We start from the raw sequence: 72,089 nt of genomic DNA, 5'->3' as shown, positions 1-72,089 counted from the left end.
AACCTAGGGTTACACTGGTAGGTTTATCTTTTCCAGATCAGCATGGCATGCTATGGAGATGATTTATTATTGTTGTAAATGCATTAAGCCAACATGTTTAATCTGTTATTGCATCGGATATTATATTGTTTGTAAAATGTTTTTATTGTAATATCTTGTAGAGCCGACCTACTAAAATTGGTCTTAGGTTATGGTATAAATGTAAGATCTTATTTGTAAGATCAAATGTGGAATGCGAAAAAGAATTGTGAGAAGGTATATGCGAGATTAAGAAAAGCTATACACGAAGACATCATTTGAAGGTGAAGTTAGGTTTTTGTGGAAGCATATCAGCATTACACCGATACCGAATCCAGCATATGAAGATGCTATTTTGTGCAGTACATTCTTATTGGATTTAACCATCCAACTGTAGTTAGTGTGACTCCCATTCTGTGATTGAGCAGTGAGAACTAGGTTGTTGGCCTTTCTGCATGTGCAGACCCCATTTATGTACACTTACTATCTGTAGTAGTATCATCTGATTGTGGGTAAGGTTTCCCACCATGGTTTTCCCCCTTACAAGGTTTCCACGTACAAATATTGGTGTTATGTGTTGTGGATGACTTTATGTTTATGTTTCATGCATTAATCTTTACCGGTATAGCAATTAACTATTAACACTATCTACCGACATACTAAATTGGTTTACCCTTATTAAGCATTAAGTTGGTTAATTTGTTTTGGTTTAAATTTATTTGACAACTGATTCACCCCCCCCCCCTCTCAGTTGTCTCCAGGACCTAACACATCCCCTAGCTCTAATTCCACCAATTCCAAGGTGACCTTTGCTTCTATATATCTTAGTTACTCCAATTGCAAAGGGGGCACTCTTTGCCCAACATGATGATCAGGGAAAATAATGTGTCATTTATTACATCAATTGAACCTTGGTCGAATATGATCTTAACTACTCTCCTATGGAAAAGGCATGCCTAGCTATTTTATTTTGTTCGCAATAGCTCTAACACTACATGCTAAGTCACATTATTAAGCTCATTTGTAAGATTGATCCCTTGAAGTACCTGATATCAAAGACAACCCTTATTGGTCTCATGGCTAAGTGGGTCATGTTTCTCAATGAATTTGATATCCACTGTGTGGACAAAAACTCCATCAAAGGATAGGTCATTATAGACCAATTGGAAAAAACACCCCTAGTCAATGCTTGTCCATTGGTCATAGAATTCTTGGATGAATATGTCTGCACAATAACAACACAACCCCCCTAGAAGCTTTATTTTGATATTCCTCATACATAGAAAGGATTAGGGGTATTTTTTCTATTCGTTACACCTCAAAGAGATCTCATTCCCAATTCATTCAAGTTATCTTTTACATACCAATAATATTGTTGAATACAAAGAGCTCATCACTAGCCTAAAGATAGCTATTCAATGGAATATCACATACATTCTCATTTATGGATTTTCACAACTGGTCATCAAGTAGGTAAATGACGAATACCAAACTAAAGATGATAAACTCCTTCCATATAAAAGAATGGTCGATGATCTCAAGAAGAACTTTTAGATCATCATATTTGATCAGATCCCAAGGGCACAAAATAAAGCAGTTGATGCAATGGCCACCATTGGTAAACTCTACTCACCATAGAATCAAATAGCACTAAAATATGAGTTCTTGGTTGAACAACTTCTATAGAAAGCATTTAAGACATCACACACAAAGATGGTGTTAAACATTATTGGATCCCAATCACCTTGGTCCCATATCATTTACACATATCTTAAAGATGGTACCCTTCCATCTACCATGTCTCGAAATGAACACCAAAACCTCATTCGTCATTATTCTTGATTTACACTTATAGGAGGTAATCTATATCACTGAGGCTACCATGAAATCCTTTCTAGATGTTTAGATTTGAACGAAGCTAATCTTATGATGAAAAAAGTGCACACCAAAACTTGTGGCACTCATATGAGTGGATACATTCTTGCCAAATAGCTCTTAAGGGTGGGATACTACTGGCCCACCATGGAACATGATTGTTGTTAATTTGTTAAGAAGTGTGTGCCCTATCAGTGGCATGGAGATCTAATCCATGTTCTAGCATAGGGTTTGCAACCTATTACAACACTATGGCCTTTTTCTACATGGGGCCTTGATCTCATTGGTAAGATTCATCCTCCTTCCTCAGATGGACATAAGTTTATCACTGGAACTACTAAATACTTCACCAAGAGGGTCAAATCTATACCCCTCACCCTTACCACTGATGTCTAAGTGTCCATATTCATCCTATATCACATCCTTTGCCACTATGGTGTACCCTCCACCATCATTATTGATAATGGGACCCCTTTTAAAAACCAACACATGTGTGATCTATATTTTACATTTCATATCCAGCACTATTGGTCCACTCCATATTATCCCCAAGGTAACAACCAGGCTAAGGCAACCAACAAAACATTACTACATATCCTCAAGAAGGTTGTCAAGGAGATTGGTCATGATTGGAACCTCCACCTCAAACCTAACCTTTGTTATTATCGCACCAGCACATGAACTCCCACTGGAGCCACTCTATACTCACTTATTTATGGTGTAGAAGTAGTTTTACCAACTGAGGTTGAGCTACCATAATTGCACGTATCCTTGAAGGAGTTTGTTTCTGATGAAGATTATGGGGTGGCAAGGCTATCTCAACTAGATCTTATTGACAAACAACATCAAAAATCATACGATCACCTGAAAATCTATCAAACTAGACTCAAGAGATAATATTAGAAGAAAATTCACCCTCGTGAGTTTGAAGTAGGTGATCTAGTACTCTGAGAAAATACATGGAATCAACAAGACATAAAAAAAAGGAAAGTTTGAAGCTAACTGGTCAGGCCCATATGTAGTAATAGTGAAATATGGCTCAAGAGCCTATTAGTTGTCTACTCTAGAAGGGAAGACCTTCAATGATTTCCTAAATACACCATATCCAAAGAGATTATATGCCTATTAGTGTACCTCATGTTCTTAAATCAGAAAAAATTAAAAATAGAAAAATAGAAAAAAATAAAAAATAATAAAAATAGTAAAGAGATATAAATTCATCCTATGGTGAAAACCACTTCTGGTGGCACACTGGGCATGTACACATGGTAAAAACCTAGAAACATGCATTGTGTGTAAAGGGAAATTCCATTATCCCTTGGTCCTTCGCATTTTCCTTCCACGACATGGTATCTTTCACTACTCACCCTCATTTGCATCTCCTTCTCATCCACCTTTTTCCAATGTAATATCTTATGTTACCTGCATCCCCTCATCCATAATTTTCTCCCATCTACTCTGCCTTGCGCTTCTCTTGTCCATAGCTTCTTGTGCATAGTTTTTGCATCTATTTTTCTATTCATAATGTCAGTCATGTCTTGTATATTCCCTTTGCCTCCTTCTTGGTTGTCATGTTAGTTGTACATAGGTGTGTTGGTCGTTGTAAAGGGGAAAATTGGATAAGGCAATTTACAACATAGAAGGGAGAAATCACCAAATCAATTTCACTTGGAGCCTTTACATTCAAAATAGGGAAGGGAATCCACTAGATTCAGTCACAAATTAGATAAGGACTCAAAACTGAATGGATTGAATTTATTTTAGAATTTTTTTCCATCTTTTGTAAGTTGAAATGTTGATTTAGGGTAAAGTGCTGAAAAATGAAGGTAAAACTAAGGAACTGTGAGCTACATATGCGGGATTTAGCTAGGCACCTGGAATTGAGAAATATAAGTTGAGTCGGATCTGATCTTCGAAAAAGATCCTAAAACATTGGGACTGGGACGCGGCACCATGGTCCTCCAAAAATTTTGTGTGTCAAAAAGAGTTTCTTTGTCTCTGCGAATGAAGCTTATTCTAAGAAGTACAACTCTGTACTTATTCCCTGCACACAAAAAGAAAGGGAAACAGGTTGGGAATAGGGGCTTGCCTTAAGTCAAACTCCAGTTTTGGAATTAACCATGAATTAAAATGATTGTAATGAAAGGTTCTCCTTTTTAGGGATATGTTGGAATACGACTAAAAATTGAATGATTATACCTCCTTGTGAAGTTTTCCCTGCCTCCACAAAGAATTAGGGTTTCACGAAATAGGATGTAGATCTCCACTTCAATGCTTGAATCTTGGCCTTATTCCTACTCCAAGTCTTGAAGGAAGACTACAAATTCTCAATTTCTCTTGAATGCTTGAATGCTTGATCTCATGTGTGCTTTTTATAATTGATGAATGTCAAATGAGAGAGGAAATCCTCTTTATATACTTGGCTAGAGGTAAAATTGATTAATAATTTCTGACATGAGCCGACATGGAGAGGGAATTCTCGCTCATATTTGAGATGTGAAAATGGGTTTAAGGGGTCCCAAAAATGAGGAGGACCATGGCATGGAGCCATGGTCCTATTGAGGACCAGGGTGCCATGCCTTGGTCTTGCCCTATTTTGGAACAAGGATCAAGTGCCTTATGAATAATAAATGTCAAAAAATGATGCAATATGGAAGGGGCATGATCATAGTCAAGTCCTAAGAAGGCCAAGGGGCACAAACACTAAGATAAGGACCCAAATACGGTCAAAATTTCAAAGGGGTACAATTTTAGGATACTACATTTAGCCCCCACTTTAGTGGGAGTATGAAGTCAATCATACTCTCCGTAAAGTACAAAGGGTTTATATTAAAAAAAATTCACCAAGTCATCAAGGAGGAAAGATACACTAAGCCCTCAATGGACTTTAGGATCTTACAACTTCAATGATAACACAAAAGGGAAGATCGTGAGAGAGAAAGAGAGAGAACCATGACTACAAACTAGTAAGGTTCTCTTACCATGAGTCATTAAAAGAAAAATATGAAAACTTACAAAAAAAAAGACAAAGCTTTCTAAGTAACTTCAAGTATCAAGATATGCAAGAGAGAGAATCATTGAGTAGAATGTATGCCCTCATGTTAAAGTGATTAAGCACGCCTTGTTTGGAGCAATTGATTTGAGGGAAGAAAAACTCAAAAAGACAAGCACATTATCACAATAATATAGCCCCCAAGAGAGGAAAAATCAAAGGATAATGATCACAAAACACAAAACATGAGGTGGGTTCACTTAACTTTGGAGTCAGCATGTTTTGTATAATAACCAATATATATCATGTGTATATATATATGCATAGAATTGTCCTCATCCCCCAAAGATAGGAAACCACCATGGAAGAAGGGAACATGTGTCTTTTGAGTCAATAGAGGAGAGACCCAAAATAGGTCTCTATGATTTGCATCATCCTCAAGTAGACAACACCAGGGACAACAAATAGAATAATTGAGAAATAGAAGAAGATCACAAATAAGCAAGAGAAGAGAGAGAGAGAGAGAGAGAGAATCTACGATGCTAATGAAGCTAATCAAGTACATCATCCACCCCCGATATTTCTCATTACTATTTTGGGAAGGTGGACAACACGTAAGAGGAGCAACATCGAGCATAGTAGATGGAGCTATCACAAGTTCCAAACAAGGACCATGCTCTAATGATGAGTCACTTTGTCTGTTAATAGGAGCTAGGATTAATGATTTTGAAAAATTCTCAGATAAATCATTGGCAACATCAACATATTCATATTCATTATCAGAAATATTAGGATTAAAATTTTCATCATTAACAACATTCTCACCTATTTCTTCATCGAGATTAACAAAAATAGGAGCTCTAATAGGAATATAACTTGAACCATTATTTGTCTTAAGAATTGTGCATCTTGAAGAATTAGGTTCAACATCTTGGTTAAGAGAAGGTTGAGAAAATGGTATTATATCAAGAGTGGGTGTCTTGGGAGAATAAATGGTTTAGGAAGAAATTTCACGATCTCTTGCATGACGTCTCCATCAATGTTCTCTTGTAGAATGATTTCTTTTGGTTTTAGCTTAAGGTTGTGAAGGCTTAGGTTCATCAAGTGTAGACTTCTTTTCTTATTTGAAGTAGAGATGCCTAGGAGAAGGTCTTTTAGGTTGAACAATAGGAGAGGTTGGTCGCTTCCCTTTGTAAGATATAGGTGGTGAAACCACACCATATAAAGGAGGAATGGAAGGCTTCGGAAGGAGACGGGGTCCATCATGAGGAGGAGGAATAGGTCTACCCTTAGGAGGAATGATATGTTTAGCCTTAGGAGGAAGAGCATTTCTATCCTTCGAAGGAAGGATGGACTCATCCTTAGGAGAATAAATTGATTCCTTTTTGCGAATAAGATTATTTTTTTCCTTGGGAGGAATAATAATATTGTCCTCAAGAAGATGTATATGATCATCAAGAGGAAGTCTAAGTGTTTAATTTATAGGTTTACTCAAGGATAAAATTGTCTCATTTTTATTTATTTTTGATATGATTTAAAAAGAGAATCACTTCTAGGTTGTAGAGGTAGGAATTGTTCTTGTTGGAATCCAAGAACACTGAGAGGTGGGGGGGTGAATCAATGTTCTATAGAAAAAGTTATTTTTGAACATGTAGACATCTAAAAATGGTCACCGCTTGCGGAGTCATACTTTAACATTGGCGCATTTCCTTATTCTAGGGTTCTTGTGTCGCATTAACATCTCTTCTATGTTGCGCACTTGGTCTTTATCATTTGCGAGCATTGAGTCCTTCTGCATTCTTCATTTTTCTCGCTTTCAAATTTGGTCTTGTCGATAACAATCTTCAGTTATGATTTTGGTCGATCTTATCCTATCGCATCAATGTGTGTGCTCATTTATCATCATTTTGGTTGATCTTAGGGTTTTTGTCCTCTTGTCAATCTTGTCATCTTGCGATCGATTCATCATCGATCCTCATTCTTGTCAATCTTGTCATCTTGCGATCGATTCGTCATCGATCCTCATTCTTGTCAATCTGGTCATCTTGCGATCGATTCGTCATCAATCCTTGTCCTCTTGTCAATCTTGTCATTTTGAAATCGATTTGTCATCGATCGTTGTCCTTTTCAATCATCTCAGTCATTGTTCCTCGTCAATTGGCTCCTGTCAATTTGATCTCTTTATCAATCTTGGTCAATTTATCAATCAAATCATTTATCAGCATTGGTCCTTTGTCAATCAAAATCATGATCAAATCGACCCTACATCAATTATCTTTTGTCAAGACCTAATTGTTGTCCTTGCATTTCTAATTCATCTTCTAGGGTTTTATGATTTATTCATTTAATCTTGTTTGTCATTTTCCCTCTAGGTTAAATAATTTATTTATTTATCCTAAGTCTTCTTGTCACAATTAAATATTTATTTAATTGGCTAATTAATTCCCCCTCTTTTTGTGAATTAATTAATGAATGAAAAATTATTAATTAATTTACCTAATTTTCTAATTTCTAATTTCCTAATTTCCAATTCATCATTTCTAACCTAATTTTCTATTTTCTCCTATTTTTCTAATATTTCCCCTAATTTCATGGGAATGACATTTCAATCTTGTCATCATTTGTCATAATTTGTCAATCAATCAATTTTGCATAGCAATCTTGTCAATTTGGTCATAATTTGTCAATCAATCAATTTTGCATGGCAATCTTGTCATAATTTGTCATATTTGTCATTCTTGATTTGAAATTTCCTTTCAAATCTCTTCATGCTAATCTTGTCATCTCTCCAATTTGTCTATAAATTGGATGAGTTTCTTCAATCAAAGGATCAATTAATCACATTATCGAATCAATTAATCGCATTTTCGAATCAATCAAACAATCACGCTTCTAGTATCCTTACGCTGTCATTTCATCTTGTCAATCTTGCTTTCATACTATGCTTTTGTACTTGTAGGTGAGATCCACAAACAAAGTAATTTGAAGGAGAAAGAAGGACAATGGAGAATTATGGAGGATATATTCGCATTTGTAATGGTTTGCATTTGGTTTGATTATCTTGTCTTCATATCTCTATTGATTGTAATTAGGATTTCTTATCATTGCAATCTAGTTTTTGTGATTGAGCTAGTTTAATATCTATTTGCTTTGATGAATTCCAAATTTCTTGATCTAAATTTTTTGGTGAACCCGACGTGAACTAACCATTTAACTATGTTTTGAGTGCCTTTTGAGCTGATTTGCAGGTGAAAAACTCAAGAAACAGGGCGACCCAGAGCTTTCTGGACATTTCTGCGCCTGTGTAGGAGGGATCTGCGCCTGTGTTAAGGAGACCTGTGCCTATGTCAAGGCATTTTGCACCTGTGTCAAGGCATTCTGCGCCTATGTCAAGACATTCTATGCCTGTGTTGGGACATTCTGCGCCTGTGTAAGGCCAGAAATAGAGGTGAAAATTAGTGTTTTTACTTGCAAATTACTTTGTTTTCATTCTGTTCTTATATTCTGCTTTTATTTGGTACTGATTCTCTGTGCAGCACCTTGGCGTTACGTGTGACGAAGACAAAAAAAAAGAAACTACTAACAAATCTTATGTAGGGCGCGGTCCAAGACTTTTATTAAAACATCTTGCATGTGATTTTTAGAGTAGTTGCACATTTAGTTTCTTAAAGGTTAATGAACACCATGCATGCTTTGTTTGCTTTTAGTTTGATTGCATGTTTTAACCATTAGAATTGGGCCTGCCTCTCAATTTTCCTGGCACTTCGCACAGGCATTGATGAGAGGGAACGACCCTAAGTGGTGACGGGCTGAAGCCAAGCTCTTCCAAACCACTCTAAATAACTATGGATGCAACGAAAGTTGTAGACAACGGGTGCTGGAATGGTATTGCGACGATTTATTCACTGGATCAATACCCACCCAAATGGATGCCCTTACTAGAATCTCTTGTTTTTAGATGCCAAAATCCTTCTATCTGTTGGCTCAGGCGTTGTGATACGCGCCTACTGAAGACACCTCTCATGTACTCCTCAGTTAGAGATAGCAATTTCTTGGGAAGTGATGCCCCTTGAACTCGAAGCTTGGTATGCCCGAGAAGTGAGTGCACTATAAGGGGGATCTAGTGCTACCAAGCGTCTAGCTATCCGGCTAAGTGTTGTATTTTATGGTTAGAGGATTCAACAGATATTGCCCTTGCCAACCATAGGATTTGTTGTAAATGTGCTTGATTGTCTTGAGTCAAGGTCAAAAAAACATTTTGTCTTCCGTGATTGTCAAAGGCTAAATTAAAAACAAACTTTCAAAAAGTGCTCATAATCAACTTGGATTTTCAAAATCAACAACATTCAACTCAAAACACAATCCGAACAAAGGTCCAAATTCGTCCAAGTATTCATCCAACATTTGAACATGGCTTGTCAAAACATTGAATGTCTTTGTTTCAAAATTCATGTCACTTTAGGCTAGGTTTTGCATAGTCCCACTTAGGTCCTAAGGCATATTGTCATCTCCTTTCATTTTAGTCCTTTTCATTGCAAGCGTCCTCATTTTGCACTTAGGTTTTAAAATCATTTCCCTAAGTTTGCATTTCATTGTCATATCCAAGACAGATTTTCATTTAGGTTGCATAGGTTGCATAGATCATTTTCATGTCATATCCTAAGTCATTGTCATAATCATTGCCTTCCTGCATTTAGTCTCAAAAATTTGATTTGTCGAACTTGGAAAATCAAAACTTTGGATAATACCCTAAGTTGTTGTTAGGGAGTCTTGACCTGGTCTTAAAATTTGTCCTTTTATTAATATCATTTTTGTCAAACCTAGCTTAGTATCCAAGCATATAGGTGAGACATTGTCATTTTGTCCTATTGTCATTTGGTCCTTTGTCCTTTAAGGTCTTGGCTTCATTTCAACTTCCCAAGGTTGAGTCTTTAGGTTTGCATTTCAAAAAGTTTGTCCAAATCTTCAAAAACAACAAAAACATAGGTTGCATTCTTGCCATAGATTGCATTTTCATCTATTTAGGTTGCATTTAGTTGCATATCATACATCATCCTTCTAAAATCAAAAAAATTCCAAAAAAATATTGCATTTGCATAGTGACATGCCTGTTGAAACAAGGTCAAAGTCTAAGAAGATGGGTGAACCAATATATCAACCCATGGACAACGTATCAAACTCACAGTTTCAATCTAGTCAATCATTACACATTGAAGGTTTGTCAAACACATCATTACCACCATATGGAATGGTTCAACTTGGACCACCTCCATTATATGAACCAGTGTTTGTACCCATGAAACCAAGATATGGGAGTGTTCCACCAACACCAAGAGAAAATGCACCTTTCAACTAGAATCAACCGAACCTGCAACATGAAATTCCAACATTACATGAGGAACAAACTCTTTCACAAGGATTTGGTTCAGATCAAGGCATTCAACAAGAAATAAATCCAAATGTTTTACCAAATTCTTCATCAGATTCTGATGCTTCCAATGATGTTGATATGTTCCTTAAAGATCCTAAGTTGACAAAAAAGATGGATAAATTCTTGAACAAAGTCTTTAAGATGTTCCCACAAAAATATCTTGACATGATGAGTAATGTGACCTCCTCAAGTGAGCAAATCAATGTGAAAAAACAACAAGGCGGTGAGCTGTTAAGTCTCTCCACATCCAAACGAAGAAAATGTGCAACAAGAAACTCAACACACCTTGATGAGTAAACATTCTTCAAAAATGTTGACAGTGACTATTCCACAAAAGTCACCATTTGAAACAATAAATAGTCCGTTATTTAATACAACACCTTTAACACAAGATCAAATGAGTGCCACACAAATATTGACAGTTGTCCCTCAACAAGAAATGATTCCTCGAATAATTACAAGTGGATCAAAATCTAAGATACAAGAAAGCTTTACGGCTGGAATGCCTAATCTCACCAATGTCCAAAACAATTCCACAATGCAACAAAGTTCCTATGTCCCATTAAGTTCAATATATTTGCCAAATACTCAAGTACCTGTTATGCAAAATATTGTGACAGATCCTTCGATAATGGCAACACAAAGAGCTACAAATAGTGGTTTGCACCAACAACAAATGTTGCAACAATTGAGTAATGAACAAAAGGCACAATCGAATGTGCAAACAAGCAATGCACAACAACAACAATATCGCATTCAACAACATGTTGTGGTGTCTTCTGCACCATTACAAGTTAATTCAAACTTGCAACCACCATAGTGGATTGGACAAACAACACAGCAAGTAAATGTGAGTGCCATACCCCATCTCAAGGAGAAACAACAAAAACCTCCCAAACAAAGTTTTTTGCAAATGATGGGATTTACATCAAGACAACAACAATTGGCACAAAGTCAGCAAATTTCGATTCGTCAGCATCAACAACAACATGTGCCTCAATATGTGCCAAGACAAACAAGTTATCATACTTCACGACCATAATTGATGTCTTTGCAATATCAACCACACCCTCAATTGCAATATCAACCAAGGCTACCAATCATGATTCCACCACAAGAAGCACAACAACAAGGTCAAGGTCAAGGCACAACACAACCACAACAACAAGAGCTGTATCAAGAAATTTATATGCCAGAGTCACCAAAGACAGCAATTTTTTAGCATCAACAGCCAATGGAGAGCAGGATGTATCGACAAAGAGTACACCCAAGAGTGAATGATGAACTTCCAAAATCTTCGATACCTGACACAATTGCGCAACAGCTTGAGAAGTTGAAATGACAAGTCGACGCATTGGAAACCAAAGGAACAAAGAAATTGTACATAGATCAAGATTTATGTCCTAATCCATTTGACAAGAGCTTGTACATGCCTCCCTTCCCTAAGCATTTTGAGGTACCTAATTTTGAGAAATATAAAGGGAATGGCAATCCAAAAGACCACATTCGAGCATTTTTCGTAGCATGTACTGAAGTGAGTTATGAGGAAACATATTTAATGCGCTTGTTCCCACGAAGTCTCACAGGACAAGCCATGGATTGGTATTCGTATTTGCTAGGGAATATAAAGACTTGGTCGGAATTGGCTCAAAAGTTTATATCTCATTTCGCATTCAACATTGACAGTGAAGTGACCATGTCAGATTTATGCAACACCAAGCAAAAGCAAGGTGAACCATTCGTGACTTTCTTGCAACAATGGCGAAGCTTGTATAGTCGTTCTTCACTAGATATACCTGAAGAACAACAAGTGAACTTATTTATTCAAAATTTGGTCCCAAAAATGATGTATGAACTCAAATTGAAAAGTCCCAGTACCATTGAGAAACTCATTAAGAAAGGGATGAACATTGAAACTGCTCTTGTAGCTAAGGGAATCATTAAGCTCAACAAAGACAGTGACAACACAAACAATTCAGGGGACATAAATAGATTTTGGTACAAAAACAAGAATGTCACTAATGATGGAGTTGTTGACACAAGAGTAGTGAATGAAAATCAACCCATGTTCACAATAAAGAAATTAAGTGCTCCTAATATGTCGGCTATGGAACAAAATCAAACACCAGCAGGCAATGTTACTCAACAACCGCAATACCAACAATATACTCAACAATATAATCAACAACAAGGTCAGCAACAAAACCAGTAACGAAAACCTTTCCGATCAAGGGATGGGCCTCCTCGACATTTTACGCCATTGGGAGAGCCTATTGAGTCAGTAATGAAACAATTAATACAAGCAAAGTTTATCAAGTTACCAGATATCAAGGCAGAACCATTGGTAAAGCCACATTGGTGGAATGATAATGCATATTGTGAATACCATCGGTCAAAAGGACATAAAACCGCATCGTGTTTTCAATTGAAATATATGATTCAAGACTTGTTAGATCAAGGAGTAATTGAGGTAGACCCACCCAACGCGACTTCTAACACTAATCATACAATTTTCAAAACTCCTTTGCTTGATCACGACAAGGGTAAAGCATCTTCTTCAAACTCTACCCAAACAACGAATCTTAATTATGCAAATAATGGTTATAACAATGTCATCAATTGTTTTCGAGCATCAAATGAGTATGTTTCCACCATAAGAATAAAGGGACAAGATCCTTCTTGCACAGTCACCACTTGTCAATCCAAAATAGTCCTGAAAGGAGCTCCTGCAATTCCTCCCAAATCAACTCCTACGAGTCAATATAATCTCCTAGATCATCTGGGAAAGACACTTGCACAAATATCAATTCTTGAGTTGTTGAAAATGTCCCCTATGCATCGCGCAGTCCTAGATAAAGCTTTAATTGAGTCCACTATCCCGACAGACATTGATGTTGACCAGTTTCAAGCCCGAATTGGACATCTAGTTGTTTCCCAACACGTTGCCTTTTCTGATAACGATATTTCTCCTGATAAGCTCCCTCATAATGATCCTTTACATCTTGAAGTCTTTGTCCATAATTGCAAGATCTGACAAGTCTTGATAGATGGTGGAGCAGGTCTTAACATCTATACCTTGAGAGTGGTCATTGGTCTTGGTTATACAGAAAATGACATTGATTCTTTCAGAAGAATAACAATCAAAGCATATGATGATGTTGAGCGTCCATCTAAAGGAGTAATTTCATTGCCTATCAAAGTTGGTCCAGTGACAGAAAACACTTTCCTGCAAGTCCTAGACCTTGATCTCCCTTACAATATGATTCTTGATCGTCTGTGGATTCATGCAATGAAAGCAGTTCCATCTACTTATCATCAGTGTTTAAAATATCCTTACAATGGGACTGAGATAACAATTCCAGGAGATCGTAATCCATTTCAATTTTGTGCTAATCTAAAGGATTCCCCAAAGCAACAAGTCCCAGTCAATAGGGAGGCCCACTCACATAATTATGTGGATCCTAATGAATTGTTAGAGGCTGTCAAAGGAAAATTGAAGATACAAGACCAAGGATGCGGAGACTATTCAATGGCTCAAACATTCCTCATTGGGAATTTACCAATATCTCCAAAATCAAATGGCAAACCACATTTGTTGCAAAAGGAACCTAAGATAGTCATTCAATATCAGCCCCCCACTACATTTACTAGATGGGGTGAACTTGATAAAGAAACTTTGGACGGTGATGTCATAGATTGGCTTTATAAGAATCCCATTGAGACACCACCTGTCAAGTTGCCAGTGGAGCGGTACGGCAAAGGGTTTACTATGCTGCAAAAAAAGGGATATGATGGTTGTAGTGGCTTGGGCCCTGACAAGAAAGGAAGACTAGAACCTATTATACCCAAAATGCGACCTCCAACTTTAGGGTTAGGTTTTGTACCATTGCGAATTGGACCCTCATCTACCAAAGTGACCACATGTAGAAAGGGGCGTGACTCTGATGATGAAACAACACCTGAGGATATCCAACCCGAAACTGATTCCAATGAATGGGAATGGAGTTCCTTTTCTTCTAGCTCCTATGCCCTCGAAGATATTTTCCTTGACCCTGATGATTTTCCCATGGAAGACAAACATGAAATAACTCCCCCTCCCAAAACGTGTCCTAACGCTTGGATAGAGTCATTTTGGGACCCAAGCTCTGAATCAGATACGAGTAGTTCAAACAGTGATACCACAGACGTTTACATATTTACCAGCTCAGCCCTCTCTCTCCCTAAAATCGATGATGACATGCCCCTTGTCTATCCTCAGCTTATCCAACATGACCAACAAGAACCACTCACATTAGATTATTTTCAAAATGACGAAGCAATTGTCGAATTTCTTGGACTACGAGAAGGCATACCACAAGGTGATCATAAGGCAGGATTTACTATTGATCTAGATTCCACAGCATATTTTGGGGAATCAACTCCATCTTCTAGTCATAAAAATGAAAAAGAAAAAGAAAAAGTAAAAAATCAAAAGAATGAGTCTTTGAGTGAAAACCGTAAGGCGCTCTCTGACCATGGAAAAGTAAAAATAAAAGACATACCTACGGGTGAAAACCTCTCTGAGGTGCCCAAAGGTGGAAGATTGGACGTACCCTCACCAAGTCAGGATAAATCAACATTGCTTGTGGAAATGACCGAAGAGATAAATTTGGGTACACCTGACAACCCTAAGGTCATTCATTTCACTGCTTCTCTATCAAAACAGGAAAAGATAGATTTTGTCAATTTCTTTCTTGAGAAGAAGATTAGTTTTGCATGGTCCTATGCAAATATGCCCGGCCTTGATCCAGAATTAGTCCTTCATCACTTGCCATTAAAATCAGATGCCAAGCCCGTCAAACAGAAACTCAGAAAGATGCATCCCCAGGTGGCTCTCTTGGTCAAGATAGAACTAAAAAAATTATTAGATGTGGGCTTTATCAGACCCATTGATTATGCAGACTGGATTTCAAATTTGGTACCAGTTAGCAAAGTAATTGGGGGCATCGGAATCTGTATGGATTTTAGGGATCTTAATAAAGCATGCCCTAAGGATGATTTTCCACTGCCAAATATAGACTGATGAATACTAAGAGTGGGGGGTGAATTAGTATGCCAAAAATCTTTGCACTAAAACACTTACACAGTCTAGAGATAAACCGGTAAATCAATCTGACAATCAAACCGATTATCACACATACAAACCAAAATGCGAATAAACCATTCACCCACAAAAGAAATGCAACCATAACACAAGATATTTGATGTGGAAACCCAACTGGGAAAAACCATGGTGAGATGGAACTCACAAGTCACTATCTGCAGAATAGAAACTAGACCGGTTAAGGTCTTACAATGTTCTTCACCAGAATAGATCCTATTAAGAATCTCAATCTCTGTTAGGAGATAAGTCTGATTAAAGACTACCTTGTTAGAGGATTTTACAAAGGCTTTGAGGCCTACCCGGTTAAGGGCTACAAACTTGTCAAAGATGTGAGTAATCAACAAGTGTTTGATCTATCTACTAGCACAAACTGCTTGGTTAGATCCAGTATTGCTCACAGCTAATGTATTCCAGCATTACTTCAGTCTTCTTTATCTCACTCTCAGTTACAACTTGATCTTCTCTAATAAGATCGCTCTGCTCTTCCACCTTAAACCCTAACTCAACATAAACCCTATTCGCAGCTCTTTCAACAACTTAAAAACCCTAGACATGATGTCCTTTTAAAGGAATCTGATTTCATGTCGGTATAATAGGATTACATTAAAAATTCCTAGGTTCAGTTAATCTAGACATACTCAGTAACACGACACAAGAATCACCGTCAATGTGTTAGCACCGTCAAACAATCGGTGGATTGGTAACTCATCACAAAATGCCAGTTGGTAACTCATCACAGAGTGTTACCGGTTCATACAAAATGCCAGTTGTCGGTTTGACAAAAATGTCGGTTGCTGGTTTGACAAAAATGAAGACTGGTAAGAATGTGTTGTGCCACTTTTCTTCCTCGTGCCACTTGTGATCTACAAACCTCTTGGGGTCGACATGCCGCTTCAGACCGGGAAACACATTCTGCAAAATCACCACTAGTTAAAAGACTAGAGTACAACATACCGGTTGAGCATGAGCTCATACATATAAAGGGGATCTCAATACAAGTGTGTGTCCATCAATGACAATCACAACATAAACATCAAAAATGCCAACAATCTCCCCCTTTGGCATTGATGGCAACACTTAGAAAAATAAAATTTTGACATCTAAGTGTTTTACAACAAAAACTTGCCATTAACAAAATTGTTCCCGCTAAGCATATACACTATCCTTTAATCAACAGAGTGTATAGCAATTTTTCATTCAGAGCATAATCATCAGAGCATATAGCATATATCACAGCATATATCAAAATTTCAAAAACAGATACTTCTCCCTCTGATATACTTCTCCCCCTGATATATCAAAATTTTAAAATTTAAGACCATCAAAATTTTAAAACCATGTACTTCTCCCCCTTTGCCAACAATGACAAAGTACCACTACAAAATCCTATTTCCATATATATATAAAAGAGTTTAGGACAATAATGAATAATACTTGTCAAAAACCGCTTTGTAGTCCTGCAAAAATTGTTTCATGGAGACAAACCAGGACTCAAGTAGGGAGGTCGCCACTTCCTTCTCTATCTGCATTTGTGATACTTGTTCCTCCATGGCATCTATTGTGCTCAGTTCTTGGGTAACTGTCAGTGCTTCCAGGTTCAGATAGCATTTCTGAATAATTTGTAGTCGTGGAAGTAATACCAGTTGAAGTTCCTGCAAATCCCTAGATCTTGTGCTGATCTCTTGCTCTATCTTGGCTGACTGGATCTGGAACCGGTGAACGGTTTGCCCATATGCCGCAAAGGAGTCATAAGGAGTCTTGAATGTGCTTAAGTAGGACTATAAGTCCATTTGAAGCTATTGCTTCTTAGCTAGCACATCATCACAAAACAGATGAGGTTGACAGATTTTGCTGAGTATAAAGTTTCCCTCATCCAAAGCACTCCTTATGTCCTTTTGATCTTTTGACAATTCAGTCCTAAGCTCATTCAGTTTCTTCACCAGAGCAACATTAAGAGCCTTTTGGTGCTCTTTCTTTACATTGGCCTCAACTGCTTCTTCTAGGCTCTGCACCTGATCATCCACTACAGTACATAGAAGTTTAAGTTGTGCTAGTGATGAATTAGTGTCAGGAAGATTAGTACCAGGGATTAAACCGGTGAGTGTGTCTACAGTTGCCTAAATGATGTCTTGTTCCCTTTTCCTGCGGATGATCTCAAGGCGCTCTTGAGCAACCTTGATGCTCTGCATAAGTTTCGACTCGCTTGCAGATTGGAGATCGATAGGACTAGAAAGATCAACCAGTGAGGATTGACTTTCGGTTGCCTTCGGAGTCTCCAACTGAGAGCCTTTTACCGCTTCGTGTTCCTTGGCTGCTTCAACTTTCTTCTTTTTTGCTTCTCTTCTCTTCTCTTCTTCCTTGTCTTCTTCTTCCTTTTTCTTCTCCTCTACTCACCTCTTCTACTCTTCCTTTTCTTCTTCTTCCCTCTTCTTCTTCTCTTCCTCTTCCTTTTTCTTCTTTTCTTCCTCTTCCTTCTTCTTCTTCTCCTCTTCTTTCTTCTTCTTTTCTTCTTCTTTGTCCTCTTTGTCTTTCTTTTTCCTTTCTTCTTCTTGCTTCTTTTTCTCTTCATCTTTTCTTTTCTCCTCTTCCTCTTTCTTTTTCTCTTCATCTTTTGTCTATTTCTCATCTTCATCCTTCTTCTTTTTCTCTTCTTCTTTGTCTTTTGCCGCTTGCTGTGTGTCCACAGCTTGTTCACCACCCTGTTTGCCCTGTTGCCCCTATTCAGTTCCCTCATATGGTATATCCTGAGTGACATCTTCTGTATCTAGGGCATCGACATCTATGGTGTCGATTAGTTCCTCCACTAGGTTTCCTTCCTCATCAAAAACTTCATCTGGTTTGGAAATAACCAGTTCCTTTTCTGCTTGGAGGTTGGCCATTTGAGCTTTGTGTGAACTGATAACATGGGCCATGTGTTGATGTGTATCCTTTTCTACATCATCAACTCTCCCTTCCAACAACTAGAGTCTTCTTCTCCTTGTGAAGAAGAGACCTTTATTTTGATCTAATACATCAAATAATTCTGAGTTTGAGAGTTCAGGGAAGTAATGTGCAAGAAATTTCTCCCTAATCTCTTGTTCCTTTTCAATGGAAATGCGCCATTTGTTATCCAATGCTTTATACAATGAATCTGGTGTTTGAGATTTAATCTCTAATGGTGACCAGTCATTTCTACATAAATAAAGAATAATCTCTTGCAATACTTCATCTTTTTCCTCACTATTGAAATCATCATAATAATCAATTAAATCATGAAGTAACTTTCTCCTAATATTCTTTACTATTCTTTGACAATGTGTCAAAGGTTTGTAAGAGGAGATATCTATATTTACCGGTGCGGATGTTGTCGGTTCATTCTTCTTCACCTTCTTGGTCTGTCTAGCCTTCTTTGGTTGTTCATCAGACTCAGTTTCTTCGAAGTCCGGTTCATTTTCCTTAGTCTTCCTCTTTCTTTCGAAGAATTTTGTCGGTGTTACCTCCGGTTTCTTCTTTGTCGGTGACCACTTGGTCACTCTTGGAGTCTCAGTGGTAGCTGGTGTTGATGCCGCAGGCACTGCCTTAGCTTTCTTGGCTGTCGGTTCTTTTCCCTTCTTCACTGATGGTTCTTCAACCGGTGTGATCCTCTCCAAGTAGGTTCCAGTTTGCTTCACCTTTGGATCAAGAGGTGAGGCAATAAGGGTTGAAGTATACCCTTCCAGCATGTCATACATGACTTCATAGCCCATAGGCTCCACTTCCTCCATTCTAGGCTCAACAGCCTCCATTAGACATTTGTCCACCTGAATAGTGAAACAGATGTCGTCTTCATACTTCTTCACTATGTCACCCAAGATTCACATCCTCTGACTCATTTTTCTTTTGAACTCATCAAAGTATTTGTTCAGGATCTCAAGGTAGTCGGTTCCAATGGCTTCAACACTTTCCTTTATCTGCTTGGTTACCAGTTGGTCAGGGGACCACTGGACATCTTCTACACCTGGAAAGTAGCCTTGGAAATAGAAAAACAATCCTACCAGTAGTTGTCCAAATTTAAATCTCAGTGAATTGTCCTTTTTGATTGCCTTGAGATTTGACAGGAGTTGCCTTTGCATACCGGTGCATAGGTCAAATGATTTATCCTCTATAATCATCCGGTAAGCAGCATTTACCGCTGCAGCAGATACAGAATTAATCCTGCTTGCTGAGAATGTCATGTAGCCTACCACCATGCAGGCGTATTTTACCAGTTCATCCTTGATAGGATTAACTGTCATACCTCATGAATCACTTGTCGAACTGGTGAGCTTGGTCATTTCCGTTTTGCTTACCGTTCTCAGGGTTGGTACTTCCCCTGTGTTGTAGAAACCAGTGACTGCATGAATTGCCTCAGGCGTGATATCATGTGTTCTCTCCAGGTACATCTTGTCACCATGGACTTTGCTCAGGATGATTCTGATGTGATCCTCTATGAAATCTTCCAGAAAATACACTGCATTATGGAGTTTCTTCTTCTCTAAGATACTGAACTCTGGTTTGATCCTTTTGTCTTTATCGCAAAATAGACCTAATTGAGTATGAATGGCTAAGGACCCTAGGTCTTCTATCTTGCAATCAATATAGTTTGAAATTCCTTCTTCGACTTTGACTCCAACTGGGACTTGTGACAAAGCATTATACTTGGACTTCCTCTGAGTGAAATTTTCTGACTCAATGGATGTGCTTGAACTAGTATGAGATGGGGAACCCATTGAAGAGTATTTCAAGAATACAAAAAATACCTTTCACACGCGAATTTAGGGCTTCCTGATTCTGCTTTGCTTCGCTCTCCGTCGGATGCCAAATCACCACTTTGAGTTCTCCACTGCTGATTGCAAACTATATTTGAATCTCTTTCAAATCTTTCCAATTCCTTGAAATCTAAGCTCAAATCACCTTCTCTTCGCTCTGTACTTGAAAACTTTTCTTCGCTCGAAAAACAGATAGTGAGAAATGATTTGAAAATTGCATTTATACATGTCTCTCACCTACCATCATTAATGCTCCTATGTTAGGGCGTAAACCCTAATTTTCCTCTTTACCATTTCCGGTCTTCTGCCAAGCGATAGGTGTAGCATACTGGTTAAGGTCTTTTACCGGTGTTAACCGGGGGTTCGAAAGCATTTTGCCATTTGCTCCCCCTAAGCCTTTGAGGCTTAGTTTGTCGGTTCCGATATTTCCACACTGGGTGCAAAAACCGGTTCCTCCTCCAATAATACTGGTTTCTTCTTCCATACTTTCTTCATGTCTTCTTGAACTTTTTCAACATCTATTTCTCCTTCCTGAGTGACCGGTATATCATCAGATATACTTTTTCTGCTTTTGCAGAATCTTGCAATGTGACCCGGTTTGTTGCAGTGATAGCAAACAAGTCCAGGTGCTCTCCAAGGTCCATTGTACATGTTTCCATTCTTCCTTCTGCATGTTGCAGCAGTGTGACCATGACCATGACAGATCATAAAACTTTCTCTCCATCCGGTTGCCACTTGATGACCACCACTTCTTGACTAATGATTGAAGACATTAAACCGGTTGTGGTTCCAGTTCATAAAAGATTCAGGACCAGTTCTTTTGGTCCTCTGAGGATATCTTCCAGTGTTATCCATTACAGACCTGCATTCAAATGCTTTATGCCCAAACTTGTTGCCTGCATAACAATGACCATTGAACTTATTGGATCTAGGTATATTGTTGATAAAATAAGGAAAATTATTGTAGGCTTTGCTCCTACACACATTGGCAGTGTGTCCTTCTTTAAGACAGTTAAAGCAAACAGGTTTGAATTTTTGCTTACATTTTCCTTTGAGTACCGGTTGCTTCTTTGATGCTTCAGCATTTGTCCTTGAGGATTCTCCTTCCTCATGTCCAAAAAAACCAAGACCATTGGTACTCTTTGCTAGTCTAGATGACTCAAGCTTTTGCTCTAGCCTGATTGTACTTTTGCCAAACTTAGCTAGTATTTCCTTTGATTCAAAGAGTTCTTTGGAAATAGCAGTGTTTGTCTCCATAAAACTTGCATTCTCTGAGATGGCAATGTTCAGTTCTCCTTGCATGTCTTCTTTCTCCATTCTGCTCTCATGAAGGCGAGCAGTTAGTGCACTAATCTCTTGTTTCAACTTGGAGATCTCATGATCTCTGTCTTTTACCAGATCTTCAGCCTTTCTCTGGTTCTCAAGCTCTTGGCTAAACCGAATAGTCAGTCCTTCCAACTCCTTTCTCAGATTGGAGTTTGAATCATTCAGCTTATTCACTTTAGCAATCATAGCTTCGATGTTAGCTTCATCTTCAGAACTACTTTCAGATAGTTCCATCAGCCTCTCTGCATGTTCTCTTCTTTTTGCTTGAGATGCCTTATATTTGACCATAAGATCCTCATAGGCTTGCTCAGACTTAGTGAGTCGTTAAGTAAGTTCCCTCAATGTGTATTCTCCCATATCTCTTTCCAAGTGGTTAAACTTATAGAAAGGTTGGCTCTGATACCAATTGATGAATACTAAAAGGGGGGGGTGAATTAGTATGCCAAAAATCTTTGCACTAAAACACTTACACAATCTAGAGATAAACTGGTAAAGCAGTCTGATAATCAAACCGGTTATCACACATACAAACCAAAATGCGAATAAACCATTCACCCACAAAAGCAATGCAACCATAACACAAGATATTTGACGTGGAAACCCAACTGGGAAAAACCACGGTGAGATGGAACTCACAAGTCACTATCTGCAGAATAGAAACCAGACCGGTTAAGGTCAGACCGGTTAAGGTCAGACCGGTTAAGGTCTTACAATGTTCTTCACTAGAACAGATCCTGTTAAGAATCTCAATCTTTGTTAGGAGATAAGTCTGATTAAAGACTACCTTGTTAGAGGATTTTAGATTCACATGTGTGAACCACCTTGTTAGAGGATTTTACAAAGGCTTTGAGGCATACCTGGTTAAGGGCTACAAACTTGTCAAAGATGTGAGTAATCAACAAGTGTTTGATCTATCTACTAGCACAAACTGCTTGGTTAGATCTAGTATTGCTCACAGCTAATGCATTCCAGCATTACTTCAGTCTTCTCTATCTCACTCTCAGTTACAACTCGATCTTCTCTAATAAGATCGCTCTGCTCTTCCACCTTAAACCCTAGCTCAACATAAACCCTATTTGCAGCTCTTTTAACAACTTAAAAACCCTAGACATGATGTCCTTTTAAAGGAATCTGATTTCATGTCAGTCCAATAGGATTACATTACAATTTCCTAGGTTTAGTGAATCTAGACATACTCAGTAACATGACACAAGAATCACCGTCAATGTGTCGGCACCGTCAAACAATCGGTGGATTGGTAACTCGTCACAAAATGTCGGTTGGTAACTCATCACAGAGTGTTACCGGTTCATACAAAATGCAAGTTGCCGGTTTGACAAAAATGCCGGTTGCCGGTTTGACAAAAAAGAAGACTGGTAAGAATGTGTTTTGCCACTTTGCTTCCTCATACCGCTTGTGATCTGTGAACCGCTTGCGGTCGACATGCCGCTTCAAACTGGGAAACACATTCTGCAAAATCACCACTAGTCAAAAGACTAGAGTACAACATACCAGTTGGAACAAATACCGGTTGAGCGTGAGCTCATACATATAAAGGGGATCTCAATACAAGTGTGTGTCCATCAATGACAATCACAACATAAACATCAAAAATGCCAACATAGACATCATAGTTGACATGACTGCTGGATATGAGATGCTATCATTGATGGATGGTTTTTCTGGATATAATCAAATTCGTATTGCTCCTGCAGATCAACATAAGACTGTATTCACATGTGCTTGGGGTACCTACTGCTGGAACGTGATGCCCTTTGGTCTTAAAAATGCTGGCACAACATATCAAAGAACTATGACGACAATTTTCCATGATTTTATGCATACTTTGATGGAAGACTATGCTGATGACCTATTATGCAAATTTGTCACAAGAGATAGTCATCTAGCCATTCTTGGCCCAATCTTTGATCGAATGGAAACCTACAAGCTCAGAATCAACCCAAAGAAATGTGTCTTTGGTGTTACAGCCAGCAAATTATTAGGGTACATTGTTTCTCACAGAGGCATCGAAGTAGACCCTAAAAAGGTTAAAGCAATAATGGATATGCCTCCTCCTTCCAATCTCCGTCAACTAAGAAGTCTACAAGGGAAGCTACAGTCAATCCGCCAGTTTATAGCTCAATTGGTAGACAAATGTCATCCCTTCTAGCATTTACTGCATAAAGGTGTCACTTTTAAATGGACTGAGCAATGTCAATCAGCATTTCAAACTCTCAAGGATTATCTATTGTCGCCACCTATTCTAATGCCTCCTATAGAAGGGAAGCCATTCATATTGTATATTTCTACAACTGAAATGGCACTGGGAGTTCTCTTAGCCCAACAGGATGAGAAAGGCAAAGAACGGGCTATTTATTATATCATGAGCTGAATTATTCAACTATTGAATGGGCATGTTTAGCAGTGGTCTTTGCAACACAGAAGCTTCGACACTATATGTTAAATCATCAAACATTGCTAGTTGCAAAAAGTGATCCCTTGAAATACTTGCTTAGTAGGGCAGCTTTAACAGGTCACTTAGCAAAGTGGGTTATGATCCTCAGTGAGTTTGATATTGAGTACATTGAGCGAAAGGCAATAAAAGGACAAATCATAGCGGATCAACTTGCAGAGGCACCTATTCATGATGACAGATTTTCCAAATGAATCAGTCTTTTCTCTCACATCTTCTAATGAATGGAAGTTATATTTTGATGGATCCCATACCAAATTCAGGTCCGGAGTAGGTATATTGTTTGTCACCCCTCAAGGTGATGCTATTCCCAAATCCTACAGAATAACTTTCCATTGCACCAATAACATTGCAGAATATGAAGCTCTAGTCACAGGACTCCGAGTAGCGATCCACTAGAACATCACACATTTGCAAGTCTATGGAGATTCCTAGTTAGTCATCCATCAAGTGAATGATGACTACGAAACAAAAGATGAAAAGCTTATTCCCTATAAGCATATGGTAGATTTCTTCAAAACAAAATTTATGGCTATCCATTTCAGTCAAGTTCCAAGAATTCAAAACAAATCGGCAGATGCTATGGCAACTATTGCTTCCATGTTAAATATGCCCCACAATATGGATAGATGTGAATTTTTGGTCGAACAGTTGCTTATCCCTTCTTTTGAAATTCTGACAACAGATGTGATGTGTGTTCTTGTTGGTCCTAATTCCCCGTGGTACAATGACATCTATCAATATTTGAAATCCCAAACCTTACCACCTAACCTTTTCTCTACCCAATGCCGAGCCTTCATCTGCCAGACTGCCAAATATGTCATCATCGCAGACACCCTTTACCGTCGTTCCTTTGACCACACCCTCCTCAGGTGTTTGGATTCTGACGAGGCACAAACAACTTTACATGAAGTTCATGATGGTATATGTGGGGGCCATTTCAATGGTCTGAGTCTAGCTAAAAAGTTGATTCGTGCTGGGTATTATTGGCCCACTATGGAAAAGGATGCTCATGATTTTGTCAAGAAATGCTACAAATGTCAAATACATGGAAATTACATTCATGCGCCAGCCCAAGAGCTTCATTCTGTCATATCTCCGTGGCCCTTTTCTCAATGGGGATTGGATCTTATTGGCAAGATTCACCCGACATCTGCAAATGGACACAAATTCATCATCATGGCCACAAAATACTTTACAAAATGGATCGAGGCTATCCCTATGACCTATATCACTGGTGTTCAAATTTCAAAATTCCTACTAAATTATATCATATACAGATATGGGGTTCCTCTTGCAATAGTCACAGATAATGGTCGTCCATTCAAGAACAAAGATGTCAAGGAACTCTATGAAAAGTTTCACATCCAACACCGTTTCTCCAGTCCTTATTATCCACAAAGTAATCGTCAAGCTGAAGCATCAAATAAAACCATCATTAAGATCCTGAAAAAGGTTGTTAATGATGCTAGTCAAGATTGGCATGTACAGTTGAATCCAGCACTATGGGCTTATCGCACTTCTATCCGCACACCCATTGGCACAACACCTTATTCCTTGGTGTATGGTGCGGAAGCCATTTTACCCTTGGAAGTGGAAATTCCCTCTTTGCGTGTTTCCCTACAAAATTTGATTGATGATGAGATGCACAGAGTCTCTCGGTTGCATCAGCTTGAGATGTTAGATGAGAAATGTCAAACAGCCCTGACACATTTGCAGGCATATCAAAACCGTCTCCATCGCTCTTATAATAAGAAGGTCAAAGGGCGACACTTCGAAGTGGGAGATCTAGTTTTAAAGGCGAACCCAAAGAATGCACAATCTACTGACATCATCAAAGGAAAGTTTGAACCTAATTGGGTTGGGCCTTTCATAGTTACTGCAGCCTATGGCTCGGGGGCATATCAGCTTGCAACCCTAGAAGGTGAACCTTTATCAGATCCTGTAAATAGCATGCACCTTCGCAAGTACTAGGCATAGTTCTTTTGTCAGCAGTTCTTTAATATGATCCTAAAAAAATACAAAAAAATCAAAAAAAATTAAAAAAATTTTTGAAAAAGTGAAAAAGAAAAAAACAAACAAAAGTAAAGAAAAATAGTTTGCCCTCTAGTGAAAACCTGGCAAACATGGGCCATGTGTAAAAGATTATTGCTCCGTCATCTATCATGACCCCTAGCTATACTTTCCCTCCACCGCTTTATCACGCTTATCCTTGTCCTGACCCAATGTTTTGTTCCAGGCCTGTGATTGGTCAACATCATTGTCTTGCATACTCAGGTTTCTAGTCCTTGTGCATATGTTTCGGTCCAGGTCACTGTATATGTCTTTCAAATGTTCATTGGGTGCACGCGCCCCCCTTGTCATTATCAATTACTGGAGCTTTCAAATTGAAAAAAAGTCTTGAAATAATCCAAAAAAATAAAAAAAAAGTCTTGAAATAATCCAAAAAAATCAAAAAAAGTCTTGAAATAATCCAAAAAAATTAAAAAAAAGTCCTGAAATAATCCAAAAAAATTGAAAAAAAGTCCTGAAATAATCCAAATTTTTTTTTAAAAGTCCTTAAATAATCCAAAAAAATCAAATAAAGTCCTGAAATAATCCAAAAAAATCGAATAAAGTCCTGAAATAATCCAAAAAAATCGAATAAAGTCCTGAAAAAAAATCCCTAAAAATCAAATAATGTCCTGAAAAAAATCCCTAAAAATCAAATAATGTCCTGAAATAATCCCTAAAAAGTCAAATAAAGTCCTGAAAAAAATAAAAATAAAAAAAATATCCCCTTTGTGCATAGACAGATTGCTGAGCATACATCCAACGGCACTCAATCACACATTGTGCTTTAATGAAATCATGCATTAACAGATGAGTTTTTTGATCAAACTAGACATTCAAACTGATCAAAATTGTCATATCAATATCATTTGTCCTTGTCACTATTATCATGGGTCTTATACAGCGTGTGGTATACTCGAAACCAGACTATGTCCTATCTTAGATGGGGTGCCGCATTCCCTCAAACCAAACAGCATGATCGTTCCTATTTTCCACCTTTGACAATGACAATCAAACTGTTTGTTTTACTTGGTCGAATGTGTGCGTCCTATCTTTTTATTGGTTTATCTTTGGCTTCGATCATGTTCCTATGTTGCTCGATGATGTCACTGAGTGATTTAGAGTAACCGGGATGGTTCATGGTCCCTTTTGTTTTCTGTTGTGTTTGCTATTTGTGGAATGTTTGTCACAAACTAGGGCAACTATATCATTGGGTGTCTGTGATAAGTACGTTCGCTTTGTGAATGCAACACATACCTCGACCCTTGATGTATGCACCCTAGGATGCTTCACTCATTCCTTATGTGCGATGTGTCTGTCTTTTGCAAAAGGAGTTGCATTTCAGCTCTGGCCTTCCATGCCATGATGCTCTGCATCTGCTTTGCTACATTAAATAAAGGTTCTCACCTACTTCTGTGCATTGGTGAAAGCAAGTTTTTCTTCATCTCTAACTGTCCTCTGTCTAATTTCTTCTTACTAACATTTCTTCCGTCAGTTTGGGCAATCAGTTCGGTCTAGTGCTTCGATCTCCAAAAACATAAGCGGCATTCTACATTAATTGGTTAGTACATTTGCATTATATCAAGCATTTTATCCATTTCATATTATAAATGCATCAAAAACACATAAAAATATATCCATACATGTTCCACAATGGTACATAAATAGTGCATAAGCCATCCATACATGGAAAGTAAATATACGCCATAACACATTGCATCCTATCATATAGCTGCATATCATATCATATATCAAAACAATATCGGAGTACAAAATTGGACTGTCTGTCCTAAGTATGGCCCGCAGGCTGAATACATAATGTCACACTACATATGTCTCTGTCATAAGGAGCATGTGCCTCTGTCAATAGGTGCTCCCTCTGTCCTCCTCATCCTTGCCATGTCTCAAGGATGATGTCCCTTATATCCCTGGTCCTAGCTGTGGTGGTCTCCTAGGTCCACTCACCCCCATGCTGCTCACTGACCTCCGAGAGCATGGCCTACTCTCTGTCCTCGACCGTGACCGATATGTCGCTGCTCTCTGCTCTGGTGGAACTGCACTCTCATATAGTGTCCTCAACTGGCGTATCTCATCTCCGGTCTTTACCAACATCTGTGCCATCTCACGTGCACTGGCATCCCTAATCGACCCAATATACTCGGTCACTCTCTGCTCTACTTGTTGTGCCTGCGCTATTGTTGTATCTTGAGCCGCTGTAAGTCTAGCTATCTCTGCTCTGAACTGATCCTGCTCTGTCCTCAAGATAGCATTTTGTCTCTCTAATGTGGCAATGTGATCATGCTAACTCGCTATGGTGGCCCTACATATCTCCATCTCCTCTATGCTAGTTGTCTCCGGCTCTATGGGTATATCCTACAATGACTCCTGATCGGCTGGATCTGGCCCATCCTCCTCATCCTCATCATCCCCTCCGTCCTCATCATCCTTCTCATCCTCATCATCCCCTTCGTCCTCATCATCCCCTCCATCCTCATCATCCTCTCCGTCCTCCTCGTCCTCATCATCCCCTCCATCCTCATCATCCTCTCCGTCCTCCTCATCACCTTCATCCTCCTCATCCTCCTCATCTTCATCATCTCCCTCCTCCTCTCCAGCGACTGGGAAGTCCTCTTGTCTCCTAGGTAGCAGAATATCAGGATCTATCAATGGCACAGGCCATCGTCGTGAAAACCATCGCTCATACCCCTCTGTCATCCCGACATCCACAACATCTGATCTCCAATCCCACTGTCTCTGTTGTAGCTGTGTGAAGTCAGCATATGCTATGTGTGGCTGAATCATCCACAACACCTGATCTCCAATCCCACTGTCTCTGATGTAGTTGTGTCAAAAAAAGTTTCTTTGTCTCTACGAATGAAGCTTATTTTGAGAAGTACAACTCTGTACTTATTCCCTTCACACAAAAAGAAAGGGAAACGGGTTGGGAATAGGGGCTTGCCTTAAGTCAAACTCTAGTTTTGGAATTAACCATGAATTGAAATGATTGTAATGAAAGGTTCTCCTTTTTAGGGATATGTTGGAATATGACTAAAAATTGAATGATTATACCTCCTTGTGAAGTTTTGCTTGCCTCCACAAGGAATTAGGGTTTCATGAAATAGGATGTAGATCTCCACTTCAATGCTTGAATCTTGGCCTTATTCCTACTCCAAGTCTTGAAGGAAGACTAGAAATTCTCAATTTCTCTTGAATGCTTGAATGCTTGATCTCATGTGTGCTTTTTATAATTGATGAATGTCAAATGAGAGAGGAAATCCTCTTTATATACTTGGCTAGAGGTAAAATTGATTAATAAATTCTGACATGAGCCGACATGGAGAGGGAATTCTTGCTCATATTTGAGATGTGAAAATGGGTTTAAGGGGTCCCAAAAATGAGGACCATGGCATGGAGCCATGGTCCTATTGAGGACCAGGGTGTCATGCCTTGGTCTTGCCCTATTTTGGAACAAGGATCAAGTGCCTTATGAATAATAAATGTCAAAAAATGATGCAATATGGAAGGGGCATGATCATAGTCAGGTCCTAAGAAGGCCAAGGGGCACAAACACTAAGATAAGGACCCAAATACAGTCAAAATTGCAAAGGGGTACAATTTTAGGATACTACATTTAGCCCCCACTTTAGTGGGAGTATGAAGTTAATCATACTCTCCGTAAAGTACAAAGGGTTTATATTAAAAAAAATTCACCAAGTCATCAAGGAGGCAAGATACACTAAGCCCTCAATGGACTTTAGGATCTTACAACTTCAATGATAACACAAAAGGGAAGATCGTGAGAGAGAAAGAGAGAGAACCATGACTACAAACTAGTAAGGTTCTCTTACCATGAGTCATTAAAAGAAAAATATGAAAACTTACAAAAAAAAAGACAAAGCTTTCTAAGTAACTTCAAGTATCAAGATATGCAAGAGAGAGAATCATTGAGTAGAATGTATGCCCTCACGTTAAAGTGATTAAGCACGCCTTATTTGGAGCAATTGATTTGAGGGAAGAAAAACCCAAAAAGACAAGCACATTATCACAATAATATAGCCCCCAAGAGAGGACAAATCAAAGGATAATGATCACAAAACAAAAAACATGAGGTGGGTTCACTTAACTTTGGAGTCAGTATGTTTTGTATAATAACCAATATATATCATGTGTATATATATATGCATAGAATTGTCCTCATCCCCCAAAGATAGGAAACCACCATGGAAGAAGGGAACATGTGTCTTTTGAGTCAATAGAGGAGAGACCCAAAATAGGTCTCTATGATTTGCATCATCTTCAAGTAGACAACACCAGGGACAACAAATAGAATAATTGAGAAATAGAAGAAGATCACAAATAAGCAAGAGAAGAGAGAGAGAGAGAGAATCTACGATGCTAATGAAGCTAATCAAGCACATCATCCACCCCCTGATCTTTCTCATTACTATTTTGGGAAGGTGGACAACACGTAAGAGGAGAGACATCGAGCATAGTAGATGGAGCTATCACAAGTTCCAAACAAGGACCATGCTCTAATGATGAGTCACTTTGTCTATTACTAGGAGCTAGGATTAATGATTTTGAAAAATTCTCAGATAAATCATTGTCAACATCAACATATTCATATTCATTATCAAAAATATTAGGATTAAAATTTTCATCATTAACAACATTCTCACCTATTTCTTCATCGAGATTAACAAAAATAGGATCTCTAATAGGAATATAACTTGAACCATTATTTGTCTTAAGAATTGTGCATCTTGAAGAATTAGGTTCAACATCTTGGTTAGGAGAAGGTTGAGCAAATGGTATTATATCAAGAGTGGGTGTCTTGGGAGAATAAATGGTTTAGGAAGAAAGTTCACGAGCTCTTGCATGACATCTCCATCAGTATTCTCTTGTAGAATGATTTCTTTTGGTTTTAGCTTAAGGTTGTGAAGGCTTAGGTTCATCAAGTATAGACTTCTTTTCTTATTTGAAGTAGAGATGCATAGGAGAAGGTCTTTTAGGTTGAACAATAGGAGAGGTTGGTCCCTTCCCTTTGTAAGATATAGGTGGCGAAACCACACCATATAAAGGAGGAATGGAAGGCTTATGAAGGAGACGGGGTCCATCATGAGGAGGAGGAATAGGTCTACCCTTAGGAGGAATGATATGTTTATCCTTAGGAGGAAGAGCATTTCTATCCTTCGAAGGAAGGATGGACTCATCCTTAGGAGAATAAATTGATTCCTTTTTGGGAAGAAGATTATTTTTTTCCTTGGGAGGAATAATAATATTGTCCTCAAGAAGATGTATATGATCATCAAGAGGAAGTCTAAGTGTTTAATTTATAGGTTTACTCAAGGATAAAATTGTCTCATTTTTATTTATTTTTGATATGATTTAAAAAGAGAATCACTTCTAGGTTGTAGAGGTAGGAATTGTTCTTGTTGGAATCCAAGAACACTGAGAGGTGGGGGGGTGAATCAGTGTTCTACAGAAAAAGTTATTTTTGAACTTGTAGACATTTAAAAATGGCCATCGCTTGTGGAGTCATACTTTAACATTGGCGCATTTCCTTATTCTATGGTTCTTGCGTCGCATTAACATCTCTTCTATGTTGCGCAATTGGTCTTTATCATTTGCGAGCATTGAGTCCTTCTGCAGTCTTCATTTTTCTCGCTTTCAAATTTGGTCTTGTCGATAACAATCTTCAGTTATAATTTTGGTCGATCTTATCCTATCGCATCAATGTGCGTGCTCATTTATCATCATTTTGGTTGATCTTAGAGTTTTTGTCCTCTTGTCAATCTTGTCATCTTGCGATCGATTCATCATCGATCCTCATTCTTGTCAATCTTGTCATCTTGCGATCGATTCGTCATCGATCCTCATTCTTGTCAATCTGGTGATCTTGCGATCGATTCGTCATCGATCCTTGTCCTCTTGTCAATCTTGTCATTTTGCGATCAATTTGTCATCGATCGTTGTCCTTTTCAACCGTCTCAGTCATTGTTCCTCATCAATTGGCGCCTGTCAATTTGATCTCTTTATCAATCTTGGTCAATTTATCAATCAAATCATTTATCAGCATTGGTCCTTTGTCAATCAAAATCATGATCAAATCGACCCTACATCAATTATCTTTTGTCAAGACCTAATTGTTGTCCTTGCATTTCTAATTCATCTTCTAGGGTTTTATGATTTATTCATTTAATCTTGTTTGTCATTTTCCCTCTAGGTTAAATAATTTATTTATTTATCCTAAGTCTTCTTGTCACAATTAAATATTTATTTAATTGGCTAATTAATTCCCCCTCTTTTTGTGAATTAATTAATGAATGAAAAATTATTAATTAATTTACCTAATTTTCTAATTTCTAATTTCCTAATGTCCAATTCATCATTTCTAACCTAATTTTCTATTTTCTCCTATTTTTCTAATATTTCCCCTAATTTCATGGGAATGACATTTCAATCTTGTCATCATTTGTCATAATTTGTCAATCAATCAATTTTGCATAGTAATCTTGTCAATTTGGTCATAATTTGTCAATCAATCAATTTTGCATAGCAATCTTGTCAATTTGATCATAATTTGTCAATCAATCAATTTTGCATAGCAATCTTGTCATAGTTTATCATATTTGTCATTCTTGATTTGAAATTTCCTTTCAAATCTATTCATGCTAATCTTGTCATCTCTCCAATTTATCTATAAATTGGATGAGTTTCTTCAATCAAAGGATCAATTAATCACATTATTGAATCAATTAATGACATTTTCGAATCAATCAATCAATCACGCTTCTAGTATCCTTACGTTGTCATTTCATCTTGTCAATCTTGCTTTCATACTATGCTTTTGCACTTGTAGGTGAGATCCACAAACAAAGTAATTTGAAGGAGAAAGAAGGACAATGGAGAATTATGGAGGAGATATTCGCGTTTGTAATGGTTTGCATTTGGTTTGATTATCTTGTCTTCATATCTCTATTGATTATAATTAGGATTTCTTATCATTGCAATCTAGTTTTTGTGATTGAGCTAGTTTAATATCTATTTGCTTTGATGAATTCAAAATTTCCTAATCTACATAACTTTTTCCTTATTAACCTGTTAACAATAAATAAAATAAGAATGCATACACAAAATAACACAATGAAAGGCAACACCATAACACCAAGATTTATATGTGGAAAACCTTGTAAAGGGAAAAACCACGGTGGGGATGATACCCACAATATCTATATACTTGATCAAGGTATACAAATATTGTATAAGAGGGTCTGCATATGCAGAAAGGCCAACCGCGTAGAGCTCACTGCTCAAACACAAAATATAGGAAGTCGCACTGACTTAAAGAACATTTACAAGTGTTTACAAATGAAAGTGAGCTTATAAATAGAATATGACCATGCTAGATAAGTTCTGGTGAATGCTCTGATATCATCCTCTGTATTTTGGTTTTTTGATACTCTGTTATGCTATTGATTAAGCTATGCATGTGAAACTGCACACAGTCGCTTCCAATCACATCCCAAAACTCAATGAAATATTCGCAATCAAAAGTTCACATTCCAGCTAACACATCTGATCTATCACTGAAGTGATCTTCTTAAATATCCTTCTAACTTAACCATGTCGGCTTCAACAAGAAATATAAACAAGTCGGTTGCCGGAACATAATAAAAATCAAACATAAATCCAATGACCATGTCGGCCATCACACATTACCACAAATCCATGAAGACATTATTAGGATCAAAATATTTCCTTATCTGGGTCCTATCCATTATCAGGTTCCATATATACGTTACCGAGATTTGGACATGTTACTAGGATGAAGACATAGGCGAGATGAAGTGAGTGTCGGTGTCGATGTCGGTGCTAGTGTAAAGCAATGTGAATACCAATACTAGTTAGTGTAATAAATGTTGGTTAACCAAACAATGAAACCATTTACCCTGAGATGATGAGTTGCCATCAATGACAGCCCATAATGCCATGAACCTTACCGGATGAGTGTCAATTGCCAACAATCTCCCCCTTTGGTATTGATGGCAATACTTATGTGAAAAATGATACCATGCATGAAAATTGCCACTGAATCTGAATCTCTTTTAACCTTTTGTCCTGTATATGAATCTGCTATGTACATCTGATGCTCCCCCTAAGAAATATATACATTTTTCGCTTATTCCTCCCCCTTTGACATCAATGACAAAGCGAGGTGCCCACAAATAATTCCGTACAATTATGGACATGAGTTGGTTCTATACAGACTTTAAAATATCTACATACATATTCTTCAAAAATGAAAAGTAGGTGTTCCAACCATTCTTAAGAGTTTCAAGAATGGAGATGAATTCATTCAAGATGATGACATAATATTCTATTTCTTCTGAAGTAGTGGGGTCCTCCTTCTGCAAGTTAGAAATACATTATGTTTTATGAAATAGTGGATTATCAAGTCAGGGACCAATTAGATTCTGGAGCTCATTTGATTTTCTTATTATTCTATCCCTATCCTTCTCCAATTCCAAAATTTGATCCATAACCATCAAAATTGGACCATCCAAAGAGTTTGTCAAATTAACTGTCAGGTTGTAGGAGTTAGAAATTTAAATTAAGTTTTTCCTACAGTTAGACAATTGCTTGTCTATGGAGTTGGTTAGCTTATCAAAATCTAGACAAGTCTTATAAACATTACCTCCTTCAGCCAAAGCTGCATCAATGGACTGCAAGCAGGTCTAGAGTTTCTCCTTGTCCATCTCAATCATTTGCAAAATGTTATCTTCCGGGCCACCAAAAAACTTTCTTTAGTCTTTGTTAGTGAAATCTTTAGTAAAGAATCATAATGTTTGGAGATAAAATCAATGATTTCTTCTAGTTTACCCGAAGAGATTGCACCATCCTGAGCTTGAAATTCTGAAACTAACTAGTTCAAAATCTCAAAACTATGCTCAATCAGTTTTTTGTCCTTTGACTTTGCCTGAGCCAATTCGTGAGTAGCTTGTGCTTGAAGAGTTGTCGCTGCCAAAATCTTCTCTATCGGTGACATCTTATGGTAGGGTTTGTCAAAACTAATGGAAAGTTGTGGTAAATTCCCTTTATCTATGGCATAAGTTGATGAATAATGATGAATAGTAACTACTCAATAGATACTGAGAGGGGGGGGGTGAATCAGTATAGACAAAAACTTCCTTAAACCACTTTGACTGTAAAGACTACACTAACTAGTAAACAAGATCACTGATCTAAATCAGGGCACTATCGGTAAAACACACAAAGACTGAGAAACACATAAAGCGGTAACACTTAGATCTTCACAAAACCTAATAACTCATTTCCACTTCACCCATATGCATAAGCAAGTAATACATCATTAGAAATATAACGACCAGTGGATCACCATGCTTTACCACTTAACATAAAACACTAAGACATCACATGAAAAAGCATTACACATAACACACTGATTTTTCACGTGGAAACCCAACTGGGAAAAACTACGGTGGGAATGAATAGCCACAAGTTGTTCTTTGAACTCTATTGAAGTCCGCTTTGTTAGGAGCCTAGTCCGATTAAGGACTTTACAATAGGTTCTGCTAGGAACCGATCCTGCTAGGGATCGCCCAGTTAAGGGATGGCTAAATACCCGGTTAAAGGTTAGAACCCTATTAAAGGTTACCTTGCAAGAGCATTTGAAGAACTCAATGAATTTGAGTCACCTTGTTAAAGGATTTACAGAAAGCGTGTTAAAGCTACCCGGTTAAGGGATTTTCCAATTGCTGAAATGGTTAGAAGTCAACAGGTAATACACTGATCTGATAACAACACTCAATGCCAATGCAGATCCACTTTAGTTCCTTTTCTTTTGCAATCACACTTTGTAGGTATCAACACACTTCTCTGGTCTGGCAAGAACCAAGTATCTCTTCACTTGGATACACACATAACTTTTGCCAACAACTTCACAATGCAAATCATCATCGACCTTATAGATAACAGATAGGTCAGTGGCATAAACCCTAAACCCTAAACATTTAGGTTATCAATATCGTCGGTCCAATCCTGACCGTTCAATCACATTGCATAATGTAAAATGATCTTGAACAAATCTCAAGACATTTTCTATCGTTCGTTCTTTGCCGCTTCTGGAAGCTGACAACCCATCACGCACTCTCCACCGTTTACTGAGACTTCGCACATTCCCGAGGTAGATAGGATCAATCTTCTTCATGCAAGATCCTCAAGGAAATCCTTCACGTGCACAAGGCTGGCGTGGCAACATGATCTGATCTTCATTTCAATGCTAACCCATCACAGGATGTCGTCAGTCGAATCACACAGACTTGAAATGCATCAACCGAAAACCATGAAGCTGAGAATACCAACCGGTAGTCATACCAAATGAAACCCCGATACAAAACTTTCCATATACCGATTCACTTGAACCAACATACCGCTTCACTTTTTCACATATACCGGTTCACATCATCATACCGGTTCTCTTGCCAGTTTGCTTTCTTCAATATACCAATTCATACTTCAGCATATTGACATCAATGACAACATACAGTATCATCATGTCATCACACTCTGCACATATGCCAACATAAGTGTCAATTACCAAGTTGGAGGAGAGATCCACCACAGTCTCCTTACCCTTATCAGCTAGAGAGATAATCTTTATATCCTTTAGCTCTTGTGTACCGATGGATTCACCACTTGGTGCCTCACCTAAAACTTGAGTATCCTCTACACCTGTATCCTCATTTATTTGTACATTATCTGTCAGGATGTCCTCTGTTTCAAAATGGGACTTAGTAACTGGTACAGTGGTATCCGGTTGAGTGTTTGTCGGTTTCTAAGAATTTATAGTTGGTTAATCAGTCGGTTTCATATCCTTGGGTAATTGAATGTTCTGTGATTATACAAAATTGGAACTTAACTCATAGCTAAGACCCAAAATAACTCTCACCCATATATCAACTGTCTCCTTTCTGATTTCTTCAAGTCTGTCCAACATGAGACTATTAATTTTGTACTTTGGATTGAATTCTAATGATCCAATTTTATTGATTAAATCATCCATTTTCGGAGGAGTTATTGGAGGACAAAGATTGACCAATTTGGTCTCCTTAATCTGTCTATCCAAAGACTGAGCGTGAAGCTTTTTGACCTCTAATCTATCAAATAACTCCTTAGGCAAAACTTTCTCTAATTCTATCAATGCCCTACTAAATGAATCAAGATATAAAAGAATAGTATTTTCTACCTACTTCTTGTCCTCCTCACCAAAATTGTCAAAGAATGAAGAAATGTTATCTAAATTACCATCATTTACAATTTGTTCAATCAAATCTTGTGCATTCATCTTTTTCTTATCGGTTCTCTATTTAGATTTAGGTTTAGCTTGCTCATCTGATTTGGGTTTTCTCTTATGTACAATGGTGATCTTTGGCCTCCAAGGAGTCTCCTTGACAGGTTTAAACTTTTGTTCTTCTTTCTTCTCTCTTACCACTCTAGAAAAAACACCTTTCTCCTTGGGAACCTCCTTGATCTCAGTATCTGATTCTGTTTCAGAAGAAACAGTCATACATTGTCAAGCCGCCTTAGGTTTCTTCTTGGGTGGTTCTATTGGCGTCTAACTAGCAGGCTCAGCTTCCAGTTGTTTGGATGTCTCTAATGTAACCAGGACCACATTGGGTGTGGCCTAAGCTTCTTTTCAGGCTTCCCTTTCCTCTTTCCTCTTCTATTTCAACTCTTTTTTCCTCTGTTCTTCCAAAATTTTAGCATGTTTCTCAACCTTAGATCTGTCAGCACCTTCACTTATTAATTTCTCTGATGCTAGCCGGGTCATCTTCTTTTGGATTTTCGGAGCTACCTATTCCTGATGAACTTTAAGTCCTTTATCCTTAGCAGTTCCAAATTTCTCTTCCTTGTCATCTATCGGTGCCTGCAAAAGGTGTTGTGCATAGGAATCCAGAGTAGCTTCCTCAACCTCACAACCCATAGGCATTATCCATATAGTCATGGGTTAAATAGCCTCCATCATACATTCATCTTTATCTACCATAAAGCAAATTATGTCCTTATATTTCTCAACTATAGATTTAGGAATTCGGGACCTATTCTTCATTTCCTCCTGAAATGTTTTGAAAAATGCCCATAGATTGTCTTTCTTATCCTTATCACCTTGTCTATCCAAAATTTGAGCAATCTGGGTTGCTACCGGGCGGTCAAAAGCCCACTAAGTCTTTCCAAAACCGGGAACATTGCCCAAAAAATAAAATACTAAACAAATGATGAAGGAGCCATACTGGAAAGTATTCTTTTTGTCTTTCTCGATCTTATGCAGGTTAGTCATTAGTTCTTTTAGCATTACACTGCATAGATCATAATCAACATCCTCCTTTACCATTCGATAAGCAACCAAAATGTTGTTGCCTGCTACTGAGTTTAACCGGTTTGACTGATATACCTTATAACCAATAACCATTGTTGCAAATTTAACATCTATGTCCCTGACATCATCTACCCTCATAGACCTTCCATCAAAAGTTGCGTCAGTAAGTTTACTCATTTTAGTGTGAGATAACTTACATCTAGTACCGGGAATGCCTCTGATTTTGTGAAGACATGTGACATTCTTGATAGCTTCCTTTGTAATCTTGTATGGCCAGTCCAACAAGATGAATTCTCCATGAATGCAGCTCAAAAAATAGTGTACCCATTCCGCCTCATCAAAAGTCAGGAAATCCATAAACTGCATGAAACCCTTCCTCTGCAAATGTGCAAATTCTGGTTTCAGCTGGTTGTTAGAAATTAGGTTTTCAGTGAAAATGCAGGACAACTCATATCCATCAATTTCTTCAATGTTGTAGTGGATGTATGCCCTAAAATCTCCTGTATGAAGAACTCCATGATAAACTTGCGAAAATGCACCTAATGGCTTGTCTAAAAGGGAAATTTGTATGGATGCTTCTTGAAAATGGGAGGAGGGTGGTTCTTGATCTCAACCACAAAGGGAGTATCAATGTTGGATGAAGATGAAGCCATTGCAACCAAACACAAAAGCTAGGTTTTCTACAAACACAAAAATACCTCAAAAATGTTGTCGGAAGATCAAATTGCTCGAAAGAAAGTGTGCGCTTAATTCTCTCTAGAACTCTGAAATGCTCTAGAAATTTGTTCGCTTGAATAATCGATTGTTGTGTGAAGAAAATACCCCTTTTATCTTTGTTAACCCTAATTCTTCATTGTAATAAATGTTGTCAGTTAGGCTTGACCAGTTCACATGATCTACAAGTAGATTTTGGTAAACTACTAAAATCTCCTCGGTATCCATCCAAAATTAGAATTTTCTGACTATAGACCTAATCCGGGGTATCTGCATGATCTTCAATGATTTGCCTACCCCTAAGGTTGAGTGCCTTAGTTACCAGTTGTATCTGATGTTAGTGTAGGACCTCATGACTCTATCGATTCTTCTGTCGGTGGTGTATCAGATCTTCTTACCCATCTCATCTCATGTCGTTCCCTAATGTGTTCCACTTTTTCTTTTCCCTTCACATCTGCATTTCCATTATTTGTCGGTGGGTTCTTACTTTTGCAATATTTAGCAATGTGCTCAATCTTGTTGCATGCATAACAAACAATATTGTTTTTCGGTACTGCTTTGTTAACTCCTTGATTTACTTGATTTACTTTTGATCTGCATTGGTTAGCCATATGTACAAATCTACTACATGCATGACATCTTACATTTCCAAGACTAATGAATGATGCATTGTGTTGATTATTCCTATTTCTGCATTGACTAGCCATATGACCATATTTATTGCAAATAAAGCATGTACCATTGAAGTTTTAAGCATTAGGTTATCTTATCGGTGATTTCTGGTTCCAATTGACATGATTCTACTTCTGTCCAAATTATTGATCTTGTTGTGCAATACCAGAGCTTTCTCCTTCTTCATAACCAAGACCTCTTTTGTCATTAGCATCTCTTTGATTCTTCAACAGTTCATCAAGTTTAGCAGAGCTATCCCTGAACTTGTCCTTGTACTCATTTGCAATAACCAAATCATCCCTCATGATTATAATCTGTCATTGTTCCAGGACTGGGTCAACTCAAGTTTTAGCATATCATTCTCATGAGTCAATCTGTTGCATTCCTCTAATTTATCCTTCAATGCTTGAGCTATGTTTTCTTCATTTTTCTTTCTATCTTCAATCTCCTTGCACATCCTCATAGTTAGGGCTTGCATCTCATTCTTCAAGACAATGTTCTCCTAAGTAAGTTTCTGACAATGATCCTTCATAGCATCTTCCTCATCACTGTTCTGATTTTACAATTGATCACAAAGTTCCCTTCTCTTAGCCTTGAGAACTGAAAGCTTTCCTTGCAATGAAATGATGTGTTCACGAGATTGCTTCAATTTATTTTTCAGTTTACTGTTCTCCATATGTTCATTATCAAGATCCTCAAGAGAAAGTCTAAGTTGCTGCTGCAGACCAGTTTCCATTGATTCCAAATTCTGGATCTTCCTCAAGTGGTTAGACTTCTTCCGAGGAACCAAGCTCTGATACCAATTGTTGGAATCCAAGAACACTGAGAGGGGGTGGTGATTCAGTGTTCTACCAGTAAAGTTAGTTTTAAACTTATTCCTTATTAATTGGTTAACAATAAATAAAATAAGAATGCATACACAAAATAAAACAATGAAATGCAACACCATAACACCAAGATTTATATGTGGAAACCCCTGCAAAGGGAAAAAACACAGTGGGGCTGATACCCACAAAATATATATACTTGATCAAGGTATACAAATATTACATAAGAGGGTATGCACATGCAGAAAGGCCAACCACCTAAAGTTCACTGCTCAAACACAAAATATAGGAAGTCTCACTGACTTACATAATGTTTACAAGTGTTTACAAATGAAAGTGAACTTATAAATAACATCTGACCATGTTGGATAAGTTCCGGTGAATGCTCTAATATCCTCCTCTGTATTTTGATTTTTTGATACTTTGTTCTACTACCGGTTAAGTTGTGCATGTGAAACTGCACATAGTCGCTTCCAATCACATATCAAAATGCATACCAAAACTCACTAAAATATTTGCAATCAAAAGTTTGCATTCCATCTAACACATCTAATCTATCGCTGAAGTGATCTTCTTAAATATCCTTCTAACTTAACCATGTCGGCTTCGACAAGAAATATAAACAAATCGGCTACCAGAACATTATGAAAATCAAACATAAATCCAATAACCGTATCAGACATCACACGTTACCACAAAATCCATGAAGACATAATCGAGATCAAAAGATTTCCTTAGCCGGGTCCTATCCATTACCAGGTTCCATATACACGTTATCGAGATCTGGACATGTCACCCGGATGAAGACCTAGTTGGAATGAAGTGGGTATCGGTGCCAGTGTAAAGCAATGTGAATACCTATACCGGTTAGTGTAATGAATGTCGGTTAACCAAACAATGAAACTATTTACCCTAAGATGATGAGTTTCCATCAATGACAACCCATAATGCCATGAACCTTACCAGATGAGTGTCAATTGCCAACAGACCTAACCAAAAATAATCAAGACAGATATCTCCATGCCTCATCGTAGGTTGATATATTCTATGATTAACAGTTATTATTTCATCATTATGAGGAAATTTCAAACACTTATGAACAGTGGAAGTGATTGCTTGAAGGAAGAGAACCAAAGATGTACCAACTTGACATGAAATTGATCGGATGTAGGAATGATAGCAAAGGCAACATCTAAGCATTTAGTGCCAACATCAATAGGAAGAGTGACAAAACCAATGGCAGAACAAGAGAAGCCATATAAAACTCTAGCTATCACATCAGATTTATCATATGTCTTCCTCACTACCCCATAAGGAAGGTTAAGGCGCACAAAGGACACTGCGGCATAAACAAGGCCAAGGGAGGATGGCTTCCCCGCCATCCTGCATGCCATTACAAGGGGGCCTTGTGGGATAAGAACAACAAAGAGGAGGTTGTCCCCCACTATCCCACGAGGAATTTTGTGGAGGTTTTTGGGCCATGTGGGGTAAGAATAGAGAAAGCAAAAGTCATCCCGCCACCCCGCAGTGGTTTTCAAAGGTGCATTTTGGCTATGTGGGGTAACAAAAATGCAAGGGTGAAGGTGTTCCCCGCCACTCCATAGGCATTTCAATGTGCCTAAGGGTGGCTTGCGGGTTGGCGGGCGATGGATGTGGTGGGCCCCGAGTGGCAAAGGCCTTTTTAGCCTAACTTTATTAGTCGTTGGATGCATTTTTGGGTCTTTCCAAAACACCTGGTGTCAACGAAATGTGAGAAGTAGTGGGCCTGACCTTTCTCCACTATTGATGATCACTTAATCCTTGATCGGACGACTACGTTTTAATCCTCCATTGGGCACTTTTGGATACTTATGTGGTGAGATCTCACATGTCCATCTACGAGAAAGATCTATTGATCGACGACTGACATTCAAATTGCGGTGACCATTAGAATTTTAAAGCTCTGCAGATGGGTGGTTGTCGAACCGATGGTCAAGGAAATTTTTTGCTCATTTAGTGCTCGATATTTGATCCTTTTTGCATACAACCACCAAGGATTTTTGCCATTTACTCCAGAAGTGACCTTGAGGCTGATCTCAGATCCCACCCCATGCCTCTTTAATGCATTTTGAAGACTTTTTGGCTCTATTATGCCACCATGATGCACTTGTGCATATTGACGTCTCCTCTTGCACCCCTTTTTTCCTCTTTCCAAAGATGGACATCTTCAGGGATAGCATTCAACACGCAATCTGATCCCTGCTGATGATCAGATCGGTTGACCTAGTCTTCCTCCCTTTTTGCAGATTTTTTGTAACCTAACCATAGGAGGGTTAGGGTTTTAGTTGTAGTTTTCATTTTTGAGTTATGCCTCAACTAGAAAGGAATTTTTTTTATATTTCCTCATCATCTTCTTTCTCTTTCTCTTGCAAAATTATTATTTCTCTGCAGCTGTAAATGTTGTCTTGCCTTTGCATTAATAAAGTTAACTACCTTGCCTACTTTCAGTTTTGATAATCTGTGTAATATCTTTTACCTCTTTATTGAGATGCATTCTTTTCTATTTTTTGAGTATGTGCGACTGTGTTGATATCTCTTAGAACTTCACCTGTGAGCTAAGTGAAGCTCCTTTTGATTTTCATAAGAATTCCAACGTCCATTCATGCTTTGGGAAACTAACTAGGATAGGAAGTTGTGCATATTCTTGGTCGATTTTCATTGATGTCTTGTGGAGTTATAGGTAGGAAGATCATAGTTTCAATTTGGGTGCAAACCCCTTTTCCCCTCTTTCAATATCTGTTAATATTCTTTCGGAGTGGTTCATGTACGACATTTTGGTAAATTTTCACCCCCTTCCTTTAATTTTTGGCCCGCTCTTCCGATCACTCGCACGTGTGCCAAGTGGTGTCTCGGTGTTGCCCTAAGGGGCTCGTTCTTCTCGCTCAGTGTTGAGAGGACGCAGAGCTGCTGCGTGTCGCAGGTCTTTTCTTCGACGTATGTTTCTTGGTCCCACTGTCTTCTATGTGCTAGCAACAACACTTGGTGCCCACGTGTTGCATGTCCTAGTTCTCTTTTTGCACTTGACTTCGGCTCTCCCTCGAGTTGCCGCGTGTCTTCTTTGATGGTTCGTGAACCAAAATGTTGTTTGCATCGCAAATTTCTTGTTTGGCAGGTGTAGGGGTTGCCATGATGCGGTTGGAGTAACAACATTAAAGGTCATTTTCCTTGGGTAGCGTCTCATGGAGTTCCATGCTGGGATATTCCTGATCAAAAGCAGTTGCTAGGATTTTTTTGATGCTTTTGTGTTGTTTGTTGAGGGTCGGGGGCTTTATATGGGCCTTCTTTTCTGCCTTTTTAGAAGTTCAGACTTTCAAGAGAACTGATTAGACTTTGGCTCATTGAAAAGCCTTTATGTTAATTAAATTAGGTGAATGATAGACATATCAGATTGTGCTTATGGCCTCTGTGGTTGTTTTATTTGAAGCTTAGTAAATTGACTTATGTGTTGTATTCAGATTCACTAACTTTTATGATATATGATGTGAGACTCTATAGATTAAACTATGTTTTAGGACTTGTTATCTGTTGGATGAAGGGTGAATGTCATATTATATTGAATGAAGTGTAGTTTGATCTTCTTCTCTAACAATGTTGAGCATGTAGATTGTTGAATGAGCTTTAAAACTACATGTATCTGGGTTTTATATGCTGCTAGTATCCCAAAAATATTTTGGCGTATCGCCTAAGTAGTGTAGCTTTTTAAGTTTCTCTCTTCCCCTTTTATCTCCCAATTGTATGAAGAGAAGGCTTCTCAAACTCGGAGGTTATTCGTTGAATCTCATGCAAAAGGTCCATGTTCATTGAATTTCCCATAAGGATGTTAGCATTTAATGTAAAATTAAGAATCAAGAGTTCTTTTTCTGGTACGCTTGGTGGGACACAAATTTTGAACAATCCTAAGCAAGTTTATGAACCATAGACAAACAACTTTAAATCCTAGTTTTATTCTCCCACCCCTGGTAAGCGTCCATTCGCTCGCAACTACTTCTCAAAATCCACTTATTATCCTTGCAGTACCTATTCTCATAATAATGGCTCAAGTTCCTCCTAGAAACTTTGTGACTTGGAATAGTGGTAGCCCTCTCATTCCTCTCGTTCCATTTGCAGTATGGGGGCCGATTCCTACCTTTGCGCTAAAATTTGTCGCTAAATTCACTAGAGAATATTCTAAGACGCTGGGGGAACACCTAAAATATGTGGCCGATGTCTGCACCGTCCATAGTATTATAGAGAAAAATGTATCTCTAAGATTGCTTGCAGCTTCATTCAAAGGAAGAGTTTTAGATTGGTACAAATCTCTTGGTCCAAACTCTATAACCGATTGGGACTAGTTGGGTGACCGCTTCTTTGAGAGATTTTCTGACAAGGCTGGTAGATCATCTCTAATGTAGCAATTAATTACCATCAAAAGGGCTCCTCAAGAAGCAATGACAAAATTCAATATGAGGTTTTAGAGGACCTGGCAGAGGATACCATTGTCTTCTCATCCTCCCATAGATATGGCATTTGTTTTTTATCTGAAAGCCTTCAATTCAGATATATTTGTGATGATCCAATCTCTCGGAGATGCGTATGACTTGGCGGTCTGAACAGAAAATAATTTAATTGACACTGGAAAGCTTGCACCATGACCGCTCATATCGGTCTTCCCTAAGTTATCAAATCAAGTTCTTGAGCCAACCGTGCCTAGCACATCTGCACCCCAATCTATGTATGTGTATCCTGGATCCCAACAAGCAAGTACGTCTTTCTCCTCATCTCTAGTTGCAGAAGTCAATGATATGAAAAATTTGTTGAGATCTTTCTCAAATGAAATAATTAATATGAAAAGATCCCAAATCCCCCTACTAAACCTCCCTTCCAACAAAATTTCTAAGGGAATAGACCCACATATCATCAAAACTAATATGCGAATAGTCAAGCTTCCTCAAGTTAGTCGAATGGCCAGATAGTTCCAGTGCCCAATCCATTGCAAACTGTCTATCCCAACACCAATAAAGAGTTGACCATAGGACAAAATAATCTAGCGGATGACACCAATTCTTGGTGTTTCGCATGTAACAATGCCCACGCACCAAGAAACTGCCTGAAAGGCAATTTTCAACAAAAAATTGTAGATCAGCGAAGTCAAGGTGTTGCCTCGCATGATTCAGTTTATGCTTTCCCTGGCATGGACAATGCGGCTCTCATCGCACAAATGCAAGGTATGTCAATATAGCAAGAAACAAAGATAGCTCCAAACCATGCTTTATTCTCTTGGATGGAGGATGAGGACGTCATACTCACAAACGACGTAATTGCATCAAGCTCGGGATCTCCTCAAGTGTAGTCAGATTGTAACCTTCGGTCAAAAAGATGTTTTATGGGAGAGAATGTAGGCACGCAGTGGAGGTTCATCTAAGATAAAGTTCCTGAACAACCCGCAGTTGCTACCATATTTGAGAAAGGAGTTTATTCCCTATAAGCCGAGAGAAGCAAAAACATCAATGTCATTAGTATTGGATGTGGTGGAGCAGCTAAAGAAAGCGCTGGCTAACGTATCCTTATGGGATCTCCTTAGCATCTGTGAGCAGAAGAATCAATTAAAAAAAGATTTGTTAGAGGTGGAGAGACCTGCTGACAGGAATGTTGTCAGTTCTTCGCAGGCTAGTGAAGAAAGATTTGCAACCCCCACAACACAATCACTCTCACTGATGGTGTTGACAAATGAGGCCGCACCAGCTAGATCCCAAGTGGAAGGTAAGCCTAACCGAACCCTTTCTATTTGACCCTCATAGTAGGAGACAAGCTATTACATATTTCTATGATAGATTCTGGTGCTAGCAGTATCATCATGCCTAAGCAAATTGTTGAGGTTTTGAACATCAAATATGAGCCTCTAAGTATGGGTGTTATGAAACTAGATGGAAATAGAGTCCAGACTATGGGTCTTATTAAAAGCTTTTTGCTAACACTGTTCACGCGTCCTAGTGTCACTATGTCCCAAGAAGTAGTAGTTATTGACATCCCACCTATTTTTGGCCTCTGCCTCTCTTGAGACTTTACTGCCAAGATAGGAGGTTACCTATCTTTAGATTCGTCCCACCTCATCCTCCAGACCCAACATGGTGCTAAGATCAAAATTTTTTGAGAACCCCTACACACCGAGCATGTAGTTGATCAAGCTATGCTCAACTTTGAGCCTACTCATACCTCCATCTCTAATGAGGAGAGAAAAATGGTAAAACTTCTAGAGGATGAAGAGGTGACCGGGGATATTACACCAGAACAAGAAGTTTTTCTCAATGAATTCATAAATTCTGATCCATATTCCAATTACCATGCCATAGGTCTTGGTACCTATTGTTCTTTTTAATGAGGATCAGATTATCCCAAAACTAAGGGTCCACTAACCAAGGAAGAGTTGTCTTCTATGCTCTAGACCTTGCACTTTGATGATGCAAGATGCAAGGTAGGTTCAGGCATTGGAATTTGCCTTACTTCGCCTTCAGGTGAACATATCCTAAGATCTTTTTGCCTGCAGTTTGCTTGCTCCAACCTATTTGGCTATCTTGATTTACCAATCACACATGCATGATATATAAAAAAATAATAAAAAATGATACGTGGCATGTTAATATTTATGTTGAATAGTGTTCAAGATGAATAATGAATATGATAAAATGAACAAGGATATATGCTAATGTCTCACTATGCCATTTCTTAATATTATAGGCATTTGATGATATTTGAATAATCCTCTAGATTACTTTGGTTATTGATTTAATTGGGTTTGATGATGATTTTCATGTTGAAAGATTCAAAAGGAATAAATAAATAAGTTTAAAATTGTAGAGTGCCTTCATTCATTGACTACGAGTTTAGTGCTTGATGGCTTTGATGCATATGCTTTAATAATGATATTCACTAATTAGTGAAAATATATATGTTGAAAAGGGTAGAGACAAATGCAAATATTTTGATCTTGGTTGACTATTTTGACAAAGAAAAATATGTTCATTATGGGTAGTATAATGATGTTTGAATGAGCTCAAAGGATAGGATATTGAATTCAAAGGTTTGAGAAGACTGCTAAAGATAGACGTGTAACCATCTTAGGACCAATAACACTTGATAGAGCTTCTTTGTGTCTTAGGAATGTTGCACATTCATCAATAGATAATAAATACTTTAGAGCTTGCCACACATCTACTATTGCTATATTATTGATTCACTTGAGTTACAATTTTAGTCACTACCAAACCACATGTTAAAGCTTGATTAACTCAAAAAACACTATATAATTATGGAGTTGAGAGCACAAGGGTTTGTAAGAAACAAGACAAGTGAATATGGGTGTAAAAACCTTCTAGAATCCACTTATCAAACGTTCATTTCAAGCTTGAAAGGTTAGATGTTTGTGGACCTAGACATTAGATTATTAAAATTTATTATGCTTTTTTGTTTAATGATGTCTTGCATGTTCTTTAATTGAATTAGACTCCCATATATATAATGACTCACCAACAAGCTCAAGTTTGTGGTGGGTAGTTTGTTTCACATGCAAAAATGTGTACATAATGGCTCATCAATAAGCTCAAGTATGTGGTGACAAGTTTGATCACACCCAAATGTGGTGACAAGTTTGTTCACACCCAAAAGTGTCTATGGACTTGGAATTTTATTTTGAAAGACCTTACAGAACAATCTTACAACCAATAGAAACTTCGAGCCTTAAGATCTAAAGAAGTTAATGTTAGACATGTGATGCTCCATATCAAATTTTGTTAATCCTTTACACCAATGTGCAAGATTCTAATACCATCAATGCACTTAACTCCTTTTTTTAATCTCTTTTGTATATATTATATATGAGGGGTTACTTGTTACATTTCCCTAAATGAAAATATGTTTTTGTTTTTTAATTTTCTATGCAATGAATAATTTTTATGTGACCAATTAGGGAACAAATTAACTAGAGCCTCGAGATTATCTTGGAAGGACCTTCCAAAGCCTGAGGTTTGGGGCCTTGGGATGGGAGCTAGAGAAGTGTACCCTTAAATCAAGTCAATGAAAATACAAAAAAATTAATACGTGGGGGATTGCTATGGTTTGGGACTGGGTAATACCGACATGAGAGAAAGCTAGAAAGGAGGCGTTAGGTTAGGAAGGTCGAATCGCCGAATACTAGAAATTATACGAAAATACAAGTCGATAACAAGTGCGTGAAGGTTACAGACGGACCAAGTAAAACGGATTCCAAGCACTTATAAAAACCTATTAAGGGGACATAATGAGTGTATGAGAGAGGAGGCTATCTCCGCTGTTTAGGCCACAGGAGGCTGAGATATTTTCTTTAAACTCCTGTGCATGCTTTCAAATCTTCACTGACCAGATTGAGTATAATTGATTGCTAAAATTTCTGCTTGTTTACTAACTGGAGGTTGCAGATCTGGCAGTTTTTCCTTCACAGATTCAGGCAGGTAAGGTAACCCCGATCTATATATCTTTTGCAGATCCGTTTTTCAAATTTTAAGCATTTGGGTTTGCACTGTGTGGATCTTGAGAGTGAGGAGTAGAATACCCATTTTGTGAAGATGGGGAAGGGATCAGGAAAGGGCGAATCTGTGAGCGACAATGTTCTGAAGAAGGTTTTACTGAGCTATACCTATGTGGGCATCTGGATCTTCCTGAGTTTCACTGTGATTGTATATAACAAATACATTTTGGATAGAAAGATGTATAACTGGCCTTTCCCTATTAGTCTGACTATGATCCATATGGCATTCTGTTCTGCTCTGGCTGTTCTGTTGGTCAGGGTCATGAAGCTTGTTGAGCCAATTGGGATGACCAAGGAGGTCTATTTGTCCTCCATTGTGCCCATTGGAGCTCTGTATTCAATGAGCCTCTGGTTCTCAAATTCGGCCTACATTTATCTGTCCGTGTCATTTATTCAGATGCTGAAGGCCCTGATGCCCGTGGCTGTGTACTCTATTGGCGTTGGGTTAAAAAGAGATACCTTTAAGTCTAATACCATGGCAAACATGATTGGGATCTCTGTTGGGGTGGCTATTGCAGCCTATGGGGAGGCCAAGTTTAATTCATGGGGTGTGATGCTTCAGTTGGGCGCAGTTGCTTTTGAGGCTACAAGGTTGGTTTTGATACAGATCTTGCTTACATCAAAGGGAATAACCCTCAATCCCATCACCTCACTGTACTATGTTGCACCTTGCTGTCTTTTGTTCTTGACTGTCCCTTGGCTGTTTGTTGAATTTCCTGTGCTCAAGGAGACCTCCACCTTCCACTTTGATTACTTCATCTTTGGCACCAATTCCCTCTGTGCCTTTGCCCTTAACCTTGCAGTTTTTCTCCTGATCGGTAAGACATCAGCTTTGACAATGAATGTAGCTGGAGTTGTCAAGGATTGGCTGCTTATTGCCTTCTCCTGGTCGATCATCAAGGACATGGTCACACCGATTAATTTGCTAGGCTATGGGCTAGCATTCTTGGGAGTTTGTTACTATAACCACTCCAAATTGCAGGCTTTGAAATTGAAGGAGGCCCAGAAGAAGAGTGCTCAAGCAGACGAAGAGGCTGGTTTGATGGAGCAGAGATCGGAGAGAGACGGCGAGAGTATGACAGGGAAAGGTGACGCTCAGGCCTAAATCAGAGGTAGGATTTGAATAGTTTTAAATCTTAGTCAACGATATAGCATGGCTAGAGTGAGCACAGGCAAGGAGGTATATTCTGCTAAAGCCACCTGGAGTTGAATTTGGGTTAAAATTTATTGTATTCAAATCCTGTGCTCTTCAACCCCCAGGGGTGTTGAGATTTAGGTCTAGATTTTTAAGGTTTGAGTCAGCATAGCTGAACCAGAGGAAAAATCTAGAACCTCTTATTTTTTTCCTCCTATAATAATTAGATGACCATTTTCATTCGTTTCAATAACTTTTGTTATGTTTTAATAGTCATGTATTTAGATTAATCATCTGGTTAATATTTTAACATTATTATCTTTATTGTTTCGATGCATAACTTATGGTGGAATATGGAAAGGATGAAGTTTGTCACATCATTGGAACATTCATGGTGCTGTTTTGAGTACAGATCTGATCATTTATCTTAATTTGTGTGAGGTTTTCTCTTATTGCAGTACTGTTAAACAATCAAGACGTTATTTTTAGTTTGTATTTGTGTTGCTCCCTTTCATCTACTGCACTGATAAATCAAGATGTAATTTTGTGCTGGTTAGAATTTATTCATGTGTTTTGTTTTGGGATGGTGAAGATTTCTTAAGTTCGAAAATAAAGATCTAAGTATATTCCTATTTAAAATCTTTTTGCCTGTTCTTTTATTTGTAAAATAAGTGTTCACTCACATATTACTACTGATTTACCTGATGTTTTATTTTTAACATTAAATGGTTGTGTAGCCTGTTATTTATAAGCATCTCTCGGTTCTATAAGATGTTGTTTCTCAAGTTTGTAATCCTGTTGTAGTAGGGTAGGCTTTGAATGTTTTGATAATTGTGTGTTGACATAGGTGGGTAGGCTTTGAATGTTTCGATAATTGTGTGTTGACATAGGTGGTATCTTGTTTGGGAAGCATGATAGCATACATTCAATGGGAAATGGTAATTTCCTTTCGCGTTAGTAAAGCTTCAGTAGTCAATGCAAGATTAAATCCACATTGAAGCACGCTAGGGCAGAAGTGAAGGGTGGATTCCGGTCATACAATGAACTTTTGCAATGTGTCAAGCTTCTCTGTAAATTGGGTTCAGTTCTTGTCTGGGAAATTAAGTTTCGAATTTATGCCCACTTTTGGTGAAAAGGGACAAAGTTCCAAGTCACAAATTTGAAATCTATATGCTACTGTTGGCTTTGCATATTGCTTTATGCAATTCTTTCTTGTTACTGGAGCTTTTCTTTTGCATCTTTTGATGTGGGTTATTATTGTTTAAAATTTGATGGATGATTTATATCATCTACCAGTTTTTTCTATTGTGATATTTGAGCACAAGTCTTATGTTGAATTCTTTTTGGCTAAGGGCCAACGATTGAGGAGTATTCATCCCATCAGATTTACTGGGACATTATCCCGATCTCATCCCTTATAGTGTTAGGAACTTAGGACCTTGCATTCACCAGGACTTGATCCCTGGTAGATTTATTCAGCTTCATCAGTAGACCAAAAGCCTATTGTTTAATATTACTGCCCCTTGAGTACAATTAACCATTTGCTAGTAGACAGGTATGCCCAAGGGGTATGCCACATTCCATTTGCTCGTTTATGCAGTGCCTGTTGCGTGCAAACATCTATTATAGTTTTTTGTCGATATACATTGTATTTCTAATCTGATTGTTTTCTGTTTAAGTTCTTGTTGAAAGTTTTTCTTGATCCCCTTTCTTTGGGGATGTACTTCTCCTGGAGTGCGACCCTTATGTTCTTTGAATCAGAAGTTGTGAGTTGGTGCAGAAATTTACTTGGATGTCAAATTTCATCCATCTGATCATGATTAGGTACTCTAAGATAAAAAAAATTAAAAGTTCTGTGCAGACCTTCTAGATGATGGTAGAGTAAATTCACAAGTTCAGAATTCAATTACAGAAGATTGATTTTAATCACAGGCTATTTGATTTTTAGAGTAAATAAACCAGTTATTCATATTTTATGCATAAATGTCATGGATTCAGTGAATTTAAAATTTTTCTTTTGCATATTTAGTTTTTGATCTTGGAGTGATGTATTATCCATCATTGAGTCCCAATTTATATGTCAACATTTTTCAACTTTACAGTATTATTTTTGAGGTGTCGCATCACCACTTAATGCATTTTTCTACTTTATTTAGCGTTTGGCTACATCTCATTATGCTCTCAGAGGATTTCTGATTTTTTGATTAGTTAGAAGGGGATCTATAGGTGTCCCTGCTCACAAAAGGAAACACTAAGAACAAAATGACCTTAATAGTCAAGACTGAAATACACTAGACTACAATCCAAAAAATCTGCATAACTACATCTCAAAACCTGACAAAAGACAAATCCACAGCATTAAACACAGGCACCCCAATTGCTCACAACACCAGCAACATCAACACCCCAGCCTTCCATCATTACTTCCTCCTCCCTAACAGCAGTACCATGTGAAGCAGAAACTTTTCTGAGTATTTCTTTCAGTTGCAACGCCTTTCAATAAATCTCACTTTTTAATATTCAAAGTACTCTTCTTGTTGTTATTGTTGAAGGATGCATCTTCTGATTTGCTCTTGGCTAATTTTTTTGTTACATATAGTACAATTTCTTTCGCTAGAGGTATCAAGGGTTGGCTAGACCCTAGATCCAAAGAATTGTTGGGGAGATGTCAGTAATTTATGTTAACTGATTTGGAGAAAGTGAAATAAAAGTGTCTTAAAGGCCAAAAAAAGGTTTTCAAATCATATCGCCTGCTACACCTAGGCTCATTCAAGGGAGATTTGCTATCATCAATAATGTGTAGAATAACTGCCCAGATTCATTCAAGGTAGATTTTCCATCATCAAATAATGTGTGAAATAACTACCCAGGTTCATTCAATCCGAATGATCTTATGGTCTTCTAGGCTACCCAGCCTCTGAAAATGCTAAGTTAACTCTGCTCAGAGAACTGGACACCCTAAGGACTTCTAGAATGCCTAAGTGAGCACAAATTCTATTTAACAACCTTAACAAATGTCATTTATATTTCACCAATCAGTTTTTAACTTGTCACAATTTTTGCCCTGTCTTTCACTTGCACATTTTTTAAACAATTATCAGTCTCTTTTTTTCCATCTAGTGATACAGAGTTAATTGTAATTGAAGGAGTCTATTTCTTACAACTGATCACGGATTTTAAAGGCAGGGAGAACATTTAAACAGAGAACTTAACTTTTTGAGGCAATTCACTAGGTTTTCAGTTTTCTCTTTTATCTCAGTTTTTTTGTTTTTGTTCTTTCTTGTTTCCTAATTTACACCTACTGTGTGTGGATTCTCACAAACTGTGGGATGAAGCACACCCCATTTTTCTGCTACATCTGTACTTCAATCCCAGATCTTCTTACATGCTAGAAAGTATCTTGGAGTTATAATTCTGTTCTGTTTTCACTTATCCCATATTAAACTTACTGACCGCCCGAATAATGATCATTAAGCTCCATTCTACCTGTGTTTCGGTCAATCCTCATCTTTTAGCAATCCTTCCTCGTTCCAACAGAGGTATGGCTTATGCATGATTATTGTTATACCATTCTCCAAGTTTAAGGGACCAGATTGGGGTAAGCAATTCTGCTGCATAAATGCATAATCTGACCTCTCACTCAGATCTAGAACCCATGGAAATCTGTCGATTTTTTTATGAAGGCCGCATCACATGTTTGAAAACAATGTTCACATGATCTTTACAGCCTGACTCAGGTCTTGCACACATTGATGTCTTGATATATCTTCAATGTGCTATAAATGAAAGCTGATAATAGGAGGATAAAAAAATCTGCAAGAAAAACATGTTTGAAAATAATGTTCACATGATCTTTACAGCCTGACTCAGGTCTTGCACACATTGATGTCTTGATATATCTTCAATGTGCTATAAATGAAAGCTGATTATAGGAGAGGGATAAAAAAATCTGCAAGAAAAAGTAAAATAAAAAACACACTGACAGAAAACAGGTAAGAATGAAAACACACTGACAGAAAACATGTAAGAATGAAAACCCACTGACAGAAAACATATATGAATGAAATTCTAATTGTTATGGAATGAAAAATAAAAACATGCAAGAATGAAATTCTCTTTGTTATGGGATGAAAAATAAAAACATTTAAGAAAAATCTCTCTGATATGGGGGGATGAAAAATAAAAACTTGTAAAGAACAGATCTATTTGTAATGGGATTGAAAGTAACGTGGGGATATCTAGCCCTTTATAAATTTGTGCCATTCTTAAACTCTTTGTTCGCCCCATTTTAGTATAATAAATCGAAGGACTTATTCTCTTTCTAAGAAAGCCAGTGCAATGTTGGGCGCTTTCAGAATCTGTACACATCTTTTTACCTTCAGAAGCTGTTAACAGAATCGAGAAACGTGTAATGCCAAAATTAGCATATACTCATGATATTTTTCATTTCGATTTTGTACTTGTCTTGATGCGAGTGTTTTTATGGTGATCTATCAACAAGTGTCATGATTTATTTATTTCTCTTTTCTAATATTTGAGCATCATTTTTCATCTGTTTGTTCTGGAATTTTAGATGCCATTTTATGTTTGGTTTGTAGTACAGTTAGGTGGTGTCATTTGTAGATCCATCTACAAATTGTCGGATTTCGTGAATTATGGGTGGTGTTATTTGTAGATCCATCTACAAATCGTGTCGGAGTGTCGGATTTTGTGAATTATAAATGAATCTTTCTTTCTTTTTCCTTTAGATCATTTGAAGGAGATATAGAATTGATTGAGATCAACTTCATAGAACATTTCATATTCAACTTTCTTGCCTACTCCAAGCTATTAGCTATCATGAGTTCACCCCTGGGTGGATGTGGGAGTTTCTTACATAAAAATTCAAAAGTAGAAAAGTAATAAATATTTTAGATTTTCCTGTTTTAATATTAGAAAATGTGACTTTTGGAAACATAAGTTTAAGATAAAATTTTTACGTTTTAGAGCCACAATGAGGGTGGATGTGAGAACCTCTTTTACATATATATTAAGAATAGAGAAAACTAACAAATATGTGTAGATTTTTGTTTTATTATTAGAAAGTGTGGCTTTTGAAACATGGGTTTAAGAATTTTTTTATAGAAAAAATAAAAAATAATCAACGAATTATAGGTTTGTTGGTGAAGTTGAATGCTTGAGTGGAGAGATAAAATTTTGTTGAGTACAAAGCGTGGACATCATAAGGGATAAGGTTGGAACCCTGATTGGATATTCTTTGCCTTTGCTTCCTAATTGAAGATTAAGAGGGTCAACTTTTGACTTTTACTCTTATATTAGACAGTTTAATGAATCTAGATTTGATATAAAACCTTAAAAAAAAAATCAAGCTTTTTAGAAGATAACTAATAAAAACATGTCCCCTTTTTAGAAGATTACTAATAAAAACATGTCCCCACTTGATAACTACTAAATGGATAGCTTAATGAATCTAGATTTGATATAAAACTGCATTAAAAAAATTAATTAAACTTTTTAAAAGGTAAATAAGAAAACATGGCCCCACTTTTAAAAGATTAATAAAGAAATATGTCCCCACTTAATTGATAGCAACGAATGATTATTGAGAGCATTGGAAATTTTTATTTTATTTTATTGTTTTGAGTTTTATATTTATAATAATAATACTTGATTTTAAATAGAAATAGAAAATTAATTTTAAAATATAGTTTGTATTAATTATTTATAGTTTATATGGTTTTATGATTTTGATTTTTAATTTAGTTTTTAAATTTGTTATTATATTTATGAAAATATGTAAAAAATGTTATCATAAGGTACCTATTTTACTCCCATTTGTTAAATCAATTAAAAAATAAGAGCCTTGAGAAGGATATCTTTCATGTTTAAAAGAGTTATAGTTCAAAGATATTCATGGTTCACTTAATATAAGAAATATGAATGCATGCAAAAAGAGAAAAATAATTAGAATACTTCTCAATTCTTTATTGTAGTAAATTTAGTTTCACTTCATATAAGAAATATGAATGCATGCAAAAAGAGAAAAATAATTAGAGTACTTCTCAATTCCTTATGCTAGTAAATTTAGCAAATATGCATTATCTAATAGACCATCAAAATGTTTGTGAGTGTTGTCTTTGATCTTTCTCATTACTATTAATCCAATCTTAAGGGGGTTTGACCTAGTAGGACCTTTCACCTATCTAGTCGATAAGCTCCTTAGTGACATCTTTAGACACCAACTTGACAACTAAGGTATAGCTTGTAGGTGAAGGCAAATGCAACTTGAGAGAGTAGTTTTTGTTAAAATCATCACTCACTTTTTAGTTTAGTGTCGTGTTAGATTACACACATGATAGTTGAGGTCAATTATGTGGGACATGACATCAATTAGCAGAGTTTTTTGTTGTTTTAAATCGAACTCTTAAATATCCATTAAATTGCTGCAAGCAATTTTATCATAATTTAATTTCATTACTTTTATTTCAATTATTTGTCCTAGCTCCTATATCTAGGTTAATTGTTTGTTAGTTGATTACATTTATTTAACTAGCCTAGATCATTTTATGTAGAGGTTTTTTATCTACATTTTTGGTGAATTTGACATTTTCTTACATGATTTAGGAAATCCCTAATTGCTTTTCTTTTCCTTTAGAAAAGATTTTAGATCTATTTTTTGATTGCTTATCTATTATATTACATTTTATCAGGGTTGGTTTGTGCTTCTATATTCACCCATTGTGTTGGTGATATGAGTTGTAATGGTTTGTGCTTCTATATTCACCCATTGTGTTGGTGATATGAGTTGTGGACCTCAAATCCCTAAGGCTTAATAATGTCTTAAAGGATGTCAAATCTGAGAAGATTACTACAAATCTATATTCAAGTTGTGTAACTTAGGACCAATTGTTGAGGTGGATAAGAGTTCCACTTTTGACTATGCAAGACCCAAGGTTTTTTTTTTATAAAGTGCTATGCTAATTGATAAAAACTACAATCAAACATTTTCCTTGCTACAAATTACACCCCTTGTATAGAGCCCAATATTAGTGTCACAATATACTTATGTGCTAGTTTGGATATGCAAGGCTATGCACCTTTGTGTAACACAAAGATTTTCCTGTAGGGTGTGTAAGATACTAGTAACAACCCTTGTTATTGTTATGCTCATATGTGGGAGCATGACAAACTAAAAGAACAACTAAAAGTGATTATTAGTTGTTTTGTTTAGGTGCAGTGTTGTGGGGAGATGAAGCTAGTAGTAGACCATTGTCTTTATCCAATGGGCAATAGAGTTGTTGAGTTAATGCAAAATATTTAATAACTAAATTCATGGTGTTATCTTAATTAATACACCGCAAAAGACATGCTTTTCAAAATTCATATGCAAGTTAGGCTCTAAATATGCATTCATAAGAACAATAAATGAATGCAAAGTATTGAGTCTAGATAGTAATTCATGAATATATTCAATTGTCTATTATGTTGAAAATACACCTTACAAAAGCTTTGCAAAGATTTTACAATCTTCTCGTTGACCAACTAAATAACATACATCCAAAAATTTATGACAAATGCAAGGAGACACTCAACTAAGGTTGGTTTTGCCTTTAATCATTTGATCCACAAGGTTTTTTAATGTCTAATACACATTTAGAGACAAATCCAAATCATTACAATATTAAAATCTTTTGCCCAAAACTAGAAATTGAAACCCTAAGGCTTCTATTGGTTTTGCAATTGCTTCAATTTTTTCCTCCCCTTTTTTTCATAAATGATACACCACACTACTTATATTGTTTTGTAGGACACTTAGGATGAGAAATGTGTAGGCTTACACAAGGGCCTTGGAATTCCACGATTTCCTGCAATTGTTAGTGGTGGTCATGTCTATTTGTTAGGGTTTTATGATATTTTATATTCCCAAGAAGTGTGTGTGTCCTTCGATCTTCAACCAATGTTACCTTTGGCATTAGCAGTGTGCACATTCACATGCAAGGATAACGGAAAACACTTGTTAAAATCATCAAGATTGTGATTTGGGGATGACATTTAGAAGAAAGGGAGGTTTACAACATTGGATGAGGTATAGCTGCTATTTTTGTCCTTGCGGATTCATGCCAAAATAATATATACAAATCCTCATCCTAATTTAAACCCCACATGATTAAAGATAAATAAAGATATACAAAACCCTTGTAAACTTAATCCTCACATCCTCTCATCGTAAAAGAACAATTAAAAGAGTGATTATTAGTTGTTTTGTTCAAGTGTAGGGTTGTGTGGAGATAAAACTAGTAGTTGATTGATGTCTTTATTCAAAAGGGCAATAGAATCAAAAGGGTATTGTTATATTTTTAAAATTACATAAAAAATCAAACTCTCAAATTTCAAAATATAGCAATACCCTTTTGTTTCTAATGTGCACACACACCCACTTTTAACATCAAATCATCAATTCACCCATTCTATAATTTTGTGACATGATAACATTTCCAAAGGGCATATTTCCCAAATTTTGTCATAACTAATTATCTACTCAATCAAATGGAATGAATTCTGTTGTCATATGTATCTGCAGGAGTCTCCTTGGGGCCAATTTCACCAAATATGCAATCGGCCATCAACCTTGCATATTTGGAGTTGGTTGATAATTAATAAAGTGGGATGAATTTGTTTGGAAAACAAATATATATTTATTAAGGGGGGCCGACTTTTGGAGAAGTCCGCCACCCTTATGAAAGGTCCTCGTGCTCTAATGAAGGGTGGTCTTGGTTCGAAGGGAGCCGACTCTTGATAAAGAGTCACCTTTGCTCGGGTATAAAGGGAGATTGATTCTCCCCTCCTTGGCAATTAATATACACATACAATCACAGTCGACACATTCAAGGCAGACTGAATATCATACACAATAGTTAAAATAATATTCACTGCAGTCCAATTTTACACAGTAGATCGAATATCATCACCAACAATTTGCGTAGCATCAAGTGTGGATTGTTTCATACATTTAGCTTCAAGGGGTGAGGCAATTTTTTTTAAGACATCTTGCTATTTGATTAATATAATAAGAGACATTTGTTGTTGGGTTTTTTTTCCCTCATGTTGGAGGGTTTTCCCAAGGTACATGCTGTGCAAATTTGATTGAATTGTCTTATATTTGCATTCTATTAATCTGATCATAAAATTAACAAATTCAACTAATGAAATGCTTCTTTTCATCATACAATTCATTTTCAACAAGAAAGAAAGAAAAAGGAAGAGTAGGGAGAAAGAAATAATATTTCTACCTCAAACTAGCTCCAAATTTGAAATTTGAATTTTTTTAAACATACCAAATAAAAGGGAAAATCTTTGGAGTAGCATAAATATTTCCCCTTCCTAATCCAATGCAATAGATTTCATCCAAATCCCTCAATAATTGATTTCACAATTCAAATTTTAAATTTCATGCATAAGGAGGGTTTTCTCCACTCTAAAATTCCCCAAATTATCTAAGTAAAAAAATGAACCATTTTCCTTGTATAAAACTCTGTTGACATTTTCGATTTTTGAAATAAATAAATTAAAAATAATTTTTAATTTTCAATATCCTATTTTTTATTTTTTAATAAGTAAATAGCTGCAGAGGGGCAACACCCTTGTATTAATCAAAATAGGAGAATACAAGGCCTGGTTCAGTGAGAGCGGTAGGGGGAAAGAACCAGGAAGAAAACCCCCTACCCTAGCTCTATTCCTTATACAAAAAAAACCAACAATGGAGGCTGGATAAGTACAAAACACCAGTCGACAACTGCTGGAAGTAGATAACAAAGACCTTTAAAAAAAAAAAAAACAATAACCAGAACAGAGAAACTGGAGAGAGGTGACAACCATAATCAATGAGAGTCTTCAGATTCATCATCCACAAGAGCACGAGCCGCATCCAGGATTATAGGGCATTTAGTGCCACAGGTCGAGTGAGCCATCGATTCTGCCTTCTCCCTAAGGAGTCGGTAGTCATTTGGGAACCACTCCTTGCCAAGCCCAAACCCCTAGTCATTGCCATCAACCAAATCTCCATTCTCCAGAATACCAAATCCTTCTGCACCCGCTAACCCTTCATCTTGAAGATATTTTTCCCTCCATTCCGACATGAAGCCATTTTGAATGCCTGTCGCCTTAAGCAGAAATTCAATATTCCTGGTAATGGCAGGCCAAGTTTCTTGAAGAACATCAAAGTCCAGAGAGTTCACAATCACTAACTTTCTCACCTCCGCCCCATTGCCCAAGGACATATAGTAATTTTGGGGAAGCAATATTCTCAGGTTGGCATCAATATTGTCCAATGTGGCATCAATTTCCCCTAGTAGGCGATGTTTAAACACCATTTGAGTTAAAAGCTTCACTCTCTGCTTGCTAGTCCCCATGTATATCACCATTGCAAGGACAAAGGCCGAGATATCGACATTGGCTCTGTACCTATGATAAGCCATAAGGAATTCCTTCCCCAATATCCTTTAAAGGCTGTGAAGAATAAGAGGGTGTCGAGAGTAGAGGACCTCCTGCAGACGTTTGTCAGTGATTTTGCCCAGGAAGGCCATCTGTCGACAAGTAGCTTCAAGGAGAATTGGGGTCTCCATAGCAAGTCACCGAGGGAAGAATGCAAATGTTTGATGGAAAAATGAGGGCATTCCATTGTTAAATAGCAAGTCATCAAACCAGGGGATACGGGCGCCAGGCAAGTAGTTCATGCCAATTGAATACACACACGCATGAAATGAAAGTGTCCAAACATCTTCTGAGCCAAATCTGGTCAACTTAATGTCGACCGAATTTATCCATCAAGTAATTATATGCATATCCTGAAAGGATCTAGTCGTAACTAGATACTAATTAAAAGTACACACATGTCCAATTGCCATGGGGCCCAAATCGACACAGACCAATAATGACGGCAGCGAGCCACGTCTCAGTGACAAGAAGAAACCTTAACTAATGAACAAATCAATTAGTCGATCAATCCATCAGGAGGCATGACCATTAGGTTAAGTAAAAATATAGCGGCAATCGAGGAGGCAATGCACTGGTTTGCGCCACAACCGATAGTTCAATCGGAGAAAAATCTCAACCAGAAGGAGAAATGGAGAATGCAACCGACAAGTAACTCAACTGGTGAGCACCACCATCAACGAGATAGTCGGGAGTCCATATCAACCGGTGGAGGCAATACTACTAGTTAGCATCATCACTGACAGGCTAATCAGAGAAACATATCAGCTGGAAGGAGAAGACAATCGGTTGAGACCACAACTGACAAACTCAACCGGAAAGCACCATTACTAGCAAGATAATCGGGCCATATCAACTGGTGGAAGTTCAATTGGGGTAACAAACTAGTCAGAAAGACCCAATCAGAGTGCCAAGGGGGGGTCACCATTGGCTATCGTCATTTTAGAGAGTCTGTTAACCTCTCCATTACCTTCCCTATAGATGTAGCTAATCCAAAATTCATCAAAGGTGGCTAGCAGCACCAGAATTGGTTGAAGCCACTGGTTATGGCGCCAACTAGGGGTGTTGTTACAACAGACCACCTTAACCACATTTAATGAGTCTCCCTCCAGATGAATTCTCTGCACCCCAAGCTCCTTCCCTAGCCGCAGTCCTCTTAAAGCCGCTTTGAATTCAACTTCATTGTTAGTGGCAACTCCAATCTTTTCAGAGATTTCTTTTATATAGATACCATCAGAGTTCCTCAATATACACCCAATACCACTTTGACCCGGGTTTCCTGCAGAAGCACCATCAAAGCTTACCTTACACCACCTAGGCTCTGGCGCTTCCCATTTAACACCCAATCTTGGATTGACTTGATCCACCGGGGTTCCTTTGCCAAAAAGCGGTGGAATGAGCAGATTTGGAAGTGCCAATTTAATCTTCCAATCCCAGTCCGTATATATATTTTTCTTTAATGATTTGGATTGAGCAACCTCATTCAGGAGCTCAGTTAGATGGTTCTCAATTTTCCCACATAGAGATGTTAAGCTCATCTCTTTACCCTAGAAAATTTTGTGATTCCTTTCTTTCCAAATTTCCCAAATCAGAAGAGATGGTAAAATATAAAGTAATTCAACAAATATAGCCTTTCCTGCCGGTTTAGGCCATTGCAAAAACCACTCATCCAACCCTGATGGGAAGGGGCCAAAGATTCTCAAATTTCCCATGAAATGCCACCAACAGTGACTGGAGAACTTGCAGTGGAGAAGTAGATGATCCACAGTCTCTTCTTGCTCTTGACATAAAATGCATCTACTGGGTCCATTGATACCCATTGAATAGAGCCTTTCTTTAGTTAGAATCTTTTTTTGACAAGCCAGCCAGGCAAATGAACCTTCTTTGGGTAGGAGATGTCGGTGCCAAAAAAGATTAACAGGCCAATCTTTTTCGTCTATAGCTGCTTCTTTCAATTTGTAACCAAAACATACCTTGTATTTACCATCAGAGGAACCGCACCACCTAATAATGTCCTTTTCAGGGGAAGGGAAAATAATCCTTTTGCTGAGAATGTCGGCAAACAAGTCTTTCTGATTGTGATCCAAGTCCAAGGGATCCAAGGAGTTCCATTTCCACTTAACAATGCCATTTTCTTGGATAGGATAACCATAATCACAGATATTGTGACCCTAGAGGTGACAAGTTTCTACCATAATAGGTTGCAAAGAAGGATTGAGACATAAGGTAGCTTCACCATCCCAATAATCAATCCAAAAGGAGGCATCCCTTCCATTCCTGACATCCCAGGTAACCTGATCACTTATGATTTCCCTGCTTTCCACAATAAAATTCTAGATGGCCAAACCTCTGGGGGGGTTGTTTATAGTGAGAATCCTTTTTGGCTCCAAGGAGTCCAAATATTTATGTTTTAGAATCCTTGCCCATTTTTATTTACCACCACTGCAAATTTCCCAAACCAATTTAGCACCCATAGCTAAATTCATAATCGAAATTTGTTGAATGCCAGCACCCCCTGCCTTTTTTGGTTGGCAGATCTTTTTCCAAGCTACTAGAGGAAATTTCCCTTTGTCATCCGAGCCATTCCAAAGGAAATTTCTCATTATAAAGATCAATTCATCTTCAATTGCCATCGGTAATCTCAGACATGCCATGGAAAACACCGGTAGCGTAGAGAGGACCGATTTTATCATAATGAGTTTCCCAGCAGAGGATAACCACTTGCCTTTCCAATTTGCAAGCTTGGATTTGCACTTATCAATAAGATGCTTCCAATAGCAAGTTCTGCTACTGCCAATGAAGAGGGGGGTTCCAAGAATTTTCCCTGGGAAGTTTGCAACTCTGAGATTAAGAATCCTTGATAAGGCACCTTGCAAGTTAATCAGAGTGTTGACAAAAAACACTTCAGATTTGTGCCAATTGATTTTATGCCCGTAAGCCATACAGTAATCATCGAGACATGATTTAATTGTTTTTGCCTCTCTCCCACAAGCCGAGCCAAACAAAATGTTATCATCGGCAAACTGCAAGTGAGTTGTTTTTTCAACCCCTGTTGCCACATTGACTCCAATCCATCGGTCGTCTTGTTGAAGAGCTCTTATTGATCGACCTAAGGCTTCAACCATCATGATAAACAAAAATGGTGACATTGGATCACCTTGTCGTATTCCTCTTGACGTGGAAAAGAAGCCATGAGATGAGCCATTAACCAAAACGAAGAATTTGGGGGATGATAAACAACTCGTGACCCATGTGATCCATTCCTTGCAAAAACCGAATTTATTTAATTCATCAATTAAGAAACCCCTGTCCACCATATCATAAGCTTTTAGAATATCCAGTTTTAAAATCATGTAGGAATCCTTGGTTTTCCTGGCCGTGTGAAGCATTTCATGGGCAATGATAATGCCTTCCACAATGGATCTTCCAGGGGCAAATCCACTTTGTTCATCTGATATGATGTGTTTAAGGAGGGGCTTCAATCTGTTAGCTATGATCTTTGTTACAATCTTATAGACCATGTTGCATAAAGCAATGGGCCTAAAATCACTCATTTGTTGAGGGTTTTTCTTTTTCGGGATTAAAGCCAAAAAGGTGTGATTAATAGCACCTAACATAGTCATTTTATTTCTTGATTCTTCTACTGCTAGATGTAGATGTCGAGCGATGATATCCTAGAATTGTTGGAAGAAAGCTGCAGGGAAGGCATCAGGGCCAGGAGTCTTATCAGGATTTAGCTGGAAGGTAATTTTCCTTACTTCATCAATTGAAATAGGATTAAAGAGAGCTGTATTTTGACTATCAGATATTATGGATGGGATTGAGTTAAGAATTCTGGCTCTTGCTTCATGATCATTCTGGTGACCACCATTCATTAAAGATTCAAAGAATCTTACAGCTTCCTGCACAATGTCCTCATAGTTCCTGACAATGAAACCATCCGGTCTCTTAATCTCCGATATTCTGTTTCTATTGCGAATGACAATGGCCGATCTATGGAAGAATTTGGTGTTTTTTTCACCTTCCTTAAGCCATAACTCCCTTGATTTTTGTCGCCAATGGATTTCCTCACACCGAAGGATTTCATTTAGATCAAATTTGAGGGTATTTTCTTTGTTAAATAAATCCTCATTCATTCTTGAAGTAATAATAGAATTGGTTATTTCTTCCAACTCAACCTTAATTCTTAATTTCTCCATATGAATATTCTTGAAATGGCTCCTATTCCATTCTTTGATCTTAACCTTAATATACTTGAGATTCTTATTGAGTATTAATAATCTCGAATTGTTCCCTAGTACTAGTTCATTCCACCAAACAGATATAAGATCATATAGCTCACGCACTCTGAACCACATTTTCTCAAGCTGGAAAGGAGTACCTCCCTCCACTTGTCCCTTGGCGACCTCCAGATAGATTGGGTAGTGATTTGATCCAATAAGCGGGAGAATCAATGACTCTAATACAAGATTTTGTCATAGCCAATCACTAGTAACAAGAAACCGGTCTAGTCGTTCAGCAATATTCGTAAAACCCGATCTCCTGTTCGTCCATGTGAAAACTCTATTTTTAGGAACAATGTCTATTAGGTGATTCTTCTCAACAAATTCCAAAAATCCTTCTGGGTTGTACCAGTCCTCTGAATGCCCCCACTTTTTTCATTTATAGAAAGGATCGCATTGAAGTCCCCGGCTAGCACACAACTGCCTTTGTTAATACTGCAAAGTCTGATGGTTAAAAGATCCCAAAGAGCACGTTTATCACCAGCAGAAGATGGTCCATAAATATTAAAAATATTGAAATTCTCATTCTGTCCTAGGATAGTTACCAGACAATGTTGCCAATACTTATCTTCCCCAACAAGATAGATCCTAACATTCATGGGATTCTAGATGATTCCCAAGCCACCAGAGGCTCCATCCGATTGCCTAAACAGACCATTCCACTGTTTCCAAACTCTCATTTTTGCATCAATCTCAACCTTACTCCATTTAGTCTCTTGTAGTAGCCAAATATCTCCTTTGGTGTCATCCATCTGACGCTTAATGAAGCACCATTTGTTAGGGGCCATTTGTCAGGGGCATTGATGCCCCTGACATTCCAAGATAAGATTTTCATCGCTCCTGGGGAAGGGCGTTTCCCTTCCCTAAATTAAGTTTGGTTTGACCACTAGCCGCACTAGCAATTGCTAGCATTATTTTTTTTGACTTGCGCCCCCACACTCCTTTTGGCTTAAAGTTTGGTTTGTCAATGGTTGAATCCGACTTCCCAAAACCTTTTGTGGAATCCTTCAATATAAGATCAGAGTTAGGTTCAAAGTCTTCTTCCCACTCCGAGGAGGAAGACTCAATTTCACCATCTTCCAATTCAATACCCATCGAAGAGAAAATCTTATCTACCATCTGCCCCAGATTTCTAGCCTCCTTTCCCTAAGTGTGAATTTTGCAATCTTCAATTACCAGCTGACTCCCAGTCTCAAGAGGAGAGGGTAGTAGCGAATCCGCTAATTTGGATTCAATATCCGCCTGTAAGGTTTTAGTCTTTTCCAGAAGCATGAGAAGATCTTGTTGGCTCTCACTTTGATCAGAGGAGGGAGGAGCTATGTTCAAAGGAGTTGCCTCACTCAATGAAATATTCTCATTATCATGAATTTCGTTACAAAAATCCTCCTCGGTATCAGTGGATATAGGAGGTTCTGGTTGCAGATTTTCTTCAATAGGAAATTGCATACAGGAATAAATTCTCTGTATCATAGCCGAAACATCACAACCTAAGCCAATGTGATCCAAGGAGAAGAATTTAGGGCAAATATGCAATTGATCTTCTCTATCAATCTTTTGGATCCAGAACTTCCCAGCACTAAAAATTTTAACTTCATCGGGGATCTTGGTGATTTGATCCGTGCTAATGCATATTCCAAGGAAGCTTCCCCATATATTTTGTCCTCCAAAATGTCATCAACCGATACAAATGTGCCAAGGTCTTTGCATATATCCTTAATGACATCAATGTGCTAGTAATCTGAGGGACAGTTGTAGAATCTTATCCATACCTTACTGTCTGGTAATACATGAGTCCGGGGATTGAAATTGGGTTGCCATTCAATGATGTGAACTTCAATGCCATCCAAGATATATGGACCTTTGTTTTTAGCTTGCCATTTCTCCTCATTTCTCATAAATTCAATCATATAGAAGTCATTTGGGAGAATATTGATGTTAATATCCTTTCCCCATTGTCCTCTACACTAGGATTCAAAGTTGCCCTTAACCCATTTTCCACCACCCCACTTGATAAAAAAAAAAACTCAAGCAAATTCGACCTAGCAAAATTAATTTTATTTTCATCCAAAAAGATAGTAGGTCTTGAAGTTTTTCTTACCGGTTTAGGATGACGGGGATGATGAGGGAGAAAGGTCCGTCTTTGAAAATCAGTGTTTCCCCCTCGATCCGACCAAGGGTTCGGATTTTTAGGATGAACGTTAGATCTCCAAAACCTGGCATGGTCCACCCTAGAGTTATCTTGTCCGAAGCGCCCATTCCAAATTTTGAAATTACCATGAGATTTCAGAGGGACCAGATTGGGTTCAAAGTGTGGATTGCCTCTCTCGATTGCCGCACCAAGGATGCTAGATTCAAGCGATGGTTGCCAGTTTCGAGGGAACTTGGAAGCAGGATACTTGGCCTTGCGATACCAACCTTTGTTATTCCAAATGAAACCATTTTCCTTCCATTTATGCGGGTCAATAGGGCACTGGTTACCACTCGAATATGGATTTCCATAATTCATCCGCGGTCTGGAGTATCTGTGTCCATGGAACATGTCTGCTCTCCTAGAATTAGCCGGTTTCTGAGTGGGTTGCAACCTACCTGCTTCAATGGGAAAGACAATATCTGCTTCATCACTCCATGAACCAATCTTCACGGCCCGAACGCCCAAACTTCACACATCGGTATCCCTACTCCTACAGCCACTGTCGCTCCTACTGCCTTCAATCGCTGCCATTTCGCCCCATTTTCAATATCCCATTTTACCTTAATTATGTAGTTCCTTTGAAAATGAATATACATTATCCCTTATTTTTTATTTTCAAATATAAAATTGCCAATTAAAACAAACTAATTTTCATTTTAAATTGAAGAAAAATAATAAAATAATTCCTTTTCACCCAAAATTTATCCTTGAACCCAAAACAAGCATAAAAAACTTAATCTTTTTGCACACGACATATAGTATTTCATTAAAAGTCAACATGCCTATTTAATAATTCTACAAAAAAACATTATTTAAATCATAAAACTTATTTTCGCAACAAAATGCACCATAAATGCAAATTGACACCAATTGCTCTTTACTGAACGTCCACATAGGGGTTAATGTTTTCATAGATTACCAATTGTGATACCTGAGGGTATAACACAATCATCACATAAAAAATTAAACTCAATTGAATATGACAGGTGATAGGACCTAAAATTATGTCGTGCAAAATTTGGTCGTCCTGGTTTTATTTTTGCCCTTGGTCAAGTTATCAAGGTTTAGGGCTACAGGGGTTGTGTTTTTTATGATTAAATCTTGGTCTGAAAGTAAGTCTTATGTCCCTTTTATATCCCGTTGTTACCTTTTTCTCACTTAAGGCTGAGGGTTCCACTTTCGTTCGCGGGGCCATTTTTCATTTCCTAAGTATTAAGTGGTGATTAACCGGTTTGTGAAATATGATATTCCCAAGTTATTCACATGAAATTTCCTATAACGAGTTTTCCTTTTTAAATATTTGTGCCTGCTCTTGTATTTTCCTAAGTTCAAAAAGTCCTAAATACTCCGACCGTTTGCTAAAAGACAAGATGGATCCAATGGCTAGTGCTCCCGCATGATCAAAGATGCGAGGATTTTAATGACCGCGACATCGCGAGATTGTGCCGCATGTTATCGGCGGAAACCGAGAGGGTTGGCAGTGTAATCAATCGAAAGCATTGTGTTACTTGTTCGCAGGCAGTAAAGGTCGATATACTAACAGTCCCATCAATTTGCACGTGCTCAAAATGAATGGAGATGTTTTATCTTGAGGTAAAAGGTGCTCGACTTTTAAGTCTTGGAAGAGTTAACGGGCAGTATGCTAGGCAGTAAAGTTTGAATAGATCAGATTGTTGGCAATATGGATGAATTAATTATGTGTTGCATTGATGTTTTTTCATTGATGTCAACACTAGCTATTATGGTTGGTCACCAATAGATAGGTTTTGGTTACCGGTAGAAGATCTAGTGTTACTGGCAGAAGGGACTATCTGTTGGAAACTTCCGACATGTTTGGATCAATGGAGTATGTTTGGTTTTATGTGTTACATGCTTCTGGAGCATGTTGTGGTCATTTGGTATTGACTTGGCGATTGAATTCTATCATACACTCATGTAAACCCTTACCGACATGGGTTTAAGGTTTAACCGACAAAGCTTTCACTGAGAAACCTTGACAAAATGCTAAGTGGTGTTGGTGCGGCTTCTAGATGGAATTCAAGATGCAAAAGGTGATCCCTGATCGTGCCTCAATTGATTGAAGACATTGCTTTGGCATGGTGGACCCAGATTAGGTCTAGTGCCTATCTAAGTTATGGACCGATGTCATGTTAACGTGCTCTCTACATGTTATCGGGATGATTTATGGATTGGTTATTGTTGTTTTGGTCTTAAGATGACATGGCATATCATTGTAATATGGATGTATGTAATGATCTTATTGTAATATCTTTTAGGTGGACAACCTAATTGGTTTAGGCCTTAGGGTTTGTATAAATTGATGTAAGATCTCATTGTAGATCGTGTATGGTGGTCGTGGAATGCAATATCATATGCAAAGGAGATTTGGTCTATCATAGGTGATCGAATTGGGATTAAGGAAGAGGTCAAAGGCCTTTGGTATTGAGCTTAATCGGGATTGTAATCAGGCATGGTAGATGCTATCTCTGGCAGTTCATTATTCTGTATTGTCATCCATTTATCTTGAGCTAGTTATAACCTCTTTGTAGTCAGTCAGACTCTTTTGTAATGAGCAGTACGCTCTAGGCAGTGTGCCTTCCTGCATGTGCGGGCCCCTTATTGTATCGCATAATTTCTGCAGAAGTATCATCTGACTGTGGGTAGGCTTCCCACTGTGGTTTTTCCCTTTACCGGGTTATCCACGTACAAATCATGGTGTTATGTGGTATGGTTGCATTGTGTTAATTTTCTGTTTCATTCTTAAGTTTTATTGCTTATCGGTATCTGTTTCTGCTATTCTAGTATTCAATGTTTATGTGCTCTGGTTATAGGTTATTAAGTGGTTTGATTGATATAATCTGTTAACAATTGATTCACCCCCCCTCTCAGTTGTTCACCGATTATCCTAACATAGATGACCCTCATGTTCCCGCAATAGAAGTTGCAAGGTGGTTATGAACCACGATATCGCGAGATGATACCATGTGTCTCAGGTTGGCCAGGAAGACCTACAGTGAGGCCGTTGACGGAGTTTGACATAAAGATGAGGTGGTGCTAATTAGTCAGGATTTTGTGGGGCCGTTGATACAGATGGAAAGTCAAGTGCTGAGTCGACAAGAGATGATTGTTGGATTGGAAAAACTTTGAATACGATCGACGGTTAATTTTCAAAATTTTTGAATACAAAGTTATGAGCCGTTGTTTCACTTGCGTGAATATTAATGGCGGATGAGACATTTGCTTCCTTTCCCAGACAACAATTAAAAGACTTTTAAAAGGTTTTTCATTCGCAAAAGATTTCATAGCAATCCTAAAGAGTTTCTTTATGTTGAAGGAGATTGAAATGACTCTCTGCGACACAAAATTGTCATCTCTAGCCAAAATCAAAAGAAGCAAGTTTATCTGAGCTCTCCATATGTTCTTGAAACAAGTTGATATTACAAATTGTGTGTGAGGTTGCAAGAAGAAATTTTAATTTGTTCTAGGGTTAAGATACTAGAAAGAGAATAGTGAAATATTTTTGAATTATATGTACTAGCCCTAGTTATCCTTCCCAAATTTGGAAATATAGTATAAATCCCTAGTTGTAGAAGCTGGCTCACTCATGGAAACATTCAGGGAAAGTTGATTATATGAAAATAAATCTTTATAATGATTTCTTGGACTAGTTAAAGCCCTCTACAAATGATAAGCATCAGGGGTAGAATTTTGTGGATGGAAAAACCCTAGGGGAAGGGTTAATTGACAAAGCATTCCGCTTGGCAGATGCTAATATACCGACAACTGGGTTAGAGATTTTCAAATTATGGAATGGACAAAGGAAATTAAATTCCCCATTATCTAGTCCTTGACAGTATGATTTGGGCAAGTTGGTGGTACCAGGTGTTTTCATGGATGTCAATTTACTCAAGGTTGTTGCAGATAGACATGACCCAGTTTCAAGGGTTATTAGGGGAAATGATGGAGAGACTCTATTAACCGTCTGAAGGGAGGAATTTCAAGAGATTTTTGACTTGTATGAACCACCCCCTAGCCTGGTACTAGTAGATTTAAATGAACAAAAGGCAGAGTATTACAAGATGAAGGAATTCATTAGAAATAATTTCCTTCCAATGCATTTAGCTAGAGTGGGAAGTACAACATACCATATTGGCCCTAGCTCAGAAGAACCGTTCCCAATTGGTGCTTTCGCTCCCTATTTTCAGGCTACTTTCTTTTCTCTATGTCAAATATTGGGTTTTAGTCCCATTATAGTGATGCTGCTTGATTTTATGTACATGGCTATGCAGATACATCATCCAAACTTTAGAGTAGTTTTTGACTTTTCCCCTTATCTTGAGGAAAATATTCATGAGGGGTTATTAGACATTAAGAATCAAGTTGCTGGTGTTAAGTTGTCCTAGTATTCTTTACTCATGCATAGGTTCCTTTCATGGAATGCAGATTATTTTGAGGGTACCATGAACCTCAGAAGGACAATAGATAACCAGGAGATTCTAATACTACTCTGGAGCACAGACATGTCATGGGATAGACAAGAGGATATCTATATAAGGTTTGATAACAACTTTGCTTCTAGGTTAAGACAAAGGTTGACAGTGAATCCACCAAGGATTCCTAAGGAATTGTATGATTTTGTGAGACCCAAGGAGAGGGCGCCTCTTGCCAGGATTGAACATAATTGGGGGGATTTTATTTCATACTCTATAAGTACTGTATTTA

General features: G+C 37.7%; 1 protein-coding gene across 1 annotated transcript; it reads left to right on the top strand.

Annotated features, from left to right (window-relative positions):
- Positions 1-48,902: 48,902 nt before the first annotated feature.
- LOC131038865 (probable sugar phosphate/phosphate translocator At2g25520) lies at positions 48,903-50,733 on the top strand. Its single transcript, XM_057971422.2, has one exon. The coding sequence runs from the start codon at positions 49,305-49,307 to the stop codon at positions 50,370-50,372; it is 1,068 nt and encodes a 355-aa protein (XP_057827405.1). The 5' UTR covers positions 48,903-49,304; the 3' UTR covers positions 50,373-50,733.
- The last annotated feature ends 21,356 nt before the right edge of the window (positions 50,734-72,089 follow it).

Source organism: Cryptomeria japonica, chromosome 6, assembly GCF_030272615.1.
Source record: "Cryptomeria japonica chromosome 6, Sugi_1.0, whole genome shotgun sequence".
NCBI classification, from domain to species: Eukaryota; Viridiplantae; Streptophyta; class Pinopsida; order Cupressales; family Cupressaceae; genus Cryptomeria; species Cryptomeria japonica.
Note: the sequence above shows the minus strand (reverse complement) of the source record. Positions and strands in the feature narration are given on the sequence as shown.

Coding starts and splice junctions, on each gene's coding strand:
- LOC131038865 (XM_057971422.2), top strand. CDS start 49,305: ATGGGGAAGGGATCAGGAAAGGGCGAATCTGTGAGCGACAATGTTCTG.